General features: G+C 43.0%; 1 protein-coding gene across 1 annotated transcript; it reads right to left on the minus strand.

The window, feature by feature from the left end:
• Nucleotides 1-22970: 22970 nt before the first annotated feature.
• Nucleotides 22971-52564, minus strand: MARCO (macrophage receptor with collagenous structure). The gene is made up of 17 exons (XM_035129932.2): nt 52354-52564; nt 51222-51323; nt 47132-47356; nt 46198-46242; nt 45300-45332; nt 44592-44645; nt 43805-43849; nt 41818-41925; nt 38348-38455; nt 37309-37344; nt 36510-36602; nt 36371-36424; nt 34743-34787; nt 33333-33440; nt 32800-32844; nt 27601-27774; nt 22971-25053 (listed from the first exon to the last, which is right to left on the minus strand). The coding sequence occupies exons 1-17, from the start codon at nt 52466-52468 to the stop codon at nt 24923-24925; spliced, it is 1521 nt and encodes a 506-aa protein (XP_034985823.2). The 5' UTR covers nt 52469-52564; the 3' UTR covers nt 22971-24922.
• Nucleotides 52565-72089: the final 19525 nt, after the last annotated feature.

Here is a 72089-nt window from a genome sequence, read left to right on the forward strand (position 1 = left end):
AAGGAAAGGATAGTGTCATATAAGCGCCATGCAAGCAACTCCTGCTTAAATACTCTTTTCTGAACTACTACTTGCAGCTGCAGGAGTCCGGTCCTCTTTCACACCCTATTTTATAGCCTGCCCCCCTTTCGATGGTAATGTGATTGCATTTGGGTGTCCTCCTGCTCATTCTGCTAAGGACAAGAGCTCCAAACTCGAAGCAGAACGGGGAGGGGGCAGCAGAATGAATGATTAGGTTCTGTTCATGCTCTTTGTATCCGGTGCTAATTTCCCACAAGGACAGGAAAGCTCTGCATGGAACTATTTTACTTTTGCAGCAGCTGGTCTCTTATCTGCCTTGGAGCAATCAGTCAGCTACTTAACACTTACTGGCAAAACACTTTCCAAGGCAAATCCTGATTTTCTTTGTTAACATGGAGAGAGGGTTGCCTTCCAAAGTGGCCTTGCGGTGCCTTCTGAATGCATATACACACCTGATACCTGCTTTCAGTCACTTGACAATGGGGGGGGGGAATAATCCAGCCAATTAGAAACTGCTGTCGTCTGTCTGCCTCCTTCTCCCCTGCCCCAGACTTCCAACACAGTTAAACTGCATTGCTCTGGCAAAAGGGTTGGATCCAGACTAGGGGTGCCATACAGTAGTACCTAGACTTACGAACGACTCGACAACCGAATTTTTCGACTTACGAATGGGGGTAATGGCCGCGCGCTTACGAATGTCTTGACATCCGAAAAAACCCGTGGCGGTTTTAGATAGGGATTTTTCGGCTTACGAATTTTTGCATAGGGTTGCTTCGACTTATGAATTTTTCTGTTTCCAATGCACTCCTATGGGAAATCGCGTTTCCAATGGCGTTTTTCGACTTACGAATTTTTCGACTTATGAAAGATGCCTTCGGAACGGATAAAATTCATAAGTCGAGGCACCACTGTATTTCAAAAAGTGAAAATCTGGGCACAAAAGTTGGTGAGCTTTTTTTTTTTTTAGCAGAGTTGTTGAGCTTGCTTTTGCCGGGGGGAGGGAGGAGAGGCAAAATCCACTTTCGATATGGGTTGCCCTATGTCCAGATTTTCCCAGATGTTTCAACAATTTTCACCCATATGGCTACCCTAACCCAGACCATGTCATGCTAAGGTAAGGCAGAGCCACTCCGCTGCCTTCCCTGCAGATGAGTCACTGTTGCCTACCAGGAGGAAGAGGAGGAGGGGCAATGCAGAGGGGAGGTGAAAATGGTGGAAATAGCTATTCTGTGTGATAGATAACTATGGCTAAGGGCTCAGTCTGTTCTGGTGCAGATTTATTGCAAATGGTCTGGCAACTCCCATGCAAAACTTCTGTGCAGTTGTGGTCATAGCATTTCACCAATTTATGTGCTGTAATGTAAATGTCTTATGATATTTTTTCACTGGTTTTACTGTAAACCACTTTTGAGATTCTGAATGATTGAAAAGTGGCAAGGAAATGTTTAATCAAACTTCTGGCAAATGTATCCTTCCTGCCAGGCTCAGACGCTCCACATCCAGAAGCAAATTTGATATGCCAATGAGAAATTGGCTGACAAATATGTGCTTGTTTATTCTTTACTATATAGCAGCCACAATGCAGATGGTGTGGGAGAAGAGAGGAGGCAACACTTAGCATCTGCTGTGATCCAGATCTGGATTGGCCTTTCCTCGCCCAGTTGCTATGTGTTTGCACCGTACATTTAAAGCACCCCCCGCAACCATGGGAACTGTAGCCTACTGCTCGCAGCACTACAATTCCCAGCACCCTCAACAAAGTACAGTTTCCAGGATACTTCTGGGGGGAATGTGCTTGAAATGTGCTTTAAACAAGGCCAAGCCCTCATGAGTCCAAATTCGTGTTTCCCTTCCATCCGGGGTGGTCTTTAGTTTCCTGATGTTTCGTTATATTCAGTGCTATGGTCTTGCTATCAAAAGCAGCAGAAAACTGCACAGATACGAAGCGACTGGATCTTTCACCCACTTGCCTGATTTTTTCTGGGAACCTCTTTTTTTTTTTACTACCCCCAGTTCTCTCTCTCTCCCCCCGCCCCACCCCAGTACTTTCTTGTTGAAACAACTACGAAGTCAGTGGCATCAATAATTAAATAACAGCCGAGCATCAGGGGAGGGAAAGTGACAAACCTGACAGACCCGTCACAAGTTATTTTGACAAGTCTGTAGACTGGAAAGATTGCAAATGAGGGGATGAGCCCCCTCATTACACCTCCCACATTTAACATGCTTATCTTTAAACATAACGCAGCGTGGAGATCATCCATTTTCGCCCCCACACTTTTGATGCCACAGCAATAGTTCCAGCACCGATACTTAGCGGCTGACGTCTTGGCACGGTTGATGAATAACCTTTTTGGCCACTGCAGCTTCACATACTCCCATCAAAGTAAAATTTGTCCCTATTAATCAAATATAAGTGCTCTTTGCTGAAATCCTCATTTGTATTGCCTAGATTTCCAACATTCATCTCAGATGCTGTGCACAACTGCTAACCTTTCAGGTGAGTCTGCTGGGAGTGCCCTGCTCATTTGTATACCGGGGCTGTCTCGGGAAAGGGCAACCAAACATCATTTACCCAGAGGCGAGCTAAAAGTGGCTTGCTAGCCTGACAGCGTTTAGCTTCAAAAAATGAGACATTAATTAACACTCGTTCATTGATTACTATCGATTAGCTTTTGTTTTTGCTTCTGTTCCTAAAAGTTTGGAGTAGGCACATTCTGTTCGTTGTTATTCTCTCTCTCCTTTCTCTCTCAGGAATGTCTTCATTAATTGGGAAGAAACCTTTGTGGCTGCAAATACCTAAGTAGATGCCGCATTCTAAATCACAGGGCGCAGCCTAGAACAAACATGGTGTACGTCTAGATAGATTTGTAAAATTAGGTAAACGGGAAGCTGCCTTAGACTACGTCAGATTGTTGGTCCACCTGACTCAGTATTATCTGCACTGACTGGCAGAAGCTCTCCAGGGTTTCAGGCAGCATGAAATAGCCAGGGATTGAACCCAAGACCTTCTGCATGAAAAGTAGATACTCTACCACTGAGTAAAGCCCTTCATTCCATTTACTGACCGCTGGTATAGTGAAGTGGCTAAGGGACTGAGACTGCAGTTCTGAAACTGACCTCAGACATTATGATCTCTGAGATGAGGGACAAGATGGCATCTGTCCCCACTGTGAAGTCCACATATAAAAGCTGACCAGACCGGCAAGTGGATCTTACTTCAACACTGGCAACAAGACAATATCATACCCCCCAATACATTGTGACCAAAAGGCAGGACTCTGAAAAAGTGACTCTGAAAAATTGTGCAAGATCATGGCGCCCAAAATGGCCTCCATGCTCTCGCGAGGCAAAAAAAGGGGATGTCCTGGTTTTACCAGGACGGTTGAGGGGTATACAATATTTTCCACTGCACCTCAGGGTGGCAAAGCAGCTTAAGGAGTGTAGGCCAGGACACATGGTGCACATTCTGTTCTCCAACACCACACTACCATTCCCCGGCCATCCTAATCTGTTCCCTGAGGCAGCTGCTACACTTTGCCTTATGGTTGAGCCAGGTCTGCTTACATATATGGGAGTAAATCCCCTTGAAAAGAGTGGAACCTCTGAATTTATAGACCAATTAAACTCGGTAGCTCTGGAAATGTGAGTGTGCCTTATATTGGATTTCAGTGAAAACATAGCAGACACTAAAGTTCGTACCCCTCCATTCAAAAAACCAAAAGATATCATGAAAACCTTATGTTTCAGCCCTCTACCCAGTCATTGGAAGTAAGCCTCATTTAATTCAGTGGGACTTACTGCTGGATAAGGCATGTATGGATTTGCATTGCAAATAGGTCAAATTCAAGCTGAACTGACACTGCCTGTGTGCCACCCTTCAGCAGAAAAGTTCCATAAAAAATACATCAGAACTTAAAATGGGGGGGGGGAATGGCACTGATTAAAATACCGTTTCCCCGAAAATAAGACATACCCATAAAATAAGCTGTAGCAGGATTTCTACGCATTTCCGCAATATAAGCCATACCCTGAAAATAAGACATGGACGTAGCGCCTCCCGGCAACAGCTCGCTGCCCTCAGCCATGCCGTGCCATGCGAAGCCCTTCCCGCTGGAATAAGACACCCCCCCCCCAAAAAAATAAGCCATAGTGTGTCTTCTTGAGAAAAAATAAATATAAGACAGTGTCTTATTTTGGGGAAAACACGGTAGCAAAGTGTAAGATGCTGGCAAGAACAAATAAACTCTACTCGCAGTCTGTGAAAACTTGCACACAGTTTTCTGATCCATTTGCTCATGACAGTTCACCTGTGGATTCTCATTTTCTCTCCTCAGCCTATCACCTATGCAGCTGGTTTCCAGAGGAGCCTTCCTCTCCTTCAGAGACTCCACCGTCTCTCCTCCTCCTTCCAGACAGCAGATGAGACAGGGGTTTGTAACTGCCAGAAAGGCTGGGCTATCAACATTCTTCTTCATAACATCTCGGCAGCCAGAGACTTTGTTCATCTCTGAATACCATTTCCATGTGACAACCATTTCCATGAAGGTCACAGGGACCTGTGAGAAGAGACCCTGAAATTCAGTCATGGTTGTCTGAAAGGTTCTGCTTCGGACAGATTTTCCTCCCCTCTTCATGTGGGAATTCTTCAGTGGGAGCAGACAGTGGTTTGAATCCCACAAGGGAACCTTATTTGTGAAAACAATTGTCAATACATTCTTTCAACAATGACTAATGTAAGTATCATCCAATCTAAGAGGGGCTTTTGATCATTGGCCAATGAGACCTTTTGCACAAACCACCACTGAAACAAAGTAGACAAGTGTTAGATACATTTAGCTGCTGCCTTGGTGTGAACATTTCTCACACCATTTGGGTGTTTCCAAGCTGTCACTACTTTGGGGTGGGATTCATAGAATTATAAAATTGTAGAGTTGGAAGGGACCACTAGAATCACCTAGTCCAACCAGAGCCACAGAGCTCCTAATTTTAGGATTCATGTCTAACCAGGGGTGCATTCTGCTGGATCTGAGATGTGGGATGTTAAAGCAAAGCAGACTTCTCTGGTCTCTGAAACAGATAGAGAACTGGGGGCTAGCCTTCCTCCTCAGGTGATTGTAAAGCTCACCAATAAGTCAAGTAGAATGATCCAATAACTTTAAACACAATGTAGCCCCAAAGCTGAAAACGATTGTCCTTAGCACTTCCCCTGTTTTCATGCCTCTGCTGAAAAGGCAAGGGAGCCCCCTCTGAATTCTTCTGTTGGTAGCGTCCTTATGAAGGCTGCTAGGACAAGTGGAAACAGTTATCCAGTGACGGCAAACGCAGAGCCCCTCATCCCTCACTGTTCTTCTTTTGTCTTTTGTGAGGCAGAACTGAACCCTTGCTTTCCACAGTGTGTGTGTATATGGGGCGGGGCGGGGGGTACACATACAGAATGAAGAAAAATGAATTATGGCGAAGGGCTGTAGCTCAGTGATAGAGCACCTGCCTTGCATGCAGAACGTCACAGGTTCAATCCCTGGCAACTCCAGGTAGGGCTGGCAGAGAACTCTGCTTGAAACCCTGGAGGCTCATTGACAATACTAAGCAAGACAGACCAGTGGCCTGACTTAGCATAAGGGAGCTTCCTATGTTCCTGTGCAGCAGTGGGCAGTATAGTTTCTATGCAGCAACCCTTCTGCCTTGATCCTTATGAATGGTTAAAGCAACAGCCGCACTCTGCCATTCTGAAACAGGCAACTGCATACAGTAAAAGAGGGCTAACATATTCATGGATACTTCATGTATCAAGAAGCCTCCAACCAAGACATGGGGTTCTGCTTGCACTAGCTGAAGGAGAAAGGCTGGTGTTTGCTCCAGCATGTTGTGTTCAAAAGTGCTGGCTCTCACCCGTAGCATCCCATGGTGGCCTTATTTGTGATTCACATACTAAAGGGTTTTAGTTGATTTTGCCACAGCACAAGCATCTGGACTTATGTGCCATTTATTTGTGAGTCGGGTTGTTAAGATTGCATTGTGTGCCATGGTCATGTCAGATTCCTGTGAAATCTTCCCCATGTACCAAGGTTATTTTCCAACATTGATATCCCAATTGTTGGTGTCTCTGTTTTTTTTTGTTGTTGTTTAAAAAGCAACGCAACATAACTTGAACGTGAATTCTGCAATGGTAACAAAACTGCTTGCTGCAAATGCATCCAATCACAGCTGTGTTGCATTACGAGTGCTGCTGAGTCTGCAGAAATGAGATCTTCCACAACTTCTGGACCAGTTCCTTCAGCACAAGGAGGTGCTTGGCTGTCCACGGCAAGAAGTACTGAAGTTAAACTCTGTTTGTCTGCCTTTCAACTCAATTGGAAGCATGCTTACTCAGAAGTAAGTCCCACCACTTCCAAGGATGGTGCTTTGGGCCCCTCTCCATTTTGGTTTTCCAGTGCCTGGTGGTGGATGGCAAATAGGAAAGACAGCACTGAACACTGTTCTGCCACTCTGGTATTTCTGCTAGCTTAATGATATATTTCTTAGCCTGAGATTTCCAAAGGTCTCTGGGCTGAAACCTGTGAGATATAGATATTATATGGATGATAATAATGCTACCATTGAAGCAAGATCTGAGTGCCAAGCCACAGGTATTCTGAAACCATCTAATCAAATGAAAACTAACGATCTCTTCTGAGCAAACAGAGAGAATGTTTTGGAATGCCAAATGACCTGTTTGTTTGTTTTTATTAAAAAAACTCACGGAAAGAAGTTTGCTTTATCATCTGCTACATTTGAGAGGGAGATTTATAACAAACCTCTGCAGTATGATATGATATGGACTACAAATGGGATTATTCACAACCATTTTTTCCCATTTGTAACTGTTGTCTGAAGCTCCTGAAGGTCATACATTAAATGGGCCGCCCGTGTCTGTCCTCCTTGAAAAAGAGCAAGGGGGGGGGATGCATTACCTTCTGGTGCAGCTGGTTATGCAGGGAAACAATAAATGGGAGAGGTGTTGGGTTGTCCTAAATGGTACAAATTGAATTGCGCTGACATTTTACAGAGCGGCAAATTGCTTATCTTATTCAAGTGCCTGATTTGTTTGCTTCTTGATGAGTTTTGCACCATCCTTTGAAAGCAAAAGATAAATCTGGAGGAGGCCGCTGAGGCTTGCATTTGAAAACAGAAAAGGGGCAGGGAAGGAATCGGTGGATGTATTTCAAAGCACCGGCATTCGAATGGGGGTGGGGATAAGTTTCCTACGAGCCCCTAATTTTGTGTGGTTTTGGCTTGCGTCGTGCAATAACAGTTCAAAGCAGGAAGACATGACTGTAAAGTTAACCAACAGCCGTGTTTCCTATCTACACCCACAAACGACTATTTGCCTTCCAGGGATCTTTGTACGATCTGCTACCCCTCCAGTACCTTCCTGCAGGCAATGGCTTGAAACATCTTGAATGACAAACTGCAGGCATTCTTTTTTTTCCCAGTACTGGAAAATGGAGGTGACGTGCCTTCATGACTCTTTCCTTCAGTTTTGCAAACCTGAGGCTATGCTTGCTCTACTTTGGGGATGCTGATGATCTGCTGAAACTCGGGTGGGGAGAACAGGGTGGTGGAAGATGAAAGGAAGCCCCTTGCAAGTCGAGCCCCAGCTGGTCTCATCAAGGCTCAAAGGAGCAGTCCTTTAAGTGATGCTTGATAGGTAGAAGGAAGGCTCATGGGGAGATTTATCTGCTCCAGTGCTCCATTCAAAGTAGACCCCCTGTGTATAGTGGAGGACATGCACAGTAGATTTCACTCTAAGACTGCAGTCCTGTTATGCACACTCCCTTGGGAGCAACACACACTGAACTCCATAGCACTTTCTTCTGAACTGCATTGAAATGGGCTGCAGGAGTTCTTTTCTTGATACAGATTATAGCCCTCGACCCCTGCATCCTATATTTAAACCTACGGACTTCAGGGACCGGCAGGCCTTCAGACAGTCTCTGGCAGAGGCAAGGGAGCAGGAGAGGGGACCAGCAATTTATGGGGTTTGATGCCACCTGCGAGGCAGGAGCCAGGGCAGGGGGAGGAAGGAGAGTCAAGGCAGTCTGAGACAAAGAAAGGTGTGCCAGGTGTGGTAGAAAAGGAGGCTGGTCAGCTGATAGACAGGTCAGGACGGGTCAAGGGAGGGTATATAAGCCTGTTGCTCCCTGTTGCTGCAGCTACTCTGCAGAGCCTAGACCTGGGGACAGATGCTTAGAAGCTAGAGGCATGTGTGCATGTGTATCCAACGTGGATGCATTGGGTGGCCTTTGGCAAGTTTCTGCCTCCGTTCCCAGTCTGTGAACTGGGAGGACGTACCACACTGCACTTTAATGGTTTTCAGGTCATCAGGGGTAGGTAGCGTGATGCATTCTAGATGTTGATGAACTTGAAGCTCCCATCATCGCTGACCACTGGACATTCTAGCTATGGCTGGTGACAGATGTGAGCCTGTAACATCTGGAGGGCACCAAGCTGCCCACTCCCAAACAATTAGTAGTTCTCAGGCATGGATATATACAGATTTAGTGCACATTAATCTAGAATTAACATGCAGCGTGTGCCAAAAGCAATGTGGATTTAGGTAAGCTCAGCATTTTAGAACACTTTTCTGCTTTGATAAAGCTCTCAGTTTCATTCCAAATTCCATTTTGGGCAGAATTTAGTGACAACTTCCTCATAAATTAACTTGTAATTCAGGAACTGTGTAGCTTTTCACCTGCAACCTGCGAGAACTACCAGATTTTATGAAAATGTGCAGCCCAATTCTATGCATGTCTACTTGGATGTAAGAAACCTGCTGAGTTCCGTGGGACTTACTCTCGGTTGCAGTTTTATTCCTCTGACTCAAGAGGTCATTGGGAAGAGTGTTTCTTGACCCCACCGGACGCCAACCTACTGTACAAATCATCTAACAGCTATTAAAAAATGTAAATATTCTCCTTGTGCCACTGAGGTTTCATGAAATCATGAATTATGAATTGTGAAGTCATGAATTATGAAGACAAGAACTGCCAATTAGCCAGTGCAAATTATGCATTGTGAATTAGCAAGATGCAGTAGTGAAGATCTCCAGTGCGAATCCTTTGAAGGAAATCACATCTGACTCTCATGTAATGCATTCCTATATACATGTGCTCTGAACTTGAAGTATATTTTTATCGAAAACTGCTGGGAGATTTTTATTACGTGGTTGCCCCTATTCCGTGGAGCAGCATTCATGTTGAGATACAGCAGGTGCTCGCTATCTGTACTTTTCGGAAACAGTTGAAGGCATTTTCATTTTGAAAAGCTTTTTCCAGCTCCATGAAAAGGTTTATCTGCCTTAGATGTTCATTTTCGATTGTTTTTAAACCCTGTGCCATTTCTAGAAAAAGAGGTGCTGGAACTCACCATGAATGCCTCCCTTGTTCTCTTACAACGGCAATGGTGCCCACCTGAGAGGTGCCAGAACTGAGGTAAGGTGATTTCCAGCTGGAAAAAAGAGAGAGCCCTTTTAAAACCTATCTTCCATTACTTTTTGTACATTATTTTTAGCTGTTTTGTATGGTATGCTTGAAAATCCCATTGACACACATGTAAAAGGTGATTCAATACATAATACGTTGGGTGGGATTCAACATGACATTAATAAAATGGGTCTGTCACTGCAAGCATTTCTGATTGACAGATGGTATAAACTCATAGGTGCCAAGTTCCAGATTGAAAAATCCGGGATCAGCAGCGCCGCAGCACCGGAAGTCGCTTCTACGCACTTCCGGACATGCATAGAAGCGACTTCTGGCGCTGCGGACATTTTGGAAATACTTCTACGCATGTCCGGAAGTGCATAGAAGTGACTTCTGGTGCTGCTCTGCCCATTTCCAAAATGTCCACAGCGCCAGAAGTCGCTTCTATGCATGTCCAGAACTGTGTAGAAGCGACTTCTGGTGCTCTGGACATTTTGGAAATGGGCACAGCGGCACCGGAAGTCACTTCTACGCATGTCCGGAAGTGTGTAGAAGCGACTTCCGGTGCCAGCGCAGCACCAGAAGAACATGGCTGCTGGCAGGAGCTCCGTAATCTGGGGGAATACGGGGTATTTTGCCATTCGCGACACCTGTGGGAAACGGTAAGAAAATACGGGGGTTTCCCGGGGAAAATGGGGTACTTGGCAGCTATGCACAAACTCTCCACCATGATACCTGCACACTGTTCTGGAGGTTCCCCTGCCCCCACCCCAGAGCTGATGTTGGTGTGTGTTCCCAGGGCTTGGGGGGGGAGGGTGTGGGGAAGTCTTGTTGCACTAGGTATGGAATTGAAGCCTAAGGCTATAATCTTATATCCAGTTTCTTGGGAGTAGTAGGTCCCATCGACTTCTTCTGAAGAGACATGTAGGTTTGTGAAGTTAGAGGTGAGAACCTGACCTGGCTACATGTAGTGATTTCACTCCAGGCTATCACTGTTTATTGAACCAGTTTCCTGTCCTTGCAATATACCTGCAGAAATCCCCCTGAAAATATGGGTTGTCCTAAACATCTCAGTTAGTTAGTTTCTTTCCATTAAATAAACATGACTTTGGATATTCTTTGGTGGCTTCCCTACATGGATATTTTCAGAGCTCTATGTGTTGACCCAATAAAAACAAAGTTTTATTTATTTTTCCGTCCTCTGCGCATTGTATCTCTTTCTATCGGGTCATGCATGCCACACAATGGTAGACCATCAATGACAGCCAGGGATGTGATGCCATGTGGCACCAAATGTCTGGAAGCAACTTAGTGAAAACGTAGGAAGTGTTATTTTTACATTTTCTAATGGAAACGGTGGAAAGTCATTGAGCCTTGCAGGCCCATCAGAAGAATAGTCATGAGCCTAAAAGGAAGGGTGGGCTGAGTCCTAATACATGGGTACAGATCCTCTCAGCTGCATCCCAAATAATGGACAACAATAACTTTTATTTTCCTTGTTATGTAACAAAATACAGAGTTGTTCTGCCACATCTCTCTCCCGATCTCCTTCCCTCCCTCCCTCCCTCCCTCCCTCCCTCCCTCCCTCCCTCCCTCCCTCCCTCCAAGACCTCATGTAAGTCGCTATTTCATATTTATAGTTCCACTGAAATAAACAACATCCTCCAGCCTTTGACTGGGTCCTCCCGCAGCCTTGCTGCAGGGGCCTATCTTTGTGTATTACAGAGGAAGTTTCAGAGTACTTTGTGGAAGATGAACCGTTTATAGCTATGCCCAGAAAACCTGCCGTTCCTGTGATCCTTACCAAGATAAATGATTGATTCTTACCACACGATAGTATAATTGGGGCTGGGCAGCGAAGGTTCTTGTCTTTAGAGAGAATGCGCGTAAGATGAACTGGAATGTGGTCCACAACGGGTGGGCACAGAAACTTGGCTCTTCCCAGGGGAAAAAACGTGCTGCATTTTGTTCTGAATAGGCTACCCCAGGGCTATTGTATGACTTGTTTTAGTTACAGCCTTATTTGCCCATTATTAAGGATGGAAGGATCTGTCAATTTTGGTTCTCTTCGTTTCTCATTTTCCTAAAGTTAAATTCGGTTCTCCAGATTTTTGCAGTGTTTTACATTTTTTTTTAAAAAAAAAACCCTCGTGAAAATTCATTAGCATTTTAGTGTGAATTTCTGCCAGCCAACATATTTTTCTGTGCAGTTCTGACTAACATACTTTTTTTTTTGCAAGCAATTTTTCCTAAAGCTAAGAATGTTCATATGTCATTTTCATAGATAATGTTTATGCACACTTTTGCCTAATATTGACATTTTTGTAAACACTCTTTGGTTGGAGAATTGCATGGTGAATTTTGTATTAGTGCAAATTTTCAAAGATGACTGTGATTCTGTTGTCCTATTGTTTTGGAAAGTGCAAATTTGATAGATTTGCTTTTAAATGTGAACTGAATTGAATTGCTCCCCCACCTCTAACCATTTTACAAATCCATCCATAACAAAAATCCATCTCTGGTCATGCACAGCAGCTAAATGGCCCTCATTAGCATATTGACTAAGAGGAGCTTTTTACAAGAAGGCAGCAGATAGCCAAGTAAGATCACAACGTAAAGGTAAGGACTTTAAAAATAATAATAATTAACATGAGAAAATAATAATCATGAGACGGAGCAATTGCTGCCCCAATGCATTTGATCAGCACTTCTTGTTTTGCATTGTCATGTGACCAAATGGTTGATGACGAATGCCAGGTAAATGGGACTTGCAGATGTTGGACAGAGCTTTTGTGTCTCGAGGTCCTGCCACCCAAATGGTGTCCTTCAAACGGGGACAGAAAGTTGAGGCTCTTTGCTACTCTTGTCCTTTCTGAGTTTTGCGTGAAAGTTCCGCTGCCCTGCTTTTTTCTTCCCTTCCCTTTCTCTAGTGACTAGTGTATGTGTACACAACACCTCGAAAAGTCAAATACACTTTATAGTTCTGGCCTTTAGTTAATCGCATTTGATGCCTGGTAATTAACGCGAGCATTTTCTTCTTACGTTGGGACATGTACTGCTAAATTTCATTTACCAGCTACAAAGGAGAGGGAGAGCTGTTTGTGTTTTTTTCATCTGCACTAGCATTAAGCCAAGGCTCAGAAAAGAGAGAGGCAGTCATTGAATCACAATGATTATTGGGGGCTCAGATCTAAATAATCTCCGTGCACTTGGATGCATATTTCCTTTTGAGCCACAGCCAAAAGTTATTCGAGTTGCTTACAAAAACTCTTTCTTCATCTTACACCGAATCCCTTAGCAAATCCTCAAATATCTTTGCAAATCTCAAAGATATTAAGGCATTTAACTCCCTCCCCCTACCTCCTCCCATGCAGACCTTTGATGCCTGGTGTGACTAGAATGATTTTAGAGTTGTAACTCATAGCCTGAATAAGAAATTAAGGGAAGCACTTTGCAAAAAGATAAAAAAAGGAGGGGGGAAGTAGCTAGTACAATATCTAATTACTTATAGATTTTAAGTCAAATTTGAACAAGATAAATATTTAAATAAAAGGTACAATCATTTAGAGTTTCTGCTAGCCAAACCCCACCCCCCACCCCAGCCAGGGTACATTTCTGAATTCAGTAGATAGCCAATAAAATGAATTTATTAGGATTACACATGATTTACACCAGTCTATCAAAAAGAAGTCTGGTGTGCCAGTTCTATAGGAAGTTCCAATTGTGTAATATAATTACTGTTGATAGAAATCCCTGGATTGTGAGCACTGTGATATGATGTGTAGCTCCTTGAGTGATTTACATAAATCTTCTAGTATGTGCGACTGTTTGTCACATGCATTTCAACATGACAACTGTGGCATTCAGTGGTGGTTTGCCTATGTGAATGAACTATCTCAAATCAATACCAGCCAGATCTTTCAGACCAATTCACCTCACCTCACACACATTAGACTCATGTTACCTATACCATATTTTGATTTTCAGTAGGCTCATTTTACATACACCACAGTCTGAAGCTGTCTCATTTCAGTAAACCTAAGTTAAGACTAACCACACTTTGTCCAAGTTCAGACATAACTCCAAACTGCTGTTAGCTAAAAATGAAAGCATTTTATATCCTTATGACTGCACTTGAGAAGAAGGGAGGAGACAGTTGAGAAACCCAGGATTCATCCATGTAATGCTAAGCTGTAGTTTAGCATTACATCCTAATAAAGCACCCATGTAAAGCCGATTTTTACATGGGTGCTCTTTTAAAAGTTATTATATTTAAGCTGTGATCTTGGTTGATTTACTTCATGTAAAATTCATCTTCTTTAATTTGCTAATAAGTTCTTGGAAGAACATCAGCTTAATAAATTAATAAGACAGTCTTTTGAAAGGAGTAACAACTGAGCTTTATGCCTTTTCTAATATGAGTTACCAACAACATTGGTAACTAACCATGTAGCATGGGGGATGAAACATACCAGTTTCTTTCAGTTGATGGAGAGATTCAGGGTGGGATTGGGGGGGAAATTGTAGCAACAGTAAGAAGAAGAAGAGTTTGTACTCGATATCCCGCTTTATCACTATCCTAAGGAGTCTCAAAGCGGCTAACATTCTCCTTTCCCTCCCTCCCCCACAACAAACACTCTGTGAGGTGAGTGGGGCTGTGAGACTTCAGAGAAGTGTGACTAGCCCAAGGTCACCCAGCAGCTGCATGTGGAGGAGCGGAGACGCGAACCCGGTTCACCAGATTACAAGTCCACCGCTCTTAACCACTACACCGCACAGATCCATTGTAATGAAGACAGAGAAAAGTGCTGTGATGGCATGTCATTTGAGTAAGCTGAAATATTTTCCCAGAGACAGATAACAATAGGACAAGTGGTGTCAACAGATAAGTGCACTATGTCCATCAGCTACAATCTGATGTGTACCTTCACCATTTAAATAATTTGTATCTAAATCTAATCCTGATGCTGAATCTCCAGGGCATTTCCCAGAATGCCTTTGGTGGCACTGAAAAACCACCTGTCCCTTCTCCATGGGGCTGACAGATGCCCTTGGATTCCTGTTTCTAAACGGACTGCTTATAAGCAAAAACAGAAATGCAGTTGCAGGCATTGGGATGAAATTCAGCCCTGTGAATTTACCCCATTTACTTTTTAAAAATTAGGACCTTGGTATTTGACGTTTAATGCTATAACGATCAACCTTTAAGCTGGAAGCAACACCGGAGATCATGCAGCTTGACCATTTTCCACATGGGAGAAAACTTACGCTCTTGTTTCTCTAGTCCAACAGTGGCAATGAGACAATCATAAAACTATTGTTTACTCACTTGGGAAGCTGTTTTGCACAGAGTCAGACCCTCAGTCCACCTAGCTCAAGATTGTCAGCATCGAATGGCAGTGGCCGTTGCAGGATCCTAAGGCAGGAGGCCTAGCCTGGAGATGCTGGGTGTGTGTGTGTGTGTTAACCTGGGACCTTCTGCATGCAAAGTGTGTGCTCTGCCTTTGAGCTAAGATCCCTAGCCTTCAACATATCCTATCAGTGATCTCCTTCACATACTAGAATAGTGCAGTGCAGTGTGAAGGTATGAATGATTTTCCTTTTGCTTTTTATAGAGAATTAATTGAACCTGGCCACCTCACACACCAACTAATAATAAGTCTGCACTGGAAGGAACAAGCTGTGAATCCACTGAACCAGATGGTGATGATGATGATGATTTTATTTTATTTTATTTGTACCCTGTCCATCTGACTGGGTTGCCCCAGCCACTCTGCATGGCTTCCCACAAATATAAAAGTATAATAAAACATCAAACATCAAAAGCTTTCCTATAGGGCGCTGTCTTCAGATGTCTTCTAAAAGTTGTATATTGTAGTTACTTATGTCCTTCACATCTGATGGAAATAGAGTGGACAGCTAGCTAAGCACAAAATGTCCCAACAAGATGGGAAAGTCTTAAAAAGGTCAACTGCTCTATGTTGTCCACCTACCACCCCCTTCCGCCTTCACCCCAACAGGTGCCTGCCCAGCCTTTCCTTAGTGCAGATGTGAAGAACATTTGGTCCGTAATTCCTGGTCATTGGCCATGCATGCTGGACCTGATTAGAGTTGTAGCACAGCAACATCTGGAGGGCCCAAAGTTTCCTACACCTGCTGTAGCACCTCATATTTGTAGCTTTCTTTAGGTGATTGCTAAGATTGCTGAACTTCGTGGTCTACAAAGCCAGGCATCTGGGAGATAAAGGGAAGCTTGTCCAACACTTTCTCATATAATATTGAGGGGAGAGACAGAGGACAAAGTCGACATTATGGGAAATCATTTTCTCTCCCTAAAACGCCAACAACTTGGTCCTTCTTTGTAATCAATCGGTCCATGTTCTCAAAAAGCTTAGCCTCACATCATTAAAAACAAAAGGATCAAGGATGGAGAAGGGGAAACAGCTGGAAATAATAACCATTCCTAAGGGCAAATATTCATTTTTAATTACTGGTATCCCTTTTATCCATGACAATGTAATTGCATTCTGTTTAACTAAATCTTAATTGGGGCTGTGAAGTAATGATAAGCATAGCTGTACAATTCTTTACTGGCTATCTTATACATACATACAATCATTCATCCTATCTACTATGTAGAGAGAGGATATGATGGGGCACATCAGAGTAACAGTCACAGCAATATGGTGCGATTTTAAGGGAATCCAGTCCATGTTTTATGTGTCCCTGTTCACCAGAGTCTAGAGCAGTTCCAGTCCAGTTTTTACACAAAGCTCAGGGGCTCAGTGTAGAGACTAGGCTTTGATACAGCCAATGAGATCTAGTCCAGCATCCCGTTCTCACAGTGGCCAACCAGGTGCCCCAATGGGAAGGCTGCAAGCGGAATCTAAGCACAACATCAATCTCTCCATTTGGATTTTATACCATTTTTTCCTGTGGTGGCCGTGCACCTGGAAGTTGATGCTGCCACTAGGCCAGGACCCCAGTAAGCCACATAGGTGAGGGGGGGCTGTGGGGTGTGTGTGGAGGTAGCAGTGGCCAGGGGAGGAGGGATATTCCCATTTTGTTTCAGGCAGTGAAAAGGGTCAGTCCAACCCGGTTCCCAGTCCTGCCTGGAAGTGCTGGGAATTGGACCTGGGACCTTTTGCACAGCAGATGCCCTACTGCCAAATGGTCCTTATGTCTGTCCGACACTGACAGCAATGGAACAAGAATTCTCCACTGCAGTTTGTAGAAATGTCCTAAAAACATTTTGAAGCACTGATTGGATTGTGGAGATGAGGAGCCTGATGATCAGCCACAAAGATTTACAATAAACTTGAAATGCCTCCGCAGACAAGCGGGCAATATTTCCTGTTTTTGCTAAAGTCTCCTCTTAGTCCCTGGACAACTTCAAATATGTTTGTGCCACAATGGATGATGGGAATGTCAGGATTTTCAGGAGAGTGCAAAAGAAGACATCAGGGCCCCCAACCCGCCTTCAGGATCATCTACCTCCAATTGTCCTATGGGGGCAGAGCCAGATGATTAGTTATAGTTTACTATTCTCATTATTTTATCAATGTATCCTTATGTTACTTGTAAGCTGCCTTGAACATAGGCAATGGAAAGAAGGAATTTCACTTTGCACTCTGGCAGACCTAGAAAAAATCTGAGCACCATGTTCCTCCTTTTCTCAGATTTGACCAGAGGTCAAAGAGAATAACAATTACCAGACCTGTAGAAGGCATCTTAAGGCAGTCCTGTTTAGGGAAGCTTTTAATGTTTGATGGATTTCGGTATTTTAATATTTTGTTGGAAGCCGCCCAGAGTGGCTGGGGGAACCCGGCCAGATGGGCAGGGTATAAATAAATAAATAAATAAATAATAATAATAATAATAATAATAATAATAATAATAATAATTAAATAATAATTATTTTATTCAGCTAGGGATTGGGGACAAATTCGATTCAGTTTGCATTTAGAGGCAAATCTCTGAAATTCAGGCAAATTACATTCCTTTTTAAACAGGTCTTTGGTTGCTTTGATTTACATCCTATACCTTTTTAAAATATGTATGTGTGGGGTGTTTTTTTGGGGGGGATGTTATTGGGTTGTTACTTTTATTTTGATTATATATTTTGTGGTTTTATATTCTGATTTTGTTCTGTGAACCACCCTGAGACCTCCGGGGATAGGGCGGTATGTAAATTAATTAATTAATTACCGGTACTTAAATTAATTAATTAATTAATTAAATATAAAAAGCAAATTAAAACACAGCCATCCTTTGAAAGTTGCTCCTCTGAATTCTGCCATGCAGTACTCCAGACAAGTAATGTGTAAAAAATATATATGTATGTACTAGGGTAAGGTATGCACAGAAATGCACATACTGGTGAAAATCACATATGAAATACATTATATCGGGGTGTGTGTGTCATTTTTCAAGAATGTGCATATTATCCAGAAGTGCATACCAAAATGTGCACATTAAGAAAAAGTTGCACTAAAATGCTGGTGAATGTTTGTAAAGACTTTTTCTTAAATTGCAAAGTGGTGTGGAAATGTGGCAAACTGGATAAAGGAGAAACGGGGAGAAATTTGAATTGCTGGATTCACCCATTGCTAGATACAGAGTTAAAGAGGGAGGGAGCAGCCATCAGATACTTCTCAAACTCGTGGCCAATTTGCTTCTAATGGATAGTTGTCAGGCACAGCCATGCAAATTCTGAAGGTGAAAAGAGGCAAGATTTTTCTCTTTAAAAAAAGAGAGAGAGAGAGAGAGAGAGATTTTGTTTATGTGAAATCTAAACATTGCTAAAATGACTAGAAGTTATCAAGTAGCTTATCTGCCTAGGCACACACCTGGAGTAAGACGGTTTATATTTCAACACCATGTCCTACCTATACTCACTGATTACTTTTGCCAGTGACTCCTTGCTATATTTTTCTCATGACACTGGACTACATCTTTATTCTAAATGAGGACGAGGACCTTGAGCTCCACCTAGCGCTGGGAAGGAGCAATTTGTGAAAAGATCCGAAAGGAGACAAAACACATCGAAGCAACAAGGTTGTCTGTTTCTATTGTGGATTGTGTTGTCTTTCATCACACAATAAGAAAAGGTTGATTCAGTGTAAGGGTTTCAGCTGATAAATCAATTAAGTCTATATGCATTTGCATGTGGGTAAAACACACCTGTGGAAGGAAAAACAAAGGATATTTGTCTTGTGTATGATGTGTATCTCACATCTTATGATGTGTATCTCATAACAGCTTGTCTCCAATGTGGCAAAGGAGGAGAAATTGTGCTTCTAAGGAAGTGCTTATTTTAAAAACAATTAAGCTTTTTTTTTTTAAAGCAATAACAGCAACAGCAACTGCTGTTCACAAAATCGGAGAGAGGGTACTATTTTAAAGCCATTTTTTAAATGTTTAATTCATGCTCAATTAATTAAATTAATTGATGAATGGACTAGACATTGATGCCCTAGGCTTTGGACCAATGCCTGATAGAGCAAGCAAAGTTTATCCACATTAAGAAAAGAAATATGTTAAGGTGATTTTTTTTCAGCAAACATTGGTGCATACCCTTTTACTGTTCTGCAGAATGTTTAGAAGGGGTAGTTCCTATTTTCTAGTATTGATCTCTAGGTAAATTGCTGTCCTTTCCCCACCTTTTTTCATCATTTCAGGGATGCCTTGTTAAAATTGTGTTTGTGTGAGCTGCTAGAGCTCATTCTTCAGGGTTCAGCTCCTTTGTTAGGGTTGCCAGAACAGATATATTTGGAACCTAAGACTCTCCAGACATTGCTAGACCCATCTCCCACCATCTCCAGTCAGCATGGACGATGATCAGGGATGATGACAGCTGGAGTCCAACAACCTCAGCAGGGCCAAAGGTCCTCCCTACCTGTTCTAGATGTTAAATCTCCAAATGAGGGTTCTGTGGATGTCTCTTCACATCCACAGCATGTGTAGCAAGGCACCACACAGTGTGTTGCCCAAATGATGTGGATGTGGGGCTTTCTTCTGAAATGTCAGTGTTAGAGTCTAGGGCAGGCATCCCCAAACTTCGCCCCTCCAGATGTTTTGGACTACAATTCCCATCATCCCTGACCACTGGTCCTGTTAGCTAGGGATCATGGGAGTTGTAGGCCAAAACATCTGGAGGGCCGTAGTTTGGGGGTGCCTGGTCTAGGGCAGGGGGTGGTCAGACTTCCAGCTTTATTTATGATTATATTTCCGCTGCCAGAGCAGAGGAAAAGGCTTCTGGGATAACTTGACCAGCCCTGGGTAGTAAGCATCTTGAGTTGGAATGGGGAAAGGGACACACAATTCACTGTTCTGCATTTAAGTAGCAAACCTCCTGGCCAGGCTGCTGGGTTCATGCACACAAGCTTCACATAGCTGTTCTAATGTCTAGTTGATCCAGAGATTCCTTCTTCTAGTTCTTCCTGAATGCCAGTGCTTTCCCAGGGATCCCTTTGCACACAGCAACAGGCTGCATTGATGCAGTGAAGATTCTTGACTGCTGGTAGGTTGGGTGCTCAGAAGGTGGGACAGGTTTGGAAAAGATATGGACTTATTGACTTAAGTCAATTTTGCTCATCTGACTTCAGCCGCGTTGGCACTCCAAACCTGGGACCATGGTCATACATTTCCTTTTAAGTGTACACTTAAGATAACCATTAAAGCAGCACATATCACTAGAGGTGAAAATATATATTCCGTATCTTCTCTTCCAGATCTGGTTGTATCCATAAATGAAGCTTCATCTGATGCTTAATGACAGACTCCAGGATTCTGAGTTGAAGCTTGAAGGCATTCCCAGGACTCATGTCTTAAAGCAGAGAGTGGTGAGTAGTGTAGGGTTGCCATACATTACTGGAGGTGGGGTGGGGGTGGGTATGGGGAAATTTGTGTCCTGGGGGAATTTCCAAAAGCTCAACAACTTTGGGAGTTTCCTGGTTTTTACTTTTTGAAATATGGCAACCTTGGAGTAGTGAGGAAGGTTACTCAGCATGGTTTGCTTTTCTGATTGCATGATTTCAAAGATCTTGTAGATTAGACAAATCCTCTGATTCATGCAGCCCAGTGCTTTCAAATGAAGGAGCAATTTGCTAATGCACTCTATGTTAGAGCTGGTCTCTTTCTCTCTCTGGCTATGTGAAACATTGATATTATGGGTGTGCACATGTGTGTTTTAAACCCACTCTTCTATATTTCTTGTGCAAAGAATAAAGTATTACTAGACTCTGTGCCACTTTATTTCTTCAGACAGAAATACCTTCAATGAATTTGCTAGGCTTGCAGTTCAACTAAAATGAAATGCGCTTTAGAAGAAATAATAAATTCTGCATAAAAACAATAGTCTAAAAATATAGTACTTAGCATTCAATTATATTCAACACAGAAAAAGTAATTTCAATGATATTTTTTTCCTTGTGTGTTTGGCCGAATACAAATTATTGGCATGCCTGGGCGGACATAAGTAGGGGAAATATAGGAGAGACATCAGCTGGCAGTGCTGATTTTGGAAATTCCTGAATTGCTTAGCTAGGTGCATCATGTTTTTCTCCTGCCTGATAGGGACACATCATTCAATCAATCAATCAATCAATCAATCCTTAAGAGAAACTAAAAAATGGCAGCACAGTGCATTCATGTTCTGCTCTTTTATTCTGCACTGTAATCTAGCTATAGGTCCCAACCTGCTACTAGAAATCAGCTCTCGTCATTCATCAAGTCATTTAGGAACTTCCAGAATCCTTTCTTTCCCTCTACATGTGTGGCCTGGCCCATTTTCAGCATGACTTTTCTAGGTGTCTGTTTAAATCCCCAACCTTTGCCTAAGGCTAGCTGTGGGGTGTAAAATGGGCTTCCCCCAGTCCCTTTCCATGTCTGACATGCTTGTGCACTGTTTCAATGCTACCTATTTCTATGGGGAAGGTGGTGAGCACAATGTTTTGACCACTGGATGTAAAGATAACTGAAATTTCTCATAACCAGGGTTCATTTTTTCCTTACATATGAATAGATTTCTACCAGTTGCAGAGGTGCCCTATTAATTTTGGTGCCTCATGAGAAGGAGACCCAATAATTTTTATACAGTCACTGAAACTTAGGGTAGATCCATACCCTACAAATAAAGGCCATCCAATCCACATTTAAAGTGCATGACTTCCCCAAGATTCCTGGGAACTGTAGTTTTCCCACCATAGGACTACATTTCCCAGTATCTTTAAGAAACTACAGCTCCCAGGATTCTTTGGGGAAATCATGTGCTTTAAATGTAGGCCGAATGGCCTATATATGTAGGGTGTGAATCTTCCCTTAGTGTCACACATTCATGGATGTACATCAATTAACTGGAATCACAGGGCACATCTGCACTATGCATTTAAACTAGATGACATCTGAGTTAACTGCTATGATTTTCCCCCAAAGAATCATTTTGTGAGATGGTTGAGAAGTTTTTGTCAGAGATCCTTTATAACTACAGTCCCCAAGATTCCTTGATTGGGGCCTCAGACCGCTTAAAATATTTGAAATGGGTTGAAAGGTGTAGCGCAGACATGACCTTAGTTCCGAATTGATCAGTCATGTATTTTGGCTCTCCCAGGAAGTGACTATGATCGGTTTTTGCTTATATCATCCACCTTTTCTGTTGGGCACTATGAGTTTACCTTTAGACATTTGGTATAGGAGGGGTATTATTTAGTAAAGTATATGTAAGGTTTATTCATCAGTGAATTGAAGCCTAAGTATTTAATTAAAACCTGCACATTCTGAAATTTACACTATATCATTATTATACTGGCGTAAAGTTTATCATGTAAACCATGTTGGCTCCAAATGCACTCAGCACTTTAAAAATATAAAATAATGCACGGCTATGTTGTTTGCAGGAATGTTTTCACCAGTATACAGATTGACAAAATTCATGGAGAATAAGGCTATCAATTGCTATTAGCCATGATGGTCATGTTCTACCTCCAGTGCTGGAGCCAAATATGCTTCTGTATACCAACTGCTGGGAATTGCCAGTGGGTAGACTGGCACGGGCATCTAGCTGGCCCGTGAGAACAGGATGCTGGACTAGATGGGCCTTTAGCCTGATGCAGCAGGGTTCTCATTATACAGACTGGAAATCTGGAGAAATCACTCAACAGTTCATTTGCCCTTTCCCCGCCTCCCTCTCTCCATTGGTCATCTTTTCAATATTGCCGCCATCCAATCAGGCAGCAAAACCAATGCCCATGGTCCAAAAGAATGCCATGGCCATAAAAACATTGGTACAGTGGAGCAGGAACACAGGGGAGTGCAGCACCAGGGTTTTTACTCACAGGAGTGTTGCAAGCTTGGGAGTTTGGAGGATAGTTCTAGTCCGGCACATGATCCCCCTTGTTATGGAGACTAGGCTCAGACAATGACTGGTCCAGTGAAGTTCATGGCAGATCAGGAATATGAACCCAGTTCTCACAAGTCAAAGTTTAACATGGTACATGAAGATGAAAGTTTATTGAAGAACAAACAAGTTTTAAATATGTTCAGAATGGTTTCTCAAATGCGCGCCCTTAACTAGATGTGGGACTCTCACACTGTCACACTCTTCTCTCTCAGTTCTATCCGTCTCTCACTCTGTCACAACCACTATGTTTGACTTTTTCTGTCTCTGTCTGTCCCTCACTCCTCTATCTCCCCATGGTAAACCCCTGGGCTGAGCCTCAAAACCAGGTATGCTCCGCCTCTGACTTTCTCATTGGTCAATCTACATCAACCATTTCCATCCCGCCTGTACAAACATAATCACAAGGAATGGGCAAACGCCACAGTGTCCTTCATTTGTTCTTGGACTCCCAACTCCTTTTAGCTCCAACCAGCATGGTCAATGATCAGGGGTGATGGAAGTTGAAGTCCAGCACATTTGGAAGGCACCATCTGCTATGTGCTTTGTGGTATGTATCTATAAGGAATCAACATGGATGGCTGCATTGTTATCCTCTTATCTGAGTTTAGGGACTCCCCTTGGAAATCAAGGCTATGGAAGACATTTTGAGCTTTGACACTTCAACATTTACCACAGCATCGAAAAATAAATCAGCACACTGATTTGGAGAGCTTCGCTTCTTTTTTCACTACAGCAGCCCCCACCAGCAGTAGGAGCAAGCCACTGCGCTCTCTCTCTCTCTCTCTCTCTCTCTCTCTCTCTCTCTCTCTCTCTCTCTCTCTCGGAGAAGCTTGCCTCTTTGGCAACAGAAACAGTTTCATTTCTCTCCTCCACACCCAGATCCTTCCTTGGGATCATGGGCAGTGTCATGTGACTTCAGCCAAACACTGCTAGAGCTCTAAGAGGAAAACAGTGAAATGAAGAAGTTATGAACAAGGCACAGAAAGACAGACTAAATAAACATGAGCATTATCTTTCAGAGAGACAAAGGCTCTAAGTGTTGCCTCAAGTCTCATCTGCTTTCGGAAGTGTTTCCGGGATGTACATTTCAATGGGTTTATGGACAATATCCAGCTGAAGACACCTGGAAAATGATTTTGCATGTTTGAATTACAAAAGCCAGCTGCACATATTTTTCAAGTCACCCTCCTCTATCTGGATCCTATGCATCCTTACTCAGAAGTCAGCATCCCTGATTTCAATGGGTCCTTCATTTATTGATTTATATGGGGGCTCTTTACAAGGAAAAACTCTCTCAAGGCAGCTTCCGCAAAAACAGAACAACATACAAGCATCAAACTTCCCCAATGCAAACCATGAACAAACCTATCAGTTATAAAAACACATCCAGCTCTCCCAGCCCAAATAAAACTATAGCCAAAACCATCAACAGCAAAAGAGCACAATAAATCATTACACAAAAGAAGGCTACTGAAAACAGTCAAGATTGTAGGCCTTTCTAAAGACCCTACTCCCATTTTAATGTGATTAGGATGTAGAGTTCCTGTTTAAATGTTCAGTGTTATGATTAGGAACATAGGGAGTGCCCTTATACTAAGTTAAACCTCAGGTCGATCTAGCTCAGCATTGCCCACGCTTGGCTGGCAGTGACTTTCCAGGGTTTCAGACAGGGATATTTTCCAGCCATACCTGGAGATGCCAGGGATTGAACCTGGAAGCTTCCTCATGCAAGGCAGATGCTCTTACCCTCGAGCTACATCCCTTCCCCCTGCAATAATAGTCCAGTTTACTGGTCTTCTAATAAAGTGAGCCCAGTTCCTGATGTTGATTCCTCACACACCCAATTAAAATAGCCTTGATCAGCAAAGGAGAATGTAGAGATGTGTTGGTACAGTGGAATTAAAGGAGTAAAACAAAATTAATCCATTCTCTAATTAGCCAAGAGATACACTCTGAAGGACAATGCCATGCACACTTCTTCGTGGAATTATCAGTATTAAGGTATTATTTTCAGACATCGGAGCAGAACTGTTTTCCATTAGGCACACTCTACCCCAGCATCTTCATTATGACTGCAGTTGTTTTCACCCCAGTTAGGTTTTCTACATGAATGAATGGAGAATTCTGTTCCTGTACATTGCACGTCATCCAACCAGATTCTTCCGGAGCCTGATGTCAAGCAGATATGTAACGAGTTAGCACAGGGAGGGAAAGGGTGAAAAACAACAAAGCAACAATCCATCTGCGACTCACATGCTAATGTCTCATTATGCCTAAGTACCAGGAAAGTGGGGGGGGGGGGGGAGAGGCTGCTTTAGGAAATGCTTCTGGAGCCACATAACAACTGCATAATTACTCCAGAATGAAAATTGCTTGGAAAGAGAATCTCGCTCTTCTTTTCTTTTCCACCATCCTATTGTCCAGCAAACAATTTCAGACAGCAGCAACTTCAAAAGCAGTAACTAGCCATAAAGGAAGCATGCAGACTTTGTTGTTGTTTAGTTGTTTAGTGGTGTCTGACTCTTCGTGATGCCATGGACCAGAGCACGCCAGGCACTCCTGTCTTCCACTGCCTTCAGCAGACTTTAGTACGCTTTAATACACTCTGGACACTGGGTTCCAGTGATGAAACACCTTCCTGGTTGGACCTGGGACTTTTGGCATGCAAAGCAAATACTCTACGACTAAGCTATGGCCCTTCCCCTATTACAGTGTTTCTCCTTTTTTAAGACGTAGGCATAATATAAGACATAGCAGGATTTCTAAGCAATTGTGCGATATAAGCCATAACCCAAAAATAAGACATAGTGATAGACCCTTCCCCCCTCCCGCCAGCCAACTCCCCCCCCCTAAAAATCTCTCCCCATTTTGCTGTCGCTCCAAAGACACGTATTTCTTTTAAAAGCTTGTAAAAATGCACTGAAGAGCCATAGCTGCTGGTTGCTGCAGCCTCGTGATTTCCCCTCCCGTTCGAATTTTTTTTTTTTTAGCTAGGCTGTGTGAGCTCTACTTGGTGAAGAGGAGAAAAGTGGCATTTGCGGTGGGGAGGAGATGAAACAGGAGGAAGAAAAGAGGGGTGATTGAAGACGCTGCCTTCCCCTTTAGGGAGAGACTCTGTGTGCGCGTCTCTCTCTCTCTCTCTCTCCCCTGCGTCTCTCTCTCTCTCTCTCTCTCTCACACACACAGCCCACCTCTCGCTTCCCCCCACCTTCCCCCCTTTTAAAAGCCTTTTAAAAAGTGAGGATTCTTTTTCTTTCTATTGCTTGTCTGTAGAGCTGCCCCTTTAAGGATTTTTACTGGTACCGGGATCGCTGCCTGTGGCTTCTCGCTGTTTAGGAGCTGCTAAAAGTTAACATTTTGTGGGTAAGAGCAGTTAGGACCAGCAGATTATCTCACCCCGCTTTCCTGCTGGCTCAATTGCTACTTAATTGCTACCATTTACCATCTTAATTGCTGCTCAGCTGCTTTCTTTGTTTTCTACAGTAAACCAAGTAGCCTGTTCTCAGCCGGTAGCCTCTTTGCTATCAGTGCCACAAAGTGCTACATTGTTGGAACTTTCGCTCTTAAGTCTTGGGCTGGCTGGTAGAGATCCTTATTTGCTTTACGTATAGGCTACTGCTACGACTGCATCACACAGATAGATTCCATTATACTGTACTGGTTTAAATTTAAGAAGCTCCAGTGTAGCAGATTGCTATTAAGTGAGTCCCCACCTGGGAGGAGAGAGAGAGAGAGCAGCCCTTCGGAGGAGCTCCCTCCCTCCCTCGCGAACATCCCAGGGCCGGGGAGAGAGGGCTGGGCCAGGGACGCACACACCTCCCTTCCCTCAGACTCCCTCTCACGGAGCTTGGTGGTGGCTGTTGCCCGTCCTTTTCTTTCAGTCAAGAGTCCTGCCCCGCAGGGAGCCAGGGAGCAAGAGGGGCACTGCTCCTGACGTAATAAAAATATGACATTCCCTGAAAATAAGCCACCCAGTGTTTTTTTGAGAAAAAAAAGTAATAAGACGGTGTCTTAAAATGTGAGAAACACGGTAGGTGAACTCCTCATTCTTCTGAGAAGAAGCCAAGGCTGTCAGAGCCTTCTGGGAGCAGGCAGTGCCTGTTGAGGTTCTGCTCACACCTCCACTGCTTGCTACCCCATCTCCCAAGGAGCAAAGAACTTGCTTTGTGGGTCTGGGATGGCTACCAGGTACTAGATGACTCCTCAAAGTGAAGGGATCCCTACTCGGCCTCTCATCATTTCCCCAACTGTTTGGAAAGTGAAGATCCTGCCAGTGTCTTTTTCAACCGGGGGTCATGGGAACTGTACTTCAACTATAACTCCCATGACCCCCAGCAATAAAATATCCTGACAACAGGGTCTTCTCTTTACAAACAATCTGGGAAGGATGAGAGTCCCAGTGGTCATTTAGCATCTGCAAGGGAGTTTCTACTCCATCACATTGGCCAACCTCCCCCCCCCCATCTCTCTTGGAGTGGCAGAGTCTTTCAAGCACTTGAAAACTCCCTTTAAGGGGTCTCAAGCATTCAAACTGAATGTTCAGAGGGGAGCAGCATAAGGCTGCTTGCCTAGCTCTACTCTAGTGACATGTTTTGGATGACAAAGAGAAATACCTTCCCCATCCCTGCTATTTTTGAACACAGTCATATTACACACAATTGAATCTTTCATTTTGCGACTTGATTAAATCAGCCAGTGAATGAACTGATAAATTACCTGCAGTTGCAGTGAAGGTTTGAACTGCTCGGCTAAATCCCAGCATCCGACAAATCACAATTCCATCATTAATGTCCCAGCTGTCATCACATATGGTACCCCATACTCCTTCGTGTAGAACCTCAACTCGGCCACGTTGATATCCTTCAGCAAGTCTTACAATAGAACTGCTCCCTGTTGGATGTTTTTGAAAGGCAACATTTATGCATATCAGGAGACAGAGGCAACACATCAAGATTTGGGACAGGGTATGAGTAAATGATGGGAGACGTCAGGCCCGTCTTACCCATTGAGGCTAGTGGCGCGTGGCGCCAGGGCGCCAAGTTCTGGAGGGCACCAGACGAGAGTCCAGGGAACACCGAATGAGCGCGCTGAGTGAGCAAAGGTGTGTGCACCGTCGGCTTGGTTTTTTCCCTTTTAGCCTGCAGGCAGAGAATTCTGCGGGGCACTAGAAGGCTAAAAAGGAAAAAAAACTGAGCTGATGCTTGGCGGGAGTGGGGCACGCACCCTCACTCACTTGGTGCAGGCCTGCTTGCTCGGTGTGCTGCCTGTAGTGGCCACCGCGGCACGAAGCGGCCAGCTGAGCCAGGAGGCGCCACATCCAGCCTCTGTCTTTTCCCTGCCGGAGGAGCCGCCCTCCAGCCACTGCCCGCCTCCTCCAGCCCTAAAAAAAAGGTCAACTCTGGGAAAGGGGGGGCGCCGGGGGGATCTTTGCACCACAGCGCTGGATATGCTTAAGACGGCCCTGGGAGAGGTAGTCTCTACACATCCCCTCCTTTTTGGTTGCTGAAATATGTGTTGTACATTCCAAGAACGAGGCCCAGCCTATTTCTTTGTAAGCTTCCAAATAAACTCTGATAGTGGTTTGAAGGGAAGCTGTTCCTGAGTAGCTGCCAACTCGTAGTGGAACACAAGGACACATTACATCACTTGGGACTTTAAGCGTAATCCTGTGATAAACATATCAAAATGATAATGTGCACATATGTGTTTACTAGTAGCATTACTGCACTTTAGATTACTGTTTCCTTAGGCTTCCTGTTTCTGGCGGTGAGAAATGGCTGACTCCCACACGATCGGACCTCAGCCGTGCCAGTAATTCAGGGCTGATATGGGGGTAATTAGCCCTGGCAGACTCCCCAGGGTGGGGGAGGACTGTCTCATAGACCCGCAGATTGTCCGAGATTGTCAGCTTGCATCAAGGTGCAAGCGGCAGGACACTGGGTCCCAGAACATGACACGGCTGGCACTCTCCGAAGCCACTCTCTTAGCTGGGAATATCTGTTTGATAAAATAATTAGATTCAGACAATAAACAGACATAGTCTGAACCGAAGAAGACTGAGGAAAAAACCTGCAGAATTGTACAGAATTGTACTTTTTTTTCTTTTTTTCTTCTCAATACCTACGCCAAGCCTCATTAATAAACTTATTTTTTTATGAAAAGTACAGATGGACTTCTATTTATATTTAAGTATTCAATTGCACAGCTTTACTTAGACTTGAAAGACTTGATAAAGAGAAAAGAAGAAACAAGATGGTGCTTGTTAATATGACGCAGCACAGAAAAGTGGGAAGAGAAGAGGGAAGTGGGAGATGCTTGCTGGCTGATTTTGTAGTGACTTGAGACAATAATTTGGGACAACATACAGTGCATGGTTTTCCCAGTAGTGATGTATGGAAGTGAGAGCTGGACCATAAAGAAGGCTGATCGCCGAAGAATTGATGCTTTTGAATTATGGTGCTGGAGGAGACTCTTGAGAGTCCCATGGACTGCTAGAAGATCAAACCTATCCATTCTGAAGGAAATCAGCCCTGAGTGCTCACTGGAAGGACAGATCGTGAAGCTGAGGCTCCAATACTTCGGCCACCTCATGAGAAGAGAAGAATCCTTGGAAAAGACCCTGATGTTGGGAAAGATTGAGGGCACTAGGAGAAGGGGACAACAGAGGACAAGATGGTTGGACAGTGTTCTCGAAGCTACGAACATGAGTTTGACCAAACTGCGGGAGGCAGTGCAAGACAGGAGTGCCTGGCGTGCTATGGTCCATGGGGTCACGAAGAGTCGGACATGACTAAACGACTAAATGACAACACAGTGCATCTGTTTGCAGAATTTCTTCATTATGAGCGAGAGAGAAGGCTAAATGGATGTCTAGCAGCCCCCCTTCTAGGGCCCAGAAGGGGGGATTGTGTGGTCTCTGAAAGCTGATCGATCACCAAATGACTTATATCTGTGGAATACAGTTCATTTACATTGCAGTATTGCGGACAGTATGCTTAACATCAAAAGACAGGCTTGGACAACAGACCGGATTGGAATAACTTAACAACATGGGAGTTGCTGCATCATTAAACTCTAAACGATAGACTTGGACAACAGCACAGACTGGAAGATTGGAATGGAGTCAGGAAAAGCTGCGCTGGCAAATAGACAGTTGGAAAAATACTGTACATATTTACAAATAAAGCTGTATTCGATGGATGAAAGGCTATATGATTTCTGACATGATTGAGAATCTCATAGCCAGGGACGAAGAACTTTAAAGTGTTAAGACTGGAAAGTGGAAAATATGAGAACAACAAAAAGAAGACAGGAACGAAGATATTGGAGATATACTTAAAGAGGTCCAGACTATGGGGAGCCTGGAAGAATTAATAATTAATAATTTGGACTGTAATTTGTTTTTTTTTATTTTAGTTTATTGTTTTTAATTGGATTATGATTATGGATATGTTAATTGGCTGTATTTATTGGAAAATTAATAAAAATGATTTTAATAAAAGATTACTGTTTCCTTGACCCCACTGACTGGTGTGCATGGAAAGGAATCACGGGTGGTGGAGGCTTCCAATGGAAACAGAAACAGAAATGGCCAAAGTTGATTTGTTGGTTGTTCACTGTTGTTTTCAGTCCACAAATAATGTGTAATTGATGGTGTTTCCCCACCCCCACACATACCTTGCATTGTGTTTCTTTTGCATTGAAATGAATGGTGCAGGATAATGTAACGATAACGGAATTAACAATGTAAAATTCCACCATGGCAGACAGTGAGATAAGTAATGTAGTTTTTGTTGGAATATGAACTGCAGTGGGACAGAAACAGCAATGAATGTGGGTTGGAATGGAAGTCGATGCCTTCTTACAAGCCTAATAGGACTTCTTACAGAAGGAGAAGCTGTCACACATTTGCTTCACTAACAGAGAAAGCTTGATAAACAAGTTCTTGTGCCTCTGGTGTTGTTCTTCTCAGACGCTTACTAGATACCCACTAGCGGATTTTAATCCAGAGTGCACTAAGAATGTACCGTGTTTCTCACATTATAAAACATCCCTACAAAATAAGGCATGGCAGGATTTTTCTGAGGTGGCAAAATATAAGGCATACCTCGAAAATAAGCAATACCGCAGGTCTGTGGCAAAGAAGAGGAAAAGGAAGGGGGCTGCTCGGAACTGGATGCTGCTGCTGCGTTAACCCCCGGGACCCGGCTGCAGCCTTTGCACGCGGCGCGAGAAGCCCCGGGACCCGGCTGCAGCCTTTGCACGCGGCGCGCGAAGCCCCGGCTGTAGCCTTTGCGCGCGCCGCGTGAAGCCCCGGGACCCGGCTGCAGCCTTTGCACGCAGCGCGCGAAGCCCCGGGACCCGGCTGCAGCCTTTGCGCGCGGCGCGTGAAGCCCCGGGACCCGGCTGCAGCCTTTGCGCGCAGCGCGCGAAGCCCCGGGACCCGGCTGCAGCCTTTGCGCGCGGTGCGCGAAGCCCCGGGACCCGGCTACAGCCTTTGCATGGGCTGCGCGAAGCCCCGGGACCCGGCTACAGCCGTTGCATGCGGCGCGCGAAGCCCCGCTCGCAGACAGGCAGGCGCGCGAACGAACGAGGGAGGTGAGGAAATGGCCAGGAGAGGTTTCCCTCTCACCCCTGTCGTGAGAGGGCGGCAAGCGGCTACCGTATAGAATTTAATTTTATGTATGGCTTCTTCGTTCCTAGAAGGAGGCTCTGGTGGGGTTTTTATGCATCAGCAGGTGCCAAAATAGCTTGGGGTCAGACTACGCACAAATTCAGACTTGCCCATAGGAAAGATCAACAAATGGGGTTTTAAAAGAATTCCCAGCTGCATTAAGGTAGGTTTAATGATGATGATGATGATGATGATGTGTAGGAACTGTAGGAGTACATTGGCAATGGGTACTAAGAGATAGCTTGCTAATTCCTAAATCTCCAATAGGTTGCATTGGTTTCCCATTGGGCACCCAAATCTATTCCACTAATTACTCATACTGCACTACCCATGTACTGTAATAAAAATAAGACATCACTTGAAAATAAGCCATGGTGTGTTTTTTTGAGGAAAAAATAAATATAAGACATGTCTTATAATATGAGAAACACGGTAGCTAAATTTTGTTACTATGTGTCAAGACTAAGACACGACGTGGCATCAATCAATAACAGTGATAAAGCCGCCTATTAATTCATAGCGGATAACAGTTAAAGGGAACTATCCCTCATTAAATTTTAACCTAATTTTAATTTAAAATAGGATTATGAAACAGTATTGCTCAAAGATGATACTTAAGAACTATCTATTTTATGTATTACTGGGTTTTTTGGGGTTTTGTTTTTTTTGCTGGTCTACGACCGTAATAAAGATGTTGTTGTTGTTGTTGTTGTTGTTGTTGTTGTTGTTGTTGTTGTTGTTGTTCTCAGACACCATACAAAACAGAGAAGCCTCACTTCGTGTGGTGCTCCATATGTACAATAAAAAAGGTAAAAAGGTAAAGGACCCCTGGATGGTTAAGTCCAGTCAAAGGTGACTATGGGGTGCGGCGCTTATCTTGCTTCAGGCCAAGGGAGCTGGCGTTTGTCCATAGACAGCTTTCAGGGTCATGTGGCCAGCATAATTAAACCACTTCTGGCACAACGGGACACTGTGGCGTGGCAGAAACCAGAGCGCTTGGAAACGCCATTTACCTTCCTGCCACAGCAGTACCTATTTATCTACTTGCACTGGTATGCTATCAAACTCACTCTGTCGCAGGAATTCGAACTGCTAACCTTCTGATCGGCAAGCCCAAGAGGCTCAGTGGTTTAGATCACAGCGCCACCCATGTCTAATGTACTCCATATGTACAATGAAGCTCCACGAAACATTGGATTGGGATAAGTTTATATACTTGTAGAGAAAAAGACCATACTTGCCTGAACCCCCCCTTTCACCTTTAATCCCTTGTGCTCCTGGTGCTCCTGATTTAACACAAAAGGAACAAATGATTGATGGCACATTTAGATAATTTTTGCATTAATAAGCTTCAAATGAAATTTTTTTGAGTTTCCCTTAACTGATAAGAGATCATTTTTCCGGTTTTTGCCTAGTACAAAAGCTGCCAAGTTCCCTAACCATATTTAGGAGATGGGGAAGTGCCCCCGACCCCGACCCAGACATGCCCTCTTCCTCTTCCTTCTCTTGCCTTCTCATGTTCAATTTCAGTCCTCTAAATACAGTGCAACATTGCTAACCATGGTTAGGTCAAACCACAGTTTGAAAACCAAGTGTAATGATCATTGCAAACTGTGGCTTGGAGCTAACTGCTGGAATGTAGTGTCTAAGAAACTGGACTATGAATAAGAAAATTCCCAGTTCAGAAGTAATCTCTGCCATGAACTTGGTGCCAATATAAAGCACGCCAGATAGTAATAAGTCATTTCTTTCCGTCTTGCCTTCTTTCTTTTACCTTTGGGTCCCTGATAGCCTCTGTCTCCTTTTCTTCCTGGTTCGCCTTTCACACCATTAGATCCATCACTTCCTTTACTTCCTTTTTCGCCAGGCATGCCTTTGCTCCCTAAGTAAGAAAGGTGGGTGTCTCGATTTCACAGGGACAAAACAACAGCAAATGGCACAAGAGGCATTACCTGCAGAGGCCATGAAACCATTATTGTGCAATAACCAAATGGATCCTGCCATTCCTCTGCCTTTTCCACAGAAATGAAAGTTAAGGGTTGTGGTCCTAAACACACATACTAAAAAGAGAGTAAGCCCTGTGGAACACAGTGGGCTTTATTTATTTATTATTTAAATCTGTATGCCGCTTTCCCCATTAAAACGTGCTCAGAGCGGCTCACAAGAGATCAGAAAAACTGCAAATCACTACATCATTACAATATAAGTCGAATGTTGAATAATTTTAGAACGTAACACAGCAATCCATCAAATTTCTGGCATGTGGCCCCTGTAAAGTTGCAGGGAAAGGAATGCGGCCCTCAGGTAAAACTCAGCGGAGCAATTAATGTGAATTTCACCTTTGTACTGTGGACTAATTTCTGCACACAGTCACACACTCCTCTCTATCCTCCATTCAGTCAAAAAAGAGGCATTATCAGAGTTGATGTTCACCAGGTAGCAACCGTGGACAGATCCTTTTCAGTAGGGCTTCCCCGATCTCGTGATTGTTCTCTCTAGGGAGGCTCAAGCTAGGCAAGGATTTTTTTAAAAAAAAAATTCCCCAAGCTTTCAAAGCAACTTTTAAAGCAGTTGGGGTACTAGTTTTTGCTTAGTATTCTTGAGGGTTTATATGCCCATGTCACTGTTACAGCTTTGCTGCATTTTAATACTGCATTGTATTGTATTTTTGCATTATGTTTTAACTGTAAGTCACTCTGGGGAGTATAAAAGAAGAAGAAGAAGAAGAAGAAGAAGAAGAAGAAGAAGAAGAAGAAGAAGAAGAAGAAGAAGAAGAAGAAGAAGAAGAAGAAGAAGTTATTATTTCTATCCTGCCCATCTGCCTGGGTTTCCCCAGCCACTCTGGGTGCCTTCCAACAGAACATTAAAAACAGAATAAAACTTCAAACATTAAAAACTTCCCTTCAGATGTCTTCAAAAAGTCAGATAGTTGTTTATTTCCTTGACATCTGATAGGAGGGCATTCCACAGGGCGGGCGCCACTGCCGAGAAGGCCCTCTGTAGCTTTCTGCTTCTCACAGTGAGGGAACCGCCAGAAGGCCCTTGGCGCTGGATCTCAGTGTCTGGGCTGAACAATGGGGGAGGAGACGCTTCTTCGGGTATACTGGGCCGAAGGTATGGAGTACACCGCTTTGATTCTACTGAGTCGTCACTTTCATTTAGGAACTTCCAGCAAATGCCTTACCTGTCATTCCCTGATCTCCCTTTGACCCTTTACTTCCCGGTATGCCTAAAATAATGGAGGCAGAGGGAGGGGGAAAGAATATAAGGTGGCAAATCCAAAGACAATGGGAATTTCAAACTTTTGCTTAATATTCAAAATTCTACTACGTGTATGTGTTTAGATAAAGTTTTAACTATGCGGAGGCAAAAGAGCTCTGCAACCTCCATATAGACAGCTGTGATGCATAGGGAGTTGGGAGGCAGATTGGGAGCTGCTAACCAGAATGGGGCAGGGTGAGATACAGCAGACAGGTCAGGGGAACGCTGGGTTATGTAGGTGCCAACTCCCTGGGGCCCTGAGCAGCCACAAAATTCCCCGTGAAGGGACCAAGCCCCCACCAATTTTGGTACCAGGGCCAGGCATGCTGCATGGCACCCACAGCCCCAGGCACCCACGGTCACAGGCCAAGTTGGGTTAGCAGTGCACACCTGTGGCATACCAACACCACCAATCACACTGCAGCCTTGCCTTGCCCCGCCCTCTTCCTGTCCCAGGAGGGACAGGAGGGTGCTGGGAGGGTGGAGGACTGCCCCTCCTCATGCACTGCTGCTGCAGGTAGGAGTGGGAGAGATCCCATCTAAATCTAGAGAGCTGCTGCCAGCCAGCGTAGACCAATGTAGCCAACATGGTGCACTTCAAACACTGCTTGATTCAAACTCACAACAGCCCCAGCCAACATGGATCATGGTCAGAGATTACTGGAGCTGTAGTCTACATTGGATACTGAATTAGATGGCCAGTGGTCTGATTTATTTCTACAAAAAAAAAAAGGACAGGGGATCCATGCTAGGAATGAGTATTGTATTGCACAACTGCATGGCTATTTCCCTCAGGGAATTTTCACAGGAGACGACGACGTCCCATTGATTTCTGTAAAGCAGTTATTAAAGAATCCTGAATTAGCTAGAACTGGGGTGGGGAGAAGGTTGACCACAACCTACCAGCAGATCTCTGGGTAATTTTTCCAGAACTGGAAATGCCAAATATACCTTGATCAACTTTTGGCCAGGCTGTCAGAGGTCAGATAGCTCTGAAACTAGATTCAGCCTGGGAAATGTTGGAGACTTTGAATAAAAGCTCTTTTCCATTGGTGATAAAGGTAAAGGGACCCCTGACCATTAGGTCCAGTCGTGACCGACTCTGGGGTTGCGGCGCTCATCTCACGTTATTGGCCGAGGGAGCCGGCATACATCTTGCAGGTCATGTGGCCAGCATGACAAAGCCGCTTCTGGCGAACCAGAGCAGCACACGGAAACACCCTTTACCTTCCCGCTTGGAGCGGTACCTATTTATCTACGTGCACTTTGATGTGCTTTCAAACTGCTAGGTGGGCAGGAGCTGGGACCGAGCAACGGGAGCTCACCCCGCTGCGGGGATTCGAACTGCCGACCTTCTGATCGGCAAGCCCTAGGCTCAGTGGTTTAACCCACAGCACCACCCGTGTCCCTTTCATTGGTGATACATCTCTGTAAAACACTTAGATACCACAGCAGAGGATTTGTCCTGGCCTTATGGCATCTCACATCTCTCTGAATGAGATGTATTTTGCTCACACACCGGGTTCATCCACATCCTTTTTTCTTTTTTACCTGGATCTCCTTTGTAACCCCTTTCTCCCTTATCGCCTTTCACTCCTGGGACTCCTAAAAGAATAAAGGGGAAGGACAGGTCAGAAACTTCTTGGGAATAATTATTTCAACAGATTGAGCAACATTCCCATTTGTATACCTGGAAGGGTACTTGCTTCTCCTTTCTGTCCTTTTTCGCCTTGTGCTCCCTTTGGGCCAGGACTTCCTGGTGGCGCCATGCTGCCTGCAGGACCTTGTAAGTGAACCAAAGAAGCTTGGTCACAGCCAGGATGACACAGGAAGAGCAATCAAGCACTGAGGTATCTGTCATATTTGGTGAACGAGGGAAGGTTTAGAAGGACTGAAGCTTAGTGCTGGCAGAGCTCCTGCTTTGCATGCAGAAAGAAAGTCTGGTTGAATCCCTGGCAACTGGGATTGTCCCTTGCCTGGAACCCAAGAGACCTGCTGCCAATCAGTGTTGACAACCCTGAGCTAAATAGTCCAATTGGTCTGACTCAGAATAAGGAAGCTTCCTTTGTTCCAGAATGGAACTGTCTCAATGAATATTTGTCTTTTTAAATAATTCTTAGGAGTTAGTTCCAGGTTGGTGAAATCAGAAGCAGTTTACTAGTAAAATCCTAGGCATGTTTACTCAGAGGTAGGTATCACTGGGTAAGTATTATTAGTTTACAATCCATCACATTTACTTCAGAGTAAGCCCCACTGAACAGAGTTACACTTCTGGGTAAACACAGTTAGAGAAATTTATGTTGATTAACTGTTCAATCCTAGGCATATCTGCTGAGAGATAAGCTCTGCTGGATTCAGTTGACTCACTCTCATGTAAGTGTGTACAGCATTGCAGTCTAAATAGAACTTTAAATGAAGCACAAATGGTAGAAAGTATTTGTGTTAAATTGCATTTAACCTGGTTGTCCAGGAGGTTAATTGCAATATACCTGGTTGTCCAGGAGGTCCTTGGGGACCACGTGTACCTGAAATAGAACATAAATGAACATAAGAGAACATAATTGAACACAAAAGAACATAAATTGCTAGTATATGGGATGCTTCTATCTGTATTTTGCAGCTAAGTTACAAATGGCTAACAGAATATAAGGAGTTAGTTACAGGTAGGTAGCTGTGTTGGTCTGCTGTAGTTGAAATAAAATAAAAAAATTCATTGGTATGTGCTTTCGTGTGCATGGTATCTGAAGAAGTGTGCATGCACACGAAAGCTCATACCAACGACCAACTTAGTTGGTCTCTAAGGTGCTACTGGAAGGAATTTTTTTATTTTGTTTAGAATATAAGGAGGCATGAGAACAGGAATGGGAACAGAGTCTTGGACTGGGGCATAGGGGGTGTTGTTGCAGGGGTAATGTTGCTAATGCTGCTATTGATATTAATTGTTGATCTTATAATTTATGTGGAAATTGTTCAATTTGACTGTGTACTTTTCAATGTGTTTTATGTATTGTTTATTACTTCTTTTGCTATGTTTGTAATCATGTAAATCTTTTCCTGCAGTAAGCCTCCTTGAACATAGTTTTAACTATAGAAAGGCGGAATACAAATAAAATGACGACGACGATGAACAGACACCTGACCTTTCAATATAAGATGAAAACAGAAAAGCAGCAGCTGATTTGTGCATGCCTTCATATAACTGTGGCAAACAGTATCACTGGATTCCAAGAAAATTAACAGAAATACGTAGAAGGAAGAACTATTCAGGTTTGTGTGGTCCTGATAAACCATGCTTTAGCTTCCCCTGTTGTGCAAACCAGGCCTTAGAATGCCTGTTTGTCTTTACCCTTAAGAGTGACAAGATCCAGGCATGGTTTCCTTTGGTTATATTCTTCCCTTACGGTTTCTGAAACCAGCACTGACAAGATGAAGATTCAGGGAGGGCTGGGCAAAGTCAGTAAGGCTAGTCTCAAGCCTAAAAGCACGACAGTTGTAGTTTAGGTTTGGCACATTGCTGGGTCCACTCACCTGGCAGGCCTCGTTCTCCCTGCATGCCCTTCTCTCCTCTAAGACCAACTGGTCCTTGTGGGCCCAGATCCCCCTTTCCACCAGCTGGTCCTTGGAGTCCTGGAAGACCTATAGAACAAGCTTGTTTCAGGCGTTAGCACATACAATATATTATTTATTAGATTCCTTATCTGCCCTTCACCATAAACTCCCAAGTTAGAACAATGTGTAAGTGTTGCCAAAGGAAACAATAAAACTCTTAATAACCTCTTCCCTAACCAAACATTGAACAAGCTTTCAAGGCATGTCGATTTTATGTGGCTTTTTTGTTTTAAAGCTCCTGGAAGAGATGGGGGTCAATATTTAGTTGCTTGGTGACCAATACAAACCCGGAGGGCTAAACTGAGAAAAGTATAGAGCTGGACTATGTTGCCCAACCTAGCTGATACTCAACCTGAGAGTACAAGGCAGGCAGTGTCCTTCCCAGGTCCCAGTCAAGCAACCCTTGGGCTTCCTCTTTACAAGTACAGTATGGCGATAAAGGTTTCCAGGCTGAGTTTAGGCTTTGGAGAGACAATGCTGAGTCTTGAGTCTGTCTGCCAGTATTGTCTCTACTGCTGTTCTCTATTTAACTGTTTCAGCTACTTTAAACATTCATGTAACGTTGCTGAACAAAACGACAGCACAGTAATTTTTCCTGGCTTGCAACTACCTCTCTCCTCTGGACCTCATTTCCTGTGTGCGATAGTTACCTTCTCTTACGGACACAGTTTCAGAACAATGAACTTCCATTTTTTAAGACAGGTTCCTCACCCTTATTCATAAGAAGGAGCATAAGGCCCTCCTTTAACTGTGTGTTATGTGTGTGTGTTCTGCTATTTCTCAGACCTTCCGAGTGTTCCTATTTTCTAGGGGTGTCCCTGATTTAGAGAAGCCATCCTGGTTTCTGATTTGATCCCAGAATGTCCCACTTTCCCTTTGGATGTCCCTATTTTCTTTGGAGGAATGTTGGAGGGTATGGAGTTATCCGCTTCCCGAGCTGTCTGAAAGCAATCCTGTATAGGGAAGGGTTTTTTTAAAAAAAATGTTTAATGTTTTGTTATGGTTTTATATACGTTGGAAGCTGCACAGAGTGTGGGGGCAACCTAATAAAATGTGTGGGGTATAAATAGTAAAATTATCATTATGGAATGGGATGCCCCTATTTTCATTGGAGAAATGTTGGAGGGTATGAACTCTGCCTTTCTTCTCTCTCTTGGGTTTCAGGAAGCAAGGAAGCCAGGGCTCCAATGGAAGAAGGAACTTGGTCTGCTATAACTTATTAGACAGGACAAGAAAAGCTACGCCAACTACTGAAGATAAAGAGGGTCTTCTAGTGCCAGGGATGCAGAGGGAGGGGGACTACCTTGAATAATAAATCAATAACAATACTAAATATTCCTTTGTATTCCTGTAAAGTATATTACATAAAATGGAAACATTAATTAACAATCATAAATGCCAATTCACTAGAGAGGCTAATGGTTTCATATCTAGCTTTTAGCTGGCATGCACTTTTAAGAAATGTTACTGTCAAGAAAAGTATACTGAAAATTTGATCCATTTCTCAATCTTATCTTGGCTCTTTTCTGCATTGGGGATGCTCTGTTTTTGGGGGGGAGGGTTTTGTCTTCTCTTTTTAGCATGCATGCCCCTGTTAAGGCTTGCAAATGCCAATTTAATGGAAGTTACACATTGCATAATTCTTCTGTTTAACTAAGACAAAACTCTGGCTTATACATGATACAAACAACTCAGAAATCGACTTCACAATATCTCCAACTAGCCAAACACACACATGCTTATGCATATAAATTACTCTGTATTAGTTTGTACCAGATAAATCCTACTATAAACACCTTTGCATTAATCAGAGACAGAAAGATAATTAAATACTCATTGCCTGTATTGCATACACATATGCCCAAAATGAAATATTAGTATGTACAAAGTTAAATTTGCTTTCTCCCTTTTCCAGTGCCTGCCTGGTTCTGTGACACAGTGTATAAAGAAGGTAGGACATTATACATATTGTCTGCCTCCTTGAAAGACATGCATAGAGTTGACACGTTGGTATGGGGCTGTTTGAGGCCAATTTAATGATGTTTGCAAGAACATCATTATCAGTTCTGGAAAATGAATCTTGAAGTGTATAACCTTGGCTACCACAAGCAACCCAATACAGTGGTACCGCTAGTTATGAACTTAATTTGTTCCGGAGGTGCGTTCTTAACCTGAAACTGTTCTTAACTAGAGGCGTGCTTTCACTAATGGGGCCTCTTGCTGCCGCTGCGCCGCCGGCACACAATTTCTGTTCTCATCCTGTGGCAAAGTTCTCAACTCCAGGTAACTCTCCCAGGTGAGTGGAGTTTGTAACCTGAAGCGTTTTTAACCTGAGGCATTTGTAACTCAAGGTAGAAGAAGAAGAAGAAGAAGAAGAAGAAGAAGAAGAAGAAGAAGAAGAAGAAGAAGAAGAAGAAGAAGAAGAAGAAGAAGAAGAAGACGACTTTGGATTTGATATCCCTCTTTATCACTATCCTAAAGAGTCTCAAAGCGGCTAACATTCTCCTTTCCCTTCCTCCTCCACAACAAACACTCTGTGAGGTGAGTGAGGCTGAGAGACTTCAAAGAAGTGTGACTAGCCCAAGGTCACCCAGCAGCTGCATATGGAGGAGCGGGGAAGCGAACCCGGTTCACCAGATTACGAGTCCACCGCTCTTAACCACTATACCATGCTGGCTCTTGTTATGTTTATAAAAACATCTAGTCTAGCCCAATGGCTGGTTGCCTTCCCAGATCAACTCATCACCCAAACCGGCATGATGAGAAACTGTGGGTGTATGTCTGACCTACCATGCTAACTACCCCCTACTGTTCATTATTCAGCAGGTACCACATGCCAGGCCCCAAGAGCACCAAAGCAAGCAGCCTACACAAGCTGGTCAACAATAGGAGGTTAGTGAAGTGCCCTGCTCCCAACATGTGTGAGGGTGCTGACCTTCCTCTAAGTCACTTACCTGGTCAGCAGTGGGTCCACATTGCTAGCTATCATTTCAAGGGGGGAAAGGTAACTCCACCGCCTGTTTAGTTTCTGAGATATACAGGACAGTCTACAGGCAATAGTTCAGAAAAACACAATTCTTCTCCTGCCTCCCAATATATTAGGGAAGTTGGTATAATGATTAATAATATGGGCAACAGTGATAATCTTCATACTATTCCACACCATTGCATGTGGTGACCAACTGATAGAAGCAGGATCAATTCAAGCAAGCAGGAAAACGATCCTATCTACAAATGGGTGAATATGTCCATTTGTTTCCTCAGTTTCTCCAGTCTGAAGTTCAAGTTTCCACATTTCCATATCAGTTTGCAATTATTCTTATTTTTAAGTCCTCATGAAAATCACCAGCATCATATTAAGATTATGAACACTCTTGGCAAAGTCTTACCTTGAGGTCCCCTGTCTCCCATTTGCCCTTTTGTTCCTGGTTCACCTTTTGGACCAGCCGGCCCAAGATTTCCTTCAGATCCCTTTTCACCATCAAGTCCAATTAAACCTGTATTTTTAAACACACACACACACACACACACACACACACACACACGATTTATTTATTTATTTATTTTAAAGCAACACAATTGCTACACTAGTGATTCCACTGCCTTCTTTTGGAAGTACGGTGGTACCTTGGTTATTGAATGGCTTAGTCAACGAACAAATCGGCTCCCAAATGCTGCAAACCTGGAAGTAAGTGTTCTGGTTTGTGAACTTTTTTGGGAAACCGGACATCCAACGTGGCTTCCGCTTGAGTGCAGGAAGCTCCTGCAGCCAATCGGAAGCCGTGCCTTTGTTTTTGAATGGTTTTGGGAGTCGAACGGACTCCCGGAACGAATTAAGTTTGAGAACCAAGGTTCCACTGTAATTTGATGTAAGTGGTTTCAGGTCTCAAAACAGTTCTGCCTGTGGATATTGCAGAATGTTTGCAATTGTCACAGGATGCTTTGCCATCAGAAATGTACATGTTAATTCTTCCCAGTACGCATGAAAGATGAAATTTGAGGAAACTGGCTTACTTGTGATGGCCTCTTATGACATACTGATTGTCAGAAGCCAAACCTTTTACTGAATCTTCTAAGTCATCTGAAATTTGTACTGTTAGTTTCCAGTCATTGCTTTATCAACAGGTTCCTAATTTAAGCAGTTGTGCGTTTTGTCCTATCACCTTGGTTGAGTTGTCTGAATCCTCACTCAAAGCTGGACTGCCAGCTGAGGGGTTGTAAATATGCCTTACTGGTTTCTAGCTTGGCCTTAATTCTTGAAAAGTTGACACTCTCAATTTGACATACATTTGGATAAACGTGCACATGGAAGGTAGATCTGGGAATGGCTGTTAGCTCTGGAAGCTAGAGGGGACTTATATGTTCAGAGACAATCATAGCTACCTCTGATTACCAAAGGTGAGGACAAACCACAGGAGAGATCTATCATTTCCATGCCAAATCTGTGAATTTATAGGGACATTTGGCTTGTTTCAGCTGAAAACAGAATGCTGGACTAGGTGGACCTCTGGTCTGATCCAGAAAAGTTATTATGTGCATATACAAAATTGGGGAGGGGTCTATTTTAAGAGAAAACAATAAGAATGGCACATTCTACCAGTGAGTCGATCAGGTGCCTGGGGCGGTGTGTGGGGTGGGGCCAACCATCCATAGGGGCGGGGCAAGCTGGGGCAGGATGCTCCATGGGGCCTCTGAGGAGTCTGCCTGCCTCCTCCCCCTCAGCTGCCCTACAGCTGAGGGGGAGGCGGTGGGGGGACCGTTTGGGCAGTGGGGGGCTTGCAGTCATGCAAGCCACTGCGTCACTCCCAGGAGAGACACGTGGCTCGGGCACGCTGCAGGCCCTGTGGTGAATGGCGCTTGGCATTTTGTCACACCCTCAGTGGTGATACCCAGGGTGGACCACCCCCACTGCCCCCTTTCTCCGCCCCTGCATTCTAAAACTGGATAGATTGGTGTAAATCAGCCTCCCCCCCCCAGTCTGGCGCCCTCCAGATGTTTTGGACTACAAATCCCACCAACCTAGTCAGCATAGCCAAATGGTCAGGAATGCAGGGAATGATAGTGAAAAACATCTGGAGGTCACCAAGTTTGGGAAGGCTGGTGTAAATATCAGGGATAGTTGCTGTTGACCTACAACTTCCATCATCTCAGATCATTGGTGATACTGGCTGGGACTTATGAAAGTTGTAGTCTGGCAAAACCTGGAGGGCACCACATTGGCTACCCTGATCTAGATGATTGCCATAATGCTAGTTCAGTTACTCTGGTAGTGCCAGTGGTGTAATGTAAAAAAGATTTCTCAGTGTGCATCAGAATGCTGCTGACATTACACCTAATATGCCTTCATCCGTTGCAAGCCAGTGGAAGGGGCCTTACCTTGCAGTCCTTGCTCTCCTTTTGAACCCTTTGGCCCCATGCTTCCTGAAATAAAAATACAGAGAAATAATTAATAATAAAGTGGAGAAGAAGGGAAATTATCAAATGCCTTTTTTGATATGGCGTCCAGCTTTGACTTAACTGACCTATGGTGACTTAAGCGTCCATTAGATTGCCAATTTACTTTTTTCAAATGCAAACAATTCTTCAAGCACTTGTTTCTGTGTTGGTGAATGCTAAATTTAGTTACTCTCAGATCAGTTGCTTTTATGGTTTTTAAATTTTATTATTGTAATTGCACATTCTTTTATTGGCTTTGGAAAAATTAACAAGTATGGTAAAAAGGGTACTCATTCAACCCAAGACATTATCCGATCACAATGCCATCTTGATAACAGTATTAACAGGTGAGAAATGTTCTTTGTTTAGGTGGAGGTTAAATTATAAGGTATTGCAAAATGGGGAGGGACTATGAGTTGAATATATGGAAAATAACTGTATACAGCTGAAAATTCTGGCAGCACTAAGATCAATTCATCAGATTAAATAATTTTTGATGGATGTAAAAGTAGAAAACTGATTTGAATGATTATAGCAAAATATGCAGGAATGTATGATACGTTAAATGGACCATGGAAGAAGAAGAAAGTTTGTAAAATGTTTATTTTGAAATGTAAAATTGAAAACTTAATAAAAATTATTATAAATAATAGTAAGCTTGAAAAGCAAATGAGGTGGAATTTCACCTGCTTTTCAACATTTGTTTCTACAGCTCTTCTTTCATTACCTGTATCGCCCTTCTCTCCCCGGGTACCTGGAGGTCCTCTCATTCCTGGAGATCCTAAAATATAAATACATTGAGGTTGCAGCCCTCTTTGCAACTACCTTGAAGTGAGTCCCATTGACTACAGTAGCATTTACTTACCAAAAAACTTATATAGAAAATGGGATATGAAGACCCTTTCCAAATATCACTAAGGGCATGTCACTATATAAACACACACCTAGAACTCTGAAGAGAGAAACTTGGATGGGAGAAGCGAGGATTGCAGTAGAACAGGGGAGGAGTTAGCAAAGTATCAATATTCCCTGACTCTTTTCTACAATTCAATCCAATTTTCTCCTCCCCCCCTTTTAAAAGAATGCTCCTATCTTGAGTTTAACATCTCTATCCAGAATGAGGTGTGGCCATGCACTTCCCATCACTTTTCCTCCTAAACTCAAAGGAACTGCCCCCTCTACTCTCCTTGGATTCTGCTGGAGCATTTAGGAAGTACGGTTGATTCATTTTAAAATGTATGTCCTCCTTACAGGCTTGCAAATGTGCTACATCTCCATTATAGGGGCACAGAAGAGCTGCTCATCCCTTTTGACAATTCCTGCCATAGACCCAGTGTAAAAACTATCTGAAGTGCCTCCGTTCAATTGTAGGTTCAAGGGAATTGCCCAAATGTTTACAGGTATTATAGTTCCAGAAGTGGGCAAGCAACATTACCAATTTCTCCTTTTGGTCCAGGCAATCCTGCACCTGAAAACAACAACAGCATGTTTGTTTGTTTTAATCAGTTGTTCAAAAATGTTAAATATTGATCCCCATCCCCCTCCACTCCATGAAGATTTGAGATTTCATGTTCTTTGTTTGTCCTTTGGTCCTGGCTCTCATTGGCTTCCTCTTAAGCTGATGCCTCCTTTCTCACCTTTCCTTCCTGAAATATGTCCAAAACAGGTGTGTGTTGCAACTCTAATACAATGTACTTATTGCAAATGGCTGAAGCTCCTACTTTACCTTTCCTCACTTAATCAAAGCCACATATTAGCCACATAATTTTATGGGCTTCACATTGAACCCTGTTTGCCTGCCTGCCTGCCAGCCTGCCTGTTATTTCATTTTATTGAATATGTAAATTTTCACTCATTAAGATGTGACATCAAATATATTTCTGATTTTTCAGTGGTCCCATTCAGGCACCACAATCTTAACACAAGATTGTACAGTACAAAAATGAGCCATGTGCTCATTTCTAGCCTGGTTTGGCTTTCACAATCTGGTTTGGAAGTTGTCCTTAAACCACGGTTTCCTGGTTTGAATGCCATGTGAAACTGTGTTGTGCTTATGAATTTGCAATCCTATCGGACACTTGTTTCTGTGCTGGTGAATGCCGAATTTAGTTACTCTCATTTCAGTTGCTTTTTTGGTTTGTAAATTTTATGATTGCAATTGTACATTCTGTTTATGTTATTTGTCATATATTTGTCTGAGAGTTAATAATAAAATGTGAAAATAAAATAAATGAGAGCAGTCAAATAGGGCTGTTGGGTCATCTGCAGCTGCTTCATAGGACTTGGGCAAGATCTGTAGATGGAGAGATTCAAAATGATGCGTTTCCACCTACCTGGAGGTCCCGGAGGCCCTTGAAGTGCACGGCTTTCCAGTTGTTCTGAAACAGATATTGATAGCTACTAGAAATCTCCTACCAATGGCAGAAGGAGTCTACAGTTAAAATGAAACCTTTAATCTTGTGAGATGACCAAAAAGAACAAACTCTAGGCAGAATTCCATCAGCTCATTAGTTTCAGTGAAAACTGTAGCAAAAGAGGACAATCCAAAAAAAAATGTCGTCATCCACCCCTTCCAAATTTACTCTGATCCTTCATGCTTCTCCTCAGGATGCTGTACAGGCTTAGAGTAAGTGAGCTGGACTTTCTCATGAAACTACTTAATGCTGCAGTTCACACCCTGAACAGTACCAGGCTATTATTATTGACAAGCTCAGCTTTAGAAACAGGATTGGGCTCCTGGCAATGGGCTGGGCTGCATCAGAGCACTGCTCTTTCTTTGTTTCAGCATACATACCTTCACTATGAAGCCAGAGAGCAGTGTAGTGCAAAGGTACCATTTGGAGAAAGCTTCAGCCTTATTGAATGAGCCGTTAATGCATTTCGCTTCACTACAAATTGTCTTAGAGAGACTGGCTCCTTTCTCCGAGAGGCTCAAACACCGATTATAGATTGCATTAATGACTTATTCAATAAGACGGAAGGCCTAATTGCCAGCCAGGGCAGTAGCTCCTGTAATGGACTCAATAACCACTGGTGATTAGTTTTATTGGCTTTACCTTCCCGTTGTGTGTATATATACGGTTTCCTCACATCTTGATTCCTGCCCTCTTTCCCTTCCCTTGCTTTTTTGTTTTAAAAAAACCCACCCTGTCTTTTGTGTAGTTCATGTGAAACATGTAAGTTTGGATGGGAAGGTTACTGAAATGCCTATTCACACACTAACTTCCCCCCAAAATGATATCCAGCCAAGGAGAAGCAAGAAAGTACCTGTAAAATTGATCATTCTCCATTGTAAATGTTGGTTGCTCAGTTTGATTATGTGAATTTCTTCCTTTAGATTTCTGATCCAATTGTCTCCTCTTCTTTGTGAGCTTGCCTCCATTTGGTCAATATCATTGGCAAGATTGGTGTCATTGACAAAATAGCTTGCAAGTTTTTCTGCTAAAGGTAAGCTGACTTTGTTTTTTTCCAAGACTTTGTTCATCTCATAGACTGAAAGTAGAGGAGAAGAAATCATGACATAGGTAAAGTACAATGTTGTGGGTTATGTACTGAGCTTGGATCCTAGAACAATAGGCAAGTAGGATCCTAGAAGGCAGCATCCTGATTGGTCTGCAGGAGCCGCCCACTCCGGCTCCAGGAGGAAGTCAATCATGTGCATCGCCTCTTTCTTAACAGCTGCTAATCAAATATTAACATTCTACACTCATTTTGTTATTTTCCCAATATGGTAATGCAATACTAAGACTGCAACCCTATCACCAAGGAACATACTGCTAAGCAGACATGTATAGGATTGCATTTAAAGTGAAGAACTTCCCCATTTGTCCAAACCTAAGAGTCACAAGGTCTTCTCAAGAGCCAGGTTTTAGAGCAGCAAATGTGCAACGGGAAAGGCCGTAGCTCAGAGGCAGAACCCCTGTCCTGTATGCAGAATGTCCCAGGTTCAATCCCCACCATCTCCTGGTAGGGTTGGGAATGTTCCCTGTCTTAAACCCGGGAGACCAGTTGCGCATCGGGGTAGACAATACTGAGCAAGAATATTCTGACTCGTTATAAGCCAGGCTCCTATATGCCTAGATGCATTTTCTAGGGATTGCAAGGATATCACATTTTGTGAGCCTCGGTGTCACAGTGTTTTGTACCTGGGAGAATGTGGTTCCACCCCACTCTCCAGCAGCACATCTATTATTGTTACTACTGCCATGTAAAATATGGTTGTGCAACTGTTTGCCTATTGCTTATAGCGTGAACGATGACAGACGGCACAGATTTCCCCACTTCTTGTGTCCACAAGGTAGTAGAGCTCCCACACCACAACAAGGCCACCTCCCCCTCCTCAATCCATTTGCTATTGGCTGGCTATGACTTCATTAACTTAGGAGGGTGCAATTATGCAAAAGCTACAATGTGGTTGGGGCAGGCAGTCAGACATATAAAATAACCAGATAGTGGCAGCCCAGAGCCACAGCTGGGCCCAAGTGAACACATGCACACCCCATCCCTTGAGGAGCAAAGCATCCAATGATGGATTCCATCTATGCTTTATCCAGAACCATGGACAGAACTTCCATAGCACTCCATGTGCAATGCTTTCAGACCGTGAATCACCTCACACACTCTGGCCCACTGCAGTAGCAAAAGAAGGGGGAAGAAGAAGAGGAAGAGGAAGAGGAAGAGGAAGAGGAAGAGGAAGAGGAAGAAGAAGAAGAAGAAGAAGAAGAAGAAGAAGAAGAAGAAGAGTAGTAGTTTTGGATTTGATATCCCGCTTTATCACTACCCTAAGGAGTCTCAAAGCGGCTAACATTCTCCTTTCCCCTCCTCCCCCACAACAAACACTCTGTGAGGTGAGTGAGGCTGAGAGACTTCAGAGAAGTGCGACTAGCCCAAGGTCACCCAGCAGCTGCATGTGGAGGAGCGGAGACGCGAACCCGGTTCCCCAGATTACGAGTCCACCGCTCTTAACCACTATACCACACTGGCTCTTGTTATGTTTATAAAAACTACCGCTCTTAACCACTACACCACACTGGGTAACGTTTGAAGGTCAACAATCTTGTGGTCAGATTTGGCAATTTGAGTGTCTCTCTCTCACACACACACACCAGCATTTTCGACCCCTTCAAGTACCAGATGCTGGCATGATAGAAAACTACATTGTCATCCCCACCAAGCACATGATAGATTTGTTCCACACATTTACCTGCAGCAATATTAGAGCAGCCACATTGCTGTTGCAAGCGATGGATACTCCAGGCCTCAGCCGTGTGGCATTAAGCGGTAAGGAATCAAATGAAGCACATGCAGGTGGGGCTGGCTCTTGTTTGTGTGGCTTTATGGACATTTACAATGTCCCCGAGGTAAGCAGCCTTCAACCCTTTGAGTCCCATGGCCCAACTTTAACCTCAACCCACAGTATGGGGTCCGCTTTGACTATTTTACCATATATGCCAAGACAGGCATGTTCTGTTCATCATCATTATTACTCCTTGCTCCTTTCTCCCTGTTCCCTGTGTTCTTTTCTCTCTCACCCTCTTTCTATTTCAAAAAAGTCAACCAAAAAGAAAGAAAATTGGTGATATCACTTTGTATCCAGCTATGATATAGGATCTGATCACAGGTTCAAGACCAGTGCCTAGTGCCATTTGGATGAATAGGCATGTACAATATGGAATTCCTAATTACCCCAGCAGTATATTCTGAACACATGTTCAGAACACATATTCTGAACAGTTCTGCATTAGAACGAAGAAGTCACTAGCAACCTGCAGGGTAAGAAGCACTTGAAAGCACTTCTACCCAAGCTGTCACCAGGGTCCTTAAGATGACAAATTTGTCTAACATGTGGCTGGATGTGAGAACATCTGAGAAACAGCTTGGGAGGCAAAAGGTCTGAGGGTTATTTACTTGCATGTACGGAAATTGGCCTTTGTTTTTCCCAAACACATTACATGCTTGGGACTTTTAGAGTTGTAATATATTGTTACAGATTTGGGGTAACAAGAATTTGAGGGTGGAAGGGAACCCTTAACTGCTGGAGTTAGTGAATGTTAGAAATAAATTAAGGGGTAAGAATTAGCTGGTTTATGAAATATTGAAGGGAAAATGCAGGCCAGTGGAAAAATACAGGCTAAGCTCCCTTTCCAGGCCAGGGTCTCATCTGGGATAGAAGCCGTTAAGCATGACAAAAGGTGTTGATGGGTCTTTGCCAACCCAATCACATAGGATACAGGGAAATCATCACCTTTTAAAACTAGGCTTGGAACAGCAGGGAAAGGGGGATGAGTTGCTTGGCAAGGGGTTTTCTAGGAAGGAGAAGCAGGAGGTGGGGGAGAACTCTATGTTGGGGAGGGAGCTGAAAGGCAGACACCATGGGGGCAGAGGCACAGAAGCGGTGCTTAGAAAGCCTCTGGGTGCAATGCCCAGTTGCTGTAAAGGACAAGTCCTTTTTGGGATGTGAATGCTGTAAACTCTGCACTCCCTCCATCTGTACCCAGGTTGTAAAAGGTAAAGGTAAAGGGACCCCTGACCATTAGGTCCAGTCGTGACCGACTCTGGGGTTGCGCGCTCATCTCGCATTATTGGCCGAGGGAGCCGGCGTATAGCTTCCAGGTCATGTGGCCAGCATGACAAAGCCGCTTCTGGCAAACCAGAGCAGCACATGGAAACGCCGTTTACCTTCCCGCTGTAGCGGTTCCTATTTATCTACTTGCATTTTAACGTGCTTTCGAACTGCTAGGTTGGCAGGAGCTGGGACCAAGCAACGGGCGCTCACCCCGTCACAGGGATTCGAACCGCCGACCTTCTGATCAGCAAGCCCTAGGCTCTGTGGTTTAACCACAGCGCCACCTGGGTCCCTTGTACCCAGGTTGTAAATACGTGTTAATAAACCATATCTCTTAAAGAAATGACAGTCTCCACTGTGTTTTGATTCCCAATGGAAACATGACCCCCTGGAATCTTGCTGCCACGGCAGAGATTGGGGGTGGCGTGCAACCCTTGTAACAACTCTTTTGTGTGTGTCTCTGTGTTTTATACTGTCATTCTTTCTGAGTTTTTAAAGGTTTGACTAAAACTCTTTTTAAAAATGAGAACTCATTTGCCCATTGTTTGAAAGAGAGCAATCCATTTGGGAAGCTGTTCCTGAAAGCAAAGGTTTCTCTGCTGAGCATCCCTGAAAAGACGTTCTTTTAGGTCTTCAGCAAAGATCTTCAGCTTTCGTCCCCATCTAACCTCTTGTTCTGGTGGTTGTTTCCTTTCTGGAAACAAATTTACTTACTGAATATTTAAAATATAACCAGTGCACAATCTTTTATCTTTAGATTCAGGACTGGAAATAACATTTAAAATCAATTACCTTTATAGGCCAACAGTCCGAAGCCTGCAGTGAGCAGAATCAGGTACATTGTAACCAGAGCCGAAATGCACCTTTTGCAAGTCTTCTTCTGGCCTTTGGGTTCTAAAGTTTTGGAGAAGAAAGAACACACTAAGAATTGATATTCCATCCTTTTTGCTTGCAAATGAGTGACCAATGTGCTGTGGCTGCAGCCGTATGCACAAGTACTGAGAGTTAAAATCAATGACTTGCTTCTGAATAAATAGGGATCCTATCAAGCTGCATGGCTGAAGCTGACAGTGAATTCATGCAGAAGCAGACTGTGATATAGTACTTCTTTAATAACTTTGTTCAACTTGATTGTATTTCCAGACAAACTTTCCATTTGCTGGGTTCTCAGAACTGCAAATAGGGCTGTGCAGAGTGACAGGCATGTTTCACATAATGTTTAGCTTAGGTTTACACCCAAACCAAAAAAACATTGTGTGAACTCAAGTCCTTCGCCTCTTTCCCTTCTCTGGCCGCAGAAATACAACAAAGGCGACTAAAAGCTTGTTTTATGGAAGCATCCATCATCATATATCCTTCATAGTATATTCTGAAATGCAAGACAAATTAATTCTTCATTTAAAGCACAGTGAAACATCTGCCTGTAGGCAGGAATACTCCAGTATAAAATATACACACAGCTTGTGTCAGTTGGCATGCTGTGTAATTACATTTAACTTGACACTTTTTTTCAGTGAAATATTCAGAAATAGCATAAGTGTGATTTTTGTGTGTTATGGTGTGGGGAAAGGCTGATTAAAACACATGCATGCTATTCTTAACTAACGTGAAGCACATAGACATTAATAAAGTGAGTAGTGGTCCCTAGGAATCCCCTAACCTCACTTACCTGGAAGTAAGGGCTACTGAATTCAATAGGGCTTATGAAGTATACATGGTTAGGGTTGTACTGTTAAACCATTCAGTGCCATATTCTGCTAAATTTGTCAATGGCACAAATTTAAATAAAAAGACGGGTTTTTTAATGCAATTGAATCCAAATTAAACATTTAAAAAGAAAAGCACCTTTGAACACTAGTAAAATGTCTTGAGATACTGTGCGTTTAAAAGTCTATATCATTATGAAATAATGAAAATACTTTACCATCTATTTCAAAGGGCATAAGTCCAGATGCTGGAAACTTCAATCTGTCTGAAAATGTAAAGGATCCGGTGTCTTTGCCACATCCATCAGCACTGTAACATCCTGGGTTGTCCATGATCAAATTTTGACAGCCACACTACAATCTTGCCAGGATAACCTTAGGCACTGAAGATGAAGGGGTTTCTGAGCTTTATCTGCTGGGAATGTGTGCTATTAAGCAAACCTTTTATGTTGGCTTGGGGTTATTTTGTACTAGCTTGCAAAACACACACACACACACACACACACACACACACACACACACAACCAAAACCCAACAAGTATCTGATGTGGCATCTTCAGCACTTCCTCCAAAACTCCGCAGGAGGTTGGTCAATGCATGTCTTAATACAGAGCAAAGCAAAAAAGATGTGCGTTAAAAATGACGGTGATGTGAATTTGATTTGTCAGTGTGAATAGCATTTTATAAAACTTTCAGGTAACAAAGGCATTACTGTATTCCAGATTCAGGTAGGTAGCCGCGTTGGTTTGACGGAGTCAAAATATAATATATCAAAAATATCAAAAATATCAAAATAAACAAATAAACAAATATAAAAATTGTCCTTAGAGACCAACTAAGTTTGTTCATGCATGCACACAAAAGCTTATACCCAGAACAAACTTAGTTGGTCTCTAAGGTGCTATTGGACAATTTATTATTATTATTATATATATATATATATTTCGAAAGACATTATTGTTGGATTGGCCTAACTTGCAGGTTTCAGATAATTAATGTGGCATAACAGCGACTTTGCAGACAGGCTGGTATTTATGGTCCCTCTGGATCAGCTCACCTACCCTTTGAACTAATATTTAAATACTATTAGTTGAAATTAGCATGCATGCATGCATAAATAAATGGGCTTTGTTTGGGGCAGGCAAAATCTTTCAGGGTGCAAAACTGGGCCATACCTCCCCCCGACTTGAGGCTCCCCATTCATGTGAAGGGATCTTCACATGTAGAAGATGGAGTTGGGGGGGGGGGGGGAAGCTGCACTGTTGTGCCTGCTTCACATGTCCATGCATTTTGTGTGGCTGCCTGCCTACCCAGGGCTGGATTTAGGTTTGATGAATATATACTGTATGGTAATTTATGGACCTAATAGACCTAAAGCCATTTGCACATAACAAAATATGTATTTTATCAAAGTTAATTGTTGAACTGAAATACAATTGGAAATGTACATCAAATGTTTTTTCCCTTTAATTTTTTGGGGGGCCCCCAAGAGAGTGGGGCCCTAAGCTTTAGCTTGTACGTAAATCCAGCACTCTGCCTGCCCCTTTCTATACTTGGAACCACATTCATGTGACTAATGTGTGGAAGATTTTAGAATCCAATAGCTAGAGCGAAAGGTTACTCTCAGACGACGATCCATTTCTTGTAAAATGACTGAGCTGATGACAGAATCGGTAAGGATTTGAAAGAACGGACTCATGGGAGTGGGCTTCTCACATGTCCCTTAATTGAAAACGTATCCTTTAGTCCTGAATTTGTGACATTGCCTCCGAATTTCAGGGTGTGCCAAACTAGCCCCACAGCACTTTATGGAAGACTGTGAACCAACAACAGCTTCCACAGCTGATTTAGCATTTTAGTGCTAAAGCAGAAGTGGAAAAAGAGGTACCAGCTAGCATCATCTGTTTGTGCTATGGACATTCTTTGGGGGATTTCTGTACGACTGTGGGGGATCCTGTAACCTTTCTACCTCCTTGTCTCATCCTATACTATACAAGAAGACTAAACCTCTGCAAAATAGTAACAATTTACAGAATCAGTTATTCAAAATAAGAATTCATACCAAAAATCTATAGAACTAGCTTCCTGTGGAATTTTTATATTTTTCCTCCATATTTTTTTTAAATGCAGCCCACATTCAACTCTTCCTGAAGGCCAAAGATCTATGAGGCAGAAGGTTCCCTGCTCTGATTTCTCTTTTTTCATGGGGGTGTTTGGCAGGGCTCCCCAAGTCAAAGCAGATTGCATTCAGCCTCTGCTGTCTGCTACCTCTGCCTATTATTTCTGATGGAGTCCAGGTAATTGTGTCCATGTTGCCTTTTGTAATTTGGTGTCCTGGCAGCAACAGATGTTGCTCCTCTAATAAGTAGCACCTTGCCTGATTTCTCTTCCTCTCTGTGGCTCTAACAGATTAGTTTCTGAACATTTCGACCAATACTGCTCCAAATTAATTGCTTAACTAACTAATGACAATTAGAAGAGGGCCTTTGGAGAATAAACCAAATCAATCGGTTCCACTGAGGAGGAGGCTGATCAAACCTGGCTGTTATGTGGACAGTGATGGAGAAATGTAATAAGAAAGTGATTTGTGGAAGCCCCTTTCCTCATCCCCCTGCCACAACCTGCCACTTTCCCATTTTTCAAGAGAGCTTTGCAGAATTTAACAAAGTGGATTTTGAATGAAACCCAATGAAAAGCAGCACAACAGGAGGTATCACTGTCGTAGAAAACAATGAAAGCAATGCAGAAACCCAGCTGGTACCCTGGGGTGCTGAGTTGACTCTGGAATCTGTAAAAAAAGAAGTGAAAAACAGCAACAAAACAGCAGCATTCACAAAGCTTAATGCATAAACTGGGAGCAGCCGCCGAGACCACATAACACCGGTCTGGAAAGACCTGCATTGGCTCCCAGTACGTTTCCGAGCACAATACAAAGTGTTGTTGCTGACCTTTAAAGCCCTAAACGGCCCCGGTCCAGTATACCTGAAGGAGCATCTCCACCTCCATCGCTCTGCCCAAACACTGAGGTCCAGTGCCGAGGGCTTCTGGCAGTTCCCTCGCTGTGAGAAGCCAAGTTACAGGGAACCAGGCAGAGGGCCTTCTCAGTAGTGGCACCCGCCCTGTGGAATGCCCTCCCACCAGAGGTCAAAAAGAAAAATAACTACCAGACTTTTAGAGGACATCTGAAGGCAGCCCTGTTTAGGGAAGCTTTTAATCTTTAAGAAATTAGTGTATTCTAATATTTCTGTTGGAAGTCGCCCAGAGTGGCTGGGGAAACCCAGCCAGATGGGCGGGGTATAAATAAATTATTATTATTATTATTATTATTATTATTATTATTATTATTATTATTATTATTAACGGTGTCCATTGGCCACAGTTGTTGTTTTATCAGATCACCACTGTATCTGAAAGGATAAATGTCGATTAAATAAGGGGAAATATGGGATGACATTTTGACAGCAATGGTGTCATGTGGGCACTGAAAAGAAGAAGAAAAACCATGCATAAGATCACTTATCCCACATCTGGGAGTATACCCAGTTGTTGCTTACATTGCCTCTGACGAAGGGGTTTAGTGGAAGAATTGAGGACCTTGTATGTATGTATGTATGTATGTATGTATGTATGTATGTGGCTTGATGCGGATCAGACACTTCTTTTGCCAGAACTGAAAGAATCTCTCTCTATGTGTGCTTGGACAACTAAGAAATGCATGCTGAAGTTGTAATACTATGGCAAGCTGCTTGAATAACACACCAACCTTTATGCTCAAATTCTAAGAAGATGTAACCAAAGAAACAACCTTTCTCAGCTAAGAGAGAGAGAAGGAAGAGATCAGCAGATTAATCTCACATTCAAGTTGCATGTGTAGTCTTCCCTCTGCAGCATGGTTTGACAATCTGTTCTCTTGTAAGCATTTACAGCAACTCATTGACTGCTGTTGTGAAATGGGTTGCTAAATAAAGGAAGAAAATGTGCTGACGCAGGTTGAGATTTTAGGTGGAGGGTTTTGTGGAAGCAGAAAGATTATTAATAGCTTCCTGCATGTTCTGTGAGTACCAAAAACCAGCCCCTGGGAGGAAGTATCCATATAGAGGAAGTATTCCATGGGAAATCCAGAAATGTGTAAACCAAGAACACAGCGTACACACAATATGAACAGTATGAACATATTATACATATTATACACTTGCAAAGTGTGAATGTTTCTGCATGCAATCTCTCTCTTTTCATCTCTGGGGTGTGTGTGCTTGTTGATCTGACAAAGTGGGAGAAAAGCGACTAAGGTGCTGGCACCGATGTTACTTACTCAGAAATTCAAATGTGCTACAGAGCCCAACAAGACGAATCCACCAACATTACAGGGGTCAGCAAACTTTTTCAGCGGGGGGCAAGTCCACTGTCCCTCAGACCTTGTGGGGGGCCGGATTATATTGTGTGTGTGTGTGTGTGTGTGCGTGTGTGTGTGTACGAAGTCCTATGCCCCACAAATAACCCAGAGATGCATTTTAAATAAAAGGACACATTCTACTCATCTAAAAACACTCCGATTCCCGGACCATCTGCGGGCCAGATTTAGAAGGCAATTGGGCCGGATACGGCCCCCGGGCCTTAGTTTGCCTACCCATGGCCAACAACATACGAATCAATCTGGCTAACCTGATCCAAAAACACACACATACCCCACTCACACACAAAAACAAATTTCACTACAGCCAATCAAAGACAACCAACCATACCCTAGGCCACCCCCAACCTCTCTCACCACCAAAGAAATACAAGTGAATAGTAAGAAAACCCACACAAAAACCCCACACATACACTAATTAGAAGAGAAGCATTGCCACCCAACCCCACCCCACTTATCATTCTCTCTTCCCCCTCTTCTTCCTAACCTAATACTGTATGTGACACTAATGTCTCACAACAAATATAACATCTGTAGAAAACACAACTTGAAAAAAGAGAAAATGCACATATTTTTGTAAACTAAGAAATCTTTAAGAAAAATATTTTTATAAAAAGAAGAAAAGAAATCCAAATGTGCCATGGTCCTTAAAATGGTTAGTGACCCCAGATTTAGCGGGTCACACATTGTTTAGGCTTGTATGAGAAATTATCCAACCTTCTTACAGAATGTTAATTACCAGGGTCATTAGGTTTTTGCTTGCTTTTGAAGATCACATTGATTTTTGGGGAGATGTGTGCATTCCCATTTCCTTAGCTTGTTTATTTGCGACACAGTATAGTCAGCTTGACATTTCCAAGATTAGAGAGAGGGGCTGCGTGATGCTGTGATGGAGGGACGCTATGGGACACATTCCATATTCCCTGCATATGGATCTGAGTACAGTAATTGTATAACCTACTTTGTACTGGGTTGAAACATGCATTCTGCCCTTTCAGAGGAAAAGCTCAACTAAATTAGATTGTGGGAAGCCTTGGCAAGTATCTTTTCCAGTGAATCAGGTGGTCAAGCCCAGAAGGTTATGAATTTTAGAGATAAAACCAGGGATTGTATAAGATAGTTTGGGGCCCTTCATTCTCAGGTTAAAAAGTGTGACTTTGGATATTGATTAGGGTGTCCACTTAGGCATTATCGGTTACTGAGGAAATGCATCACCACAAAAAGAAGACACAAGCTTGCATATGCTAATTCATATTCACAGGTGCTAATTCAAAAATGCTTACTGTAACTCAACCATTATGATCAGATCTATTGTATTTGACCAGCTGACCTGTGTGCCTGCTCAGGTACAGATGCTTCCTTCTGATGTTTCTTTAAACCAGACTTGGATAGGACTGCCCATCGAAAGCAGGACTTCTTGATGGAAAGACACAGCCCTACCTACAGCAGAAAAATGGCTGATAAAACTATTGGACCTGGTGGAGATAGCCATGTTTAATTAGAGGGGGGGAAATCATTGTTTAAGGATTGGAAATTTCTTATAGACTTTTTGTGTGAAAGAGAATATGATCTTGTAATACTTAGATTTGAAGGTAGAACAAATTTTGGTTTTTAGAAGGTAGAATGGTTGTCTTTTAAGGAATGAATATCATATGTAGCTGCAGCCCAGAGGTGGGAAAGCAGTACTGCTTCAGACAGGTGACTGTTCTCGGTAAAGCAGCACACACAACCACACTATGTTTGGTAGTCCTAAGAAAGGGGGAGAACTTGCCACAGGGATAATAGTACTTGATCAGAAACTGTGGTCTCTTCCCTGTGCAACCCTTTCTGTTTTCCTCTGTTGCAGTGGTGGCCAACCTTCAGCCCAGAGGCCTAATTCAACCTGCCAGGGCTCCCATTTTGGCCTGCCCGGGTATTTTGGGCAAGCAACACCCACAGATAAAGCCGTGGTTGCAAAGGAAAAACCAAGAGCCTTTGGATGCACTCCTGACTGAGTACCTATACTTCTTCAAGCTCACTGATCTTTAGTATTTTGATTCCCAAGGGTCCTGGGACTGGACAGGATTTGTAATCCAGGAATAGGCATGAAAATATCGTGCGAAACTTATCTATAATGACACTGTCAGGGCTCAGGGGCGCAAGGATCCCTATCTCGGTTGATTCCCCATAATAGAATCATAGAATTGTAGAGCTGGAAGGGACACAAAGGGTCGTCTGGACAACTCCCTGCAATGCAAAATAGATACATACATTTATTTATCCTCAGTGAATACGTCCTTGCTGAAAAACAGTAAAAACACAGATGCTGAATAGTTGACATATCTCCATCCAGTCCTGACAAGTTGCTTGGCTTTATCACACAAAATGAAGCCAGGCTCTGAGTTATGATCATTCCTGTATCATTAGGACTCTTTGGTGCTTTATATCCCAATCCCAGCTGTGCTACAGATACAAAAAACCACCTGGAAAGTGTTTTGAAGACTCCAGCCCAGAAACTGAACCGAAATTGGGGTGGCCTGGTAAAATAATCAGTGGGGTGGGAAGCGGCACCACCAGGGAGAGGAAGAGAAGAGATTATCTGCATCAAAGCAGGCATGCCTGACAAAAATGGTTCTCTGAGTCATCTTCCCCTGATCATACAGGCTTAAGTGAGATAAGATTATTTCCCTCAGCCAATCTAGAATATGATGCATAGAGAGAATAGATGTGTATAGAGAGACACCTTCCAAATCCACCATTCTCTGTTCGTAATAATGCGACAGAAAGACATAGGAGAGATATGGTGCTGTTCATATCAATGTTGTGTTCTGATGGATTGTCAGGACTAGAAGGTGCTTTTTCTGGGATTCAAGTGTGGTGTCAAGGCCCCCCTGCTCCACCCCCCACACTTTTGTTGCACTAGAGCACAAGAGTGCTTCTCAAGACAGTAATAACTTGATGACATTGGGGAAGCATTGCAGAACAATGAATAAAGTGGTATGACGTGTGGGCAGTCTAGCATCAATTCACCACTAATGCACTATTTATGCACCAGTGACATGTTACAGAATGCATCAGCAAAACAACAACAACAACAACAACAACAACAATCTGGAGGGTTCCCTGTTCTTCCAGACTCACACAAGAATCGACAAGACTAGCCAGTTCAGTGGTTGTGCTACCTGGGGGAAATGGGGAGATCCTTGCAAACCTACCACCCCTTTATATGAGTCTTGAAGTTTCAAGTTATCAGCAATTCTACATGTTGATGCAGCTGCCTCTTGACTTCCAGTTTTTGCTTATTAGGCCCCTTGTCCTCTCCTCTTTTCTCCAAATTCAAGCAAGATTGATCACGAGATTGTCATGACCTCCAGGGCATGGATATGGATATCCTCCATTGCAGATTTTACTTTCATTTCACAAAATGATGGTTCTCATTTCCTATTAGGCTGGAAGAGAGTTTTAGAACTTGGTTGCTCAATCTGATGGCCAGGAAGGGTGGGATCTTGCTAGCATCAACATCAAGAAATACTTCCCGTCAGCAGCTTTATTCTATTGCCACTAAAACTATTGCAGAAACTAAAAGAAATACCCGGGTATTTTTATGTTCTGTCCCTAAATTCTCTGCCACACCCTATTTGTGGTTAGGACCAGTGTTTCAGCTGAGTGTGGTGGTGGTGATCACAATATAACATAGATCCATTCATACTAGATAACTGCATAGCTGCCAAGTTTTCCCTTTTCTCATGAGGAAGCCTATTCAGCATAATGGAATTTCCCTTAAAAAAAGGGAGAACTTGGCAACTATGGATAACTGTGCTTGACTAGTTAAAGAATCACATGCTGATTGTGGAGTCACCCGAAGATCTCAGGGCAGTTCACAATATAAAAATACAAAATAAAAACACAAAATATATAGCGAAAGTGGGAACAAAACCAAAAACAAAAGAATCAACCCCTCTCCAAATGTCCTGAAGTTGGAGAATAATTCTAAACACATGCACAGAAATCACTTCACCTTTTCTGTATGTGGGCACCATCTACACATGCAGCTGAAGCAGCTGAAAATGAATTTCTGAGGTGGATAAATGGAGTGTAAACTTTTAGGCTGCAATTTTAGGATGGGTATGGGGGGGTATTACTTTTGCAGGCATTAAGAAAAGTAACCCAGCAGGGGAAAGGCTGGTTTTCATTCAGGAATTCCCCTAATGAAATGCATTTTTGAATGTTATTTTCACTAGCACGTGCCCTTTAGGCTACCAGGTGAATTTTTTGTACAAATTACCTGACTGGAGAACTGCATTGCAAAAACTGGAGAAGTACAGATTTCAAAGGATGGCTACAATTTGGTTCACATACTGTTTTAGAAAGAGGTTCACCTTTGAATGTGAGTTGAATCAAATTTCTCCCTGCTGCTCTCTGTGCATAAAAAACATGGAGCTCCTCACTTTAGTGTCTTCTCATAACGTTAAAATGATGCACTTGTGAGAGGGATTTTTATTACTGCTGTGGTATACACACACACACATATAGGAGGACTCGAAGACACATCTGATATGGTAGACGTGCACACAAGAATTCCACTGATCATGGAGATAGGTTTCTAGACAGCCCACTGAATCAGCAATATCCTTATCCTTTATCGAATCATTGCTTTGTTAGCAAATGTATTTTGCTCGTCCATTAAAAATAAAATAAAATAATACTGATACTACATGTTTACATCTTTACCATGTTTTTTTACAAGTTAAAGCTTTCTTTTCTTTTTTGTGAAACACCTATTTTGCTGAATTTATACCCCCCTCCTGCTAGGAATTATGGGTAATGGAATCCCCCCAAAAAGTTCAGGAAAGTCTTTATGTATGTTACAGTTGCTGCCAGAATTCTAATTGCAAAAGGCTGGAAGGGAGAGGATATTCCATCTAAATTAGAATGGCAAAACAAAATAAGAGAGTACGCTGAGCTGGCGAGATTATCAGCAAGGTTAAGAGACGTTACAGATGAAAAAATTATCAGAGAGTGGGATATATACAGAGTATATGTAAAAGAACACTGTCAAAAGATCAACCCAGGGCCATCCTTCCCATTGGGCTGACTGGCGGGGTGCGCCAGGGCGCCCACCCAGCAGGGGGCACATCAAGGAGGCACACGGAGCCGCCTCTGCCTCGCCCACTTTGCTCCTTTCACAGCAGCAGTGGCTGAAGCGAGGCGGCAGCGGCGGCGGTGGAGCTGCCTTCGTCGAGGGGGGGCAGGGAAGAGGAACAGGGCTACCTTCCACCCACACTCCTTCAAGTCACAGCGAGCACAAAACAGTGCTGCCCCACAGTGCTCCGCGGCACCTCATTTGCATGCAAATGAGGTGCCGTGGAGCACTGTGGGGCAGCGCTGTCTGTGCTTGCTGTGATTTGAAGGAGTGTGGGCAGGCACTGCCCCACAATGCTCTGTAGGCAAACCTTCTGTTGGGGCGGCAGCTAGGGCTCCCTGGACTGCAGCGCTGCTCCACCGCTTCAGCTGAGCAGGCGGAGGCGGAGCACAGCTGGCAGCATCCCTGCCTGTCGCACCGCGCCCTCCGGCTACCCGCTGCACTTGGCCCTGCCTGGTGGAGCGCAAGGGGCGCCAGAGGGATCATTGCGCCATGGCGCCCGATACACTTAAGACGGCCCTGGATCAATCCGTTGGCAGGTCTTGATTGAGCTTCAGTGTGTAAGTAGGATGATTTTATAAAATAAAAATAGAAAGTAAAGCTTAAGCGCATATTTAAGGAACTTAATTCCGGAACACAAGGGAAAGATCGGAGGTCTTGTCAAATCTAAGCACAAATGGATGTACAAAGCAAGTATTAGTTAAAGAATGGATAATTGTTTATTTTGTATTTCTTATTTTGCCTGTAACATCTATTGCATATTTCTGTTATAAAGTTTTCAACCAATAAAGCATTAAAAAAAGGAAAAGAAGTTATACCCTTCTATTCCATTCGGAACAGCTTTACTTGTTTATAATTATAATGGTTTCATCTGTTGTTGTTGTTTTAATTCTATATTCTGTTGTTGTAACCCACCCTGGGACTTGACGGTGAAAAGTGGGTAAGAAATCTTACAAATAAATTGTCTTTTAAGGGTAATACAGATGGATTGTTATGAATGAGAACAAATGATGGGATACTCAGAAGCCTTTATATCATACCTGTATGTGTCTTACTGCTGGAATAAAAATCAAAGTTGAACAAAGCATACATATGTGGATGAAATGGTGGGGAGGGGACAGGGACAATGTGGTCTCTTTCTTTAAACAGCCAATAAAGTTTGATAGGAATGAATTTAAAAGGCATGAAAATGAAATAGTGGAAAAGGAGAACACATTTTGGAAAGCAAATGTGCAGCTTATTAGTAAAATGTTTGAACTCTAGGCAATCATTCTAGACTGTCATTGTTTACCTTTATTAATCAGCATCTAATATTTGCAAATCACTGCAATAATCTTAATGGAATGAAGAGGCCTTGCATGAAGGAAGGCGATTTATATCCATGGCTGCGTTTAAATTAGCTTAGCAGATGTTCGCAGACACTCCCGTGTGGAATGCTGCCTTTCCGAGACAAATCTGGGGCTTGATGCAGAGTCTTTGAAGTCAGTATGATCTTTTCTGTCAAGATTCCTGATAATAACAGTCCTCAAATCACTTACGCCACAGACATTCTGGGAAATTTAGGACTTTCAGACCGCTCACTCTGGAGTAGTGCTTGGAAATTTCACGTTGGGACGGAATGAATTCTAGTTCAGCTTTATCTTGTCCAAAAGGGAACAGGTTCCAGTGCACATTTGTCCTTTTACAAATAAAATAAAATAAATAAAAAGTTATAAAACTGAAAGCTTATCCTCGGCAAAATAAATTCTGAATTGAGAATGCTGTGAGCTGCTGCACCGAAGTATAGGGTCCAAAAATAAGCCAGGGGCCACATACAAGTAATACGATGTCTTATTTGGATTCAGATCCAAGTTGGGTCAAAGGAGGTACTTGCAAAAAATATAAGAGCAGAAAAAGAGATTATAGGGATAAAAACTGGGAAGAATGAAAGCCTTTGCTGATGATTTAGTAATTACTGTAGAGGACCTGAAAAACGCTCTCCCTAAGATGATAGAGAAAATTCAAGAATTTGGGGAAGTGGCAGGATTTAAATTAAATAGAAATAAAACTAAATTATTAGTTAAAAACCTGAACGAATAAGAGAAAAAAGATTTGGTGCAAAGTATTGAGATAGAAATTCATAAAGAAGTAAAATATTTAGGGATATGATTAACAACAAGAAATATAAATGTGTATAAAGACCCTAGCTGCCAAGTTCTCCCTTTTTTTAAGGGAAATTCCATTATGCTGAATAGTCTTCCTCGCGAGAAAAGGGAAAACTTGGCAGCTATGATAAACACAATTATGAAAAAGTATGGTGTGATATAAAACAGGAATCTAGAAATATGGAGTAGAATGAACCTCTCCCTGCTAGGGAGAATTGCGGTAATAAAAATGTATGTGCTGCCAAAAATGCTCTTTCTTTTCCAGACAGTCCCAGTAATGGGTAAAGATGACTGCCTCAAAAGATGGCAAAAGGATATTTCCAAATTTGTTGGGGGGGGGAGGCCTAGGATAAAACATAAAATACTTACAGATACAAAAGAAAGAGGAGGCCTCACCCTCCCAGACCTTAAATTATATTACGAGGCAGCATGTTTGGTTTGAATTAGGGACTGGATAAAACTGGAAAAGGAAGAAGCATTGGATTTGGAGGGACATGGCAACAGATATGGATAGCATGCATATCTATGATATGGGAAAGGGAAAATACATAAAGGATTCTATAACCATATAATTAGGAAATCATTAATGAGAGTGTGGGAAAGATACAAGAAAGAACAATGGCAAGAAAAACTGATGAGCTATGCGGAACTGGCAAAGTTAACATATAAACTACGAGAGAAGGACAACTGTGATTTTAAGGAAGAATGGTAACTTTTTACAAACTATTTAAAAACAAAACAAAATGACTTGGACTCCTTGGCAGGTTTTGAATAAACAGCCACAATTTATTAGTAGAATATAGGATAGATAAGGTAAAGATATGTACAATTTTATAACATGCAGAGAATAACATGTACAAACAAACCAGAGGGGGGAGCTGAGGGAAGTCTTGGGAGGGTGGGAGAGGGAGGGAGGGGAGGGTATAAAAAAGGGGGGGATGTAATTGGTTATATTGATTCATGATGTATTTTGTTAAATTTGTTCAATAAAATTTTTTAAAAGAGGTCTGGATCAGTCCAGGCTGGATCAGGTCTGATCTGTATTTACAAATGGGGGCCACAGATTGGATCAGGAGAATTGGTTGGCCTTTCTGGAAATATTTGCACATTGCTGTTTCATTTGGTTAGTACCTCGTCCTCCTGTCCCTGACTATTATTCTCTTTCAATGACTTTTAGTTAGTTACCTCAAGTGGTCCCTCAGGGTAGAAAGTCTCGGAACCACCGCTCTGTGAGGAAGGCATTGGCAAGAGCCTTCCTCTTAAGTAAGGGGAAAATGAAGTAAACGAAGCACTTCTCTATGCAGCTAGTCAAAGGGTCATTCGTGTTCACAGTCATCCTCAAGGGAAAGAAGATCTGGAAAGTTGCATTCATTTGTGGCCTAGAGCATATAATTTGCCTAACTGACACAAATGAAGAACAGGCTTAGGAAAGTAGGCCTGGTGTGCTTTACTTTGCTATTGTGTCCACTATCGAGGGAGGAGCTCATATCTCTCACTCAGCTCTGCGCAAAACACCAGACTACGTTCGATAATAACCGAAAGTGTGGTCATATAGGGAGCTTTTATTTTGAAGAAAAAGCAGACATGGGTCTCTGATCCAAACCATGGTCCTGCACCCAGTCAGGGCCCCACACCAGTTACCACACCAAAAAAACCTCCCCCATGGGTGCTTTATGTCCCTGAAGGTGCTGTTTGCAGTACAGAAACAGCTTCCAAGGCAAAATGAATAAGGCTCAGCAGTGTGCTGCTGGGTCCTAGAGAAGGTGATGCCTGCCTCCTAACCTTTTGTCATTTTGGCCTGATCACCAGGGGAGAGAATGATTCTCTGCCTCCAGGTATGAGGATAAAGTACAAGGTGGGGGTTGTGTATATAACCCTGAATTCATTGGCGGAAGGGTGGGGAAGATTGAGAGAAAGTGATGCTAGCCAGTTCTCATTAGGTTCTCCACAGGAGTTAGGTTTGTCACAACTGGGATGGATAAATCTGTCAATTATTGCTTCTCTCTGCTTCTTATTTTACCTATCTTAAATTCAGCTCTCCACATTTCTGCAGCCATTTGTGATTTTTTTTTAAAAAAAAAATTATACCCAGCCTTTTAGTGTGGATTTCTCCTCGTACACACATTTTTTTTTGCAAGCAATCTTCCCCAATATAATGAATTTATGTATGCTGTTTTCACTGATGTATGCATTTATATGCATGTGTTACTCCAGTATATGCATATTTGTGTACAGTGGTACCTCGGTTTAAGTACACAATTGGTTCCGGAAGTCTGTACTTAACCTGAAGCATACTTAAGCTGAAGCGAACTTTCCCACTGAAAGTAATGGAAAGTGGATGAATCCGTTCCAGATGTTCCGCGGAGTACGTAAACTAAAGCGTACTTAACCTGAAGCAAACTTTCCCATTGAAAATAATGGAAAGTGGATTAATCCATTCCAGATGGGTCCACGGAGTACTCAACCTGAAGCGTACTTAACCCAAAGCATGGGTGTAATTGGTTCTGGAAGTCCGTACTTAACCTGAAGCGTACTTAACCTGAAGCGAACTTTCCCATTGAAAGTAATGGAAAGTGGATTAATCCGTTCCAGTACTTAAACCGAAAGTACTCAAACCGAAGTGTACTTAAACCGAGGTATGACGGTATAATGGTCTGCTGGAGAACTGCGCTGCAAAATTCAGAAAGGCACAAATTTCGAACAGTGGCTGCCTTTTGCTTCGCATATTGCTTTGGAAAGTGCAACTTTGCCAAGCTGGCCTTGAAACGTAAACTGGATCAAATTTCTCCTCCATCCATAGCCATGACTCATTGGTTCAGTGGGACATGCAGAGCAGCTTGACGCGTGTTTTCCCAGGCAGAAGTCCTGCTGAGTCCTGAGTCCTGTTGGAGCCTGATTTCCCACAGGGGCAATCTGTCAGGACCCCCACACTGTGGGTAGGCAGGGCCAGAGACAAAAGTGGGTGTGGTCAGAGCCTCCCTCTCTCCCTCTGCCACCCATATTAACTTTGACCAAAGTCTGCATGAAATTGATGCGAGAGCCACAGGCAGTCCAGCCCCTGGGTCAATGGAACTTCCTACCAAGTGCACAGTGTTTTCAGCCTAAGGCAGCAAATCTAGGAAGTAAGCCTACAGTGTAGGAAGTAAGCCTACACTGAACTTAACATGCTTAGGATTGCACTGTGAGTCACAACTGACTTCAACCAGATTGACCCCCTGGCCTTCACTTCTTCGGGTCATTCTCTGCACCACTATGGAGAAGATCTAGGATGCCTAGCAAAAGGCATTCTATCTCCATCTTGTGGTTTAACTGTGGATTGCTTTCTGTCAGCTGCAAACCCTGCATTTCACATCAACCCAGTTTCTGGAAACTTAAGAGGAGAGGAAGTGTCCTTCTTCAGATTGCAGCTTAATTTCATTGGCTCTGTAGGAGAAAATTACTGGGCCCTTGTCCCTTGCTGATTCGCATTAGCAGATGCTGAGAGCCTCCACTCTGAGTATCATGTTGCTTATTACCAAATTCACATGGTCCTGCCGCTGTTGCAATGCTATATTCGATAAGCTAATATTGACATGTGCCGTATCAAATAATGACTCCCTTGTTCCTCAAACAAAATCACCAATGAAAAGAATCTCTGAAGCTTTTTCTTAACCCCTCATAACCAGTAAAGCTGACAAATAAATGTTGAGCCTTTTGAATGTATATTGCTGCTATATGAATCAAGTAATCCACACAATATCTGAAGCATGTGGTTGGTCAAATACTGAGAGAAACAATTGGGCTTTCTACATACCTGAAAACTATCACATTCCTCATCTGAAAATGTACAGCAGAAGTTGATACTTGGAACTGATGAGCTAAATTAAAATAATAGGGATCGTGAGTGATTGACATTTAAAGAGCACCCAGTTGCTTGTGAAAAAGCTCCACTGAATTCAGAAGGACTGTGAATGACTGTACACTAGATAGACTTGGAAGAAATCAAACTATTTTAATCATCTGAGTTTGGACAATTCAAGTAATACAAAGAATTCACAGTTTGCTATCCTCACCCCAATTTCAAATTAGTTCATGAATCAAGTTACATCTAGCTTTTCCCTCTAGCAAAAAGACTTTCAGATGAATTAGATTACTCTAAATTTCCAGTGCATTAGAGGCAGTATTCTCTAAAGAGACCCCAGTTATCATGTTATGGAGAGTAGTGGCTGTTGTTGTTGTTGTTGTTGTTGTTGTTGTCATCTCCCAGCAAAGACTAAAATCAATATTCTCAGCAGCACAACAGAAGCCTAAACATCTTGAAACATTCAGAAATTTTTATTTTTTTAAAAAGCCCAAGCCCTTAAAACATTAAATGGGGTCGTTTCCAGCCTTAAAAAGCTAAACGTTGTTCTCTTTGTGCCAAAGATACCATAGCCTAGGCAAGGCTTTCTGGGGTGGGCATTCCACAACTGGGGTGCCACCACTGAAAAGGCCCTTGTCCCAGTAGCTGTCCTTTACACCTCACTTGGCACACTTAAGAGCAGTGCCTTAGAAAATAATCTAAAGCAGTTAGAAGGATATGATATTTTGAGTTTGGGATGTTATAGGATTAAAACCAGCACTTTTGAACTCAGCCCAGGAGCATCCTGGAAGCCATTGTTGACAAAGCACTGGTGCAGCTTGATCAAATCATGAAATCCCAGTAAACTGTTCCGGACAAGCTGAAGATTCCAGGTTGTTTTTCAAAGGCGGCCCCACATACAGTGCACTAGTCAGATTGCATTCATTTTGACTATGCTTGATGCACCACTGAAGAAAAGATGCCATGGGTAAAGAACTATTGACCTTTGGAAATGGATTTATTACAGACACAAGTCAACATAAATCAACACAACAACACTTATATTATGGGGCTTAGCTGATGGACACCACCTGAAGATCAAGCCAGTTTCTTCCTTGTGCTGTTATGTTTGGATAACAGAGCTGCCACCTGACCAACAGGAATTATTCAGTGTTAATATCGAAACAAGCTGCCCATGGTTTTTAACTAGCCACACCTGATTTACACAGCTGTGTCCCTTCTGTTCTTTAAGCTTCTATAAAAGCTGTGAAGATATTGATGCAATGAAAACAACCCATAACCATTTCCATCAGGAGCCCAGGAGGAGGAGGAGGAGGAGGAACATAGAGCCCTCTTCTTCTAAAGTCAAGATGGGAGGTGTGTTAATGAGGGGACAGCTTGCAGGTGTGCTCTCCAGAAATATTGCTTCTCCTGGGAAAACATATCTAATCTCAACCGGCTGGTTATTTAATATGAAGCAGAGGTCTCACAGCAGCAAGAGACCAGAGTACTGGCTGGTGAAGCCTGTGAGCTGTTGGGCAAGCTATTCATTCAAAAGGCAAAACAAAGCAGGTCCTTAGAAACTATGTGCTCGTCTACATGAACCTCTAGCAGTAGTGGCATGTGGATCATTACACCCCACATTTTGTCCAGGGAACTCAAGATTGGTCCCCATTTTCATTTTACCCTCAGAGCAGCCCTGTGGGGTAGGTAAGGCTGAGAGACAATGACTGGCTCACCCAGTCAGCTTTGTGGACGAACGGTGATTGGAAGCTGGGTCTTCCAGGTCCTAGTGCAGGGTTTCCCAAACTTGGGTCTCTAGCTGTTTCTGGGCTACAGTTCCCATCATCCCTGATGATGGCAGATGTAGTCCAAAAACAGCTGGAGATCCAAGTTTGGGAAACCCTGTCCTAGTCCCACATTCTAGTCACAACACCACACTGACATAGTAACTAGTCACAAAAGAGGCACATCACGGTATCCAGACTGTGACGCTAACTTCCAGTTTACTCCATGTTTCAAAAGCATATTTGGAGGTACCATCTTAGCTATCCAAAGAGTCTATCAGCACACAAAAAACCATGTGCAAACGATCAATTATCTCAGTGAAATATGTGTTTTGGGGTCGGGAACAGATGCTTTTTGCGCTGTGTTTCCATTCTCAAACTACTGCCCTTTGTCAAGGGTAAATTTATTTCAAAGGCAGCTGTTTAAGATAAACATGTCTATCTTGGACCCATAAGCTATTTTTGATTTTGACTAAGATAGTTTATCATTTTGAAACTCGCAAAGGATGTGACATTCTCTGGGCCTCAGATATGGACAAGGAATTGACAGCAACTCGACCAGTGATCTTGGCTAGGCATCTCTCGTGATCCCTGGACTGCTTGGCCATACAAGGCGATCTGTCTGCTTACAGCTGCCAGTCATGGCTTGGATGCAAGGAGGTTTTTCTAAGCATTAAGTGGAACATTTGCCAGAAGGCATTATATGGCTTTAGATAAGAACTTGAAAAAAGCGTAAGTAACCAGGCTCCGGCAGTAAATCTTTTATTAGTGCCCAAACAATATGTGTTTTCAAAGGTTTCCTCCCACCTGTTGAAAAATCAGTGCCGGCTCAGAATCGGACCAATCTGATAAAGGAAAGGTTGCAGTCCTGTTGCATTCTCTCCTGAACGCAAAAGGACTTCCTTTTGAGTAAGCAATGCCTAAGTTTGCACCGCAAGGCTTCTTGTTGGCAGACCATGAGGCCGTATCAGCCAGTACAAATAGGAAAAAGCAAAGCCAACATCATGTGTCACATCACGGTATAATGAACAGAATCGTCATCATGGAAATCAACAAGGGACTGCACTACATGGAGGACAGCAGAGAGTTCAAGGATTCAATGGAGAAGACTGATTCTGTCATCTTTAAGTATATCAGATGCCTTCTAAGTTCCCATGTGTACTTGTTAAATTTAAAAATCAATACATAACGCAATACAAACTGCCCCCCCCCCAGTTTCTTACATGTTTATTCCTAAATGGATCCATTTTTGCCTTCGAATCATGTAATTGGAATCAATGTTTCCTTTGCAGAGATTGGCACCACCCAGCAACTACAGTCCCATGGTCAACTATGCCCTTGCTTTTCCACTGAAATCTGCATGGATGCTGGGGACTGGCTGGATGATGAGGAGCAGTGAGAGGCTCCAGCCGAAGAACCCTCTAGGCTAGGAAAGCCTCAGAGGATGAAGGATCAGAGCCAGGGGAGTGGTGGTGGGACACTGAAGGCAGATAGGAGGCTGAAGGCTGGGGCAGAATGGTTGGGTGCTGAGCAAGCAACAGGCTTGAGTGTGAGGGAGGAAGAAGAGGCAGAAAGCACTGTAGATGCAGGACAGGCAGCTGAGGAGAATATGGGGACTAAGGTTGTAACAGATTCACAGGAGCCTGCTGTCCTACTATATTCAGCTCCCCTCCTCCTCTTGTCTCCAAGGGCACAGAGAGGAGACCTTCAACTCAGCATAACACTGCATGCATCTGTTGCAGTGGACTGTAGCCCACAAAAGTTTAGAATGCAATGTTTCGGCCTTTAAGTCACAAGGATCTGCTGCAAGAGACTAACATGATTATTTCTCAGGTAAAAAAAGAAAGAAAGAAATACCGCAGTGTATGTACAGCCCTACCAACCTACCTACCTACCATCTATCTAGCACACACATCTTGCCCTTCCTCCAAGAAGCTCAGAGCAGCATATTCAAGGCTATCTCAGGTTACAGAGCTTCCAGGCAGGGTGTTAATATTGCTAATGTTGTTGAGGTACTGGAAATGCATCACTGGCAACATTTCTGCATGTTCAGGGGTTTTTTTTAGTGTACATTAATAAGTTTGTTATCCTAGCCATGACAAACTTGTATCAATAATATTAGTTAATAATAAATAAATAAATAAATAAATTTATTATTATTTATACCACGCCAATCCAGCTGGGTTTCCCCAGCCGCTCTGGGTGGCTCCCAACAGAATATTAAAAACACAATAAAACATCAAACATTAAAAACTTCCCTAAACAGGGCTTCCTTTGATGTTCTAAAAGTCAAATAGTTGTTTGTTTCCTTGACATCTGATGGGAGGACGTTCCACAGGGCAGGCGCCACTGCTGAGAAAACCCTCTGTCTGGTTCTCTGTAGCTTCATTTCTCACAGAGAGGGACCCACCAGAAGGCCCTCAGAGCTAGACCTCAGTGTCTGGGCTGAATGATGGGGGTGGAGACGCTCCTTCAGGTATACATCATGGGTGATAGCTCATATTAAGGATGTAAGAGAGAGAAGTTACTAGCAATCTCAAATCCAGCTTGATTTCAGATTAAATCTCCGAATCACCACAACTATTTATAGCAACTTCATCTAACTCCTTTTTTTCCTGTTTTGATTTTTTTTTTGTGTAGCTAGTGCAAAAAGGACCACTTTGTGTGTTA

The sequence above is a fragment of the Zootoca vivipara genome, chromosome 1 (assembly GCF_963506605.1).
Source record: "Zootoca vivipara chromosome 1, rZooViv1.1, whole genome shotgun sequence".
NCBI classification, from domain to species: Eukaryota; Metazoa; Chordata; class Lepidosauria; order Squamata; family Lacertidae; genus Zootoca; species Zootoca vivipara.

Excerpts from the sequence above, each read along its gene's own strand:
- MARCO (XM_035129932.2), bottom strand. The coding sequence starts at position 52,468 with ATGGACAACCCAGGATGTTACAGTGCTGATGGATGTGGCAAAGACACC. Across the intron at positions 43,850-44,591 it reads GGGAGAGAAGGGCGATACAG|GAAGCATGGGGCCAAAGGGT; the intron begins GTAATGAAAGAA and ends TTTTTATTTCAG. Across the intron at positions 25,054-27,600 it reads AACCTTCACTGCAACTGCAG|GCTCCGGAAGAATCTGGTTG; the intron begins GTAATTTATCAG and ends GCTTGACATCAG.